The sequence below is a fragment of the Gossypium hirsutum genome, chromosome A01, assembly GCF_007990345.1.
Source record: "Gossypium hirsutum isolate 1008001.06 chromosome A01, Gossypium_hirsutum_v2.1, whole genome shotgun sequence".
Lineage (NCBI taxonomy): Eukaryota > Viridiplantae > Streptophyta > Magnoliopsida > Malvales > Malvaceae > Gossypium > Gossypium hirsutum.
The window spans coordinates 108,246,294-108,298,785 of record NC_053424.1 but is presented as its reverse complement, the minus strand read 5'-3'; the positions used below and the strand labels follow the sequence as shown (position 1 = coordinate 108,298,785).

At 35.4% G+C, this 52,492-nt stretch overlaps 1 protein-coding gene and 1 non-coding gene across 2 annotated transcripts; both read left to right on the top strand.

The window, feature by feature from the left end:
- The first annotated feature begins 25,352 nt into the window (after positions 1–25,352).
- On the top strand, positions 25,353–25,459 carry LOC121207921 (small nucleolar RNA R71). The gene has a single exon (XR_005903016.1). It is a non-coding gene; the product is annotated as a small nucleolar RNA R71 (small nucleolar RNA).
- An 8,832-nt stretch (positions 25,460–34,291) lies between these two features.
- On the top strand, positions 34,292–37,236 carry LOC107918400 (lysine histidine transporter-like 8). Its single transcript, XM_016847963.2, has 5 exons — positions 34,292–34,943; positions 35,040–35,176; positions 35,272–35,699; positions 36,335–36,466; positions 36,567–37,236. Exons 1-5 carry the CDS (start codon positions 34,558–34,560, stop codon positions 37,053–37,055), a joined length of 1,572 nt encoding a protein of 523 aa, XP_016703452.1. The 5' UTR covers positions 34,292–34,557; the 3' UTR covers positions 37,056–37,236.
- The last annotated feature ends 15,256 nt before the right edge of the window (positions 37,237–52,492 follow it).

Here is a 52,492-nt window from a genome sequence, read left to right as displayed (position 1 = left end):
ATTTCTTCAAGGATGTCGTTTAGGTAAAGTCCAAACTTAGCACACCTTGTTTTAGTCATCTCCAAGCTTCTTGTTTACATAGTTTTATACACATCATGAAAAAACACAGTTTAATAAACCAAGTGATTTCATTAAATTTGTAGAACATATGATTCGGTCTTGCTTCTTACTTGTCAATTTACAGTGTCAAGGTATGCTTTCCATACAATATTCATATGAAGATAAAAGAACTTAGTTAACTATTTACTTTGGGTATCACTCCACATGTAAAGCACAAGATCTTAACCTTGTCTAGGACTTTAAATTTGTTGTTTTAGCTGTTTATGTAAATAGATAATTTCTAGGAACCAGCATAGGTGAAAGTAAGTTGGTTTTTTAACTAACATTGATAACAAATAAATGGGTTCTGGAGTTTGTATCTAAATACAAGACAGAAATTAAAAGGAGCTGGCTCAAGCCTTCTTAGTTGACAAACAAGTGAAATTTATGTCTTTTCAAATATTGATTCTGACTGGCATAACTATACCCGTTTTTTGTTAGATATTCACAGCTGAAGGAAAGCTACAAATAAAGTGTTGTTTTTGTTGTCTCTGTGTCTATAAATATCACAACAATGGCTTCCCCTCCTCACCTTTAGAATTCTCACTTCAAACTTCTTGCTCTACCTCAACCTATTTCCTTGTCAGAAAGCAAGCATGCTTAGCACAAAGAAGCTCATCAGAATGGAAAGGAAATAGAGGAAGATGGCCGCCATTGGAAGGAAAACAATTACTTCACCAGGGAGTACTCCCCGAAAGGTGGCTGAAAAAGATCATTCTAGTGAATCATCAGTTGGTGATAAGGGCCATTTTGTTGTCTACACAGCGGATAAGAAGCTTTATGTGATTCCCTTGTCATATCTTAACAACAGTATTTTCCAGGAACTCTTCAAGATGTCTGAGGAGGAGTTTGGGTTGTCAAGCGATGGACCTATAACGTTCCCATGCGATTGTCATCATGCGTTACATAGTCTTGTTGGAACGACGAGGATCAGCTCATCTTACAGTACATTCTTCCACGAAGGACATGCTGAAAAACAGTTCCCGGTCTTTGGGTTCTGAGCATATTAACCATTTAAAACGTCCTGCAATTTGCAACCCCAAAAGGAAGCAAAAGGAACTTGTAAATGATTACTAAACTGCTGTAGCATATGCCTTGTAGATTTTCCATTGTACAATGCTAACTTCATGAAATGCTAGACTTTCTGATGATAACTCAAATGAGTTAATTTCTCATTGCTACCGCCTACAATCGACTATCACATGAATAGCTGAAAAATGCAAATACATATAGAAGTAAAATATTAAAGCACTCTCAAGAGTTCACATTTTCCATAGGGATACTGTAACCTCAAATCTGTATTAAAACTTTTACTGGACATCTCTGATAATATATTTCCAGCATTTGTGACTGCAATTGGTAAAGAATGAAAAGTGGTAACCTTACATTGTCAAGAAATAAGCAATTGGATTGCAATGTACTAGCCAAAAAGAACATAGGCAAAAATAAAGTCTAATATGAATTACTGCAGTCTATCAACCTTGCCCAATAAGTAACAATGTATCACGATGTAACCAACTCAGATAGTGACTGACCAAATCAGGTAGAAGTAGAGACCTTTCAATGCAACTTTTTTTCCTTTTTGTGTTGGTTCCACATCTACTTTTTTTTTCAGTATCTTAATGTAACTAATAACTAAATAATAACATTCTTACATTAATACTAAAGTTCCAAATCTGGCACAACATGTTCTAGCCATCTGCAAGTTTCTTGTTTACTAGTTTCATCCTCTGGCTTTGGATCCACAACAAGACAAATCAGGTAGAAGCCGAGAACCCTTCAATGCTTTTTTGTTCTTTTTTTTGTTGGTTCCACATATCCTTTTGTTCTCAGTATCTTAATGTACGAATAACTAACTAATAATAGTCTTACATTAATATTAAAGTTCCAAAACTAGCACTTGTTGTAGTCATCTGCAAGTTTCTTGTTTACATAGTTTTATCCGGTCGCTTTGGATCCAAAACAAGACAAAGTTTAGTACACCATGTGATTTCGTTAAGTTTGTTAACCATATGATTCAGTTTTTCCTCGTCAATTTACAGCATCAAAGCATGAATTCCGTACTAATGCAGTATTCTATAGCACATGAGAAATTTCATTATCTTCCAAATTTCTTTCTTGGAATTCCCTAATTGGTGTTAACTAACATTGAAAGAATCTGCACCAAAGTTGTAAACATAGATTTTGATACTAGCAATTACATGCTTCAGCTTTGGAATTACCAACAAAAGTAGTCGAGGAGTTTTTGTTCCTCTTGTATAAATAGCAGACTTACTACCTTCCCTGATTAGTACTAGCAATTACATAAAAATCAACCTCCTTTTTGTTCTTTTTTTCCTAGATTTTCATCTGCAACACAAATGGAAGCAAGCATGATTACCTCAAAGAAGCTTATGAGAATGACAAGAAAGTGGCAGAAGATGGCATCCATTGGAAGGAAAAGAATTGCTTCAACAAGACCTACTAGAAAGATGGCTGCTGCTAATCATTCTAATAAATCATCCATAGTTGATAAAGGCTGTTTTTCTATCTACACAATGGATAAGAAACGTTTTGTGATTCCCTTGGCGTTTCTCAGAAATAGCGTTTTTCGTGAACTGTTCAAGTTGTCTGAAGAGGAGTTTGGACTGCCAAGTGATGGGCCTATAACATTGCCATGTGATTCAGTTGTCATGAATTACATTGTCTCCATTGTGAAACGAGGATTAGCAAAGGATTTGGAGAAAGCAGTGCTCAATTTCATTACTACTTATGGTTGTTCATTGGACACTTATGCCGATCAAGGACACGCAGATCAACAATCAGTACTTGTTTGTGGATTCTAAGGGAACTGGTTTTGAAACATGTAAAAAGGTTCTGGTATATAATAGAGCACATACCATCTCTTTCTAGGTATATATATTATTCAAAGCAACATATTGTATTATACCAAAAGATATTTCCTTTTAAATCCTACCAACTTTGTAAAATGTAATAAACATCATTTTTGTCCCCTTGATGAACATGCAACTCTTGCAAAATATAGTGTGTTTTTGTTCAAAAAAAAAACTCTTGCAACATATCAAGAAGTTAACTTCCATTTGATCTTTGATGCAATTGAAAAAGCAGCTTCTGTTCTAAAATGATATCCATATATCTTGCAACATTACATGATATGTTTCTGGCATCATTAATTAAACTGTAATCTTTTGAAGTTAATATGATCTTATCTCAGCTAATGATATTGTTATACACATGGATGGCTAATGTAAAGGTTCATTGTTATCCATGTTTATTACTTCGATACAGTTACCACCAATATAGGTAAAATGTTCCCTTTCCCAGATATTTCAAGCGCAAAGGCAAGCCAAACTTCTGGCTGCCGTGCAATATCTTCCTCTGTTATCTTCACCATTTTCTTTTAAATTCATAATTGATAATCTGAAAATATTTAAGCTAATTGCAGTTCGTTGTCACTGTTGAAGTTGGTCTCCATACAACACATGCAGTGAAGAAGCAACACATGCAGTCGAGCCAGGCAAGCAGCAGCTGCAGTTCAATGTTGCTGTTTAATTTGAACTTGTATTTTGTTATGTTTCATTATCTAGTTAAATTTGAACTAAGTTGATGATGTATTTGATGTATTTTGTTGACATTTGAGCTGATAGAACAGCTTTACCAAGTGTGCAAGCATAGTCTTTCATTTTCAATGTAATTAGTGGAGTTAGGTAGTGTTTAGGTGATGTTTGCCTTACTTTCATCAGAAAAGTGTTTGATATTTGTATTGGCATTATGCCATTGTTTATTTTCAATGAATTTTTCATCAAGATCATTCATTCAATATACTCTCTCAAGTTCTTGCTTTATTTTCCTCTTGGTAATCCAAATTTTCAGCTTGTTTGCTGGCCAAGTCTCGAGCCTTGTAGCACAAGCCATTGTGGTTGAAAGTTGTTTTTGCTCTCAACACCAACAATTGGTATCTAGAGCTATAATCTCAGTGGACCTGTTTTCTTTTCAACTGTGAAATCGATGGCTTCATCAAGTTTCTCACCAGCTGCACCACCAGTCTTCAATGGAGAAGGCTATCATATATGGGTGGTCAAGATGAGGACCTACCTACAGGCATTCGACCTATGGGAGGTGGTCAACTCAGATGCTGAACCAACACCACTCAGGGCCAATCCCACAGTGGCCCAGATCAGGCAACATGCTGATGAAAGGACTAAGAGGCACAAAGCCATGTCCTGCATTCAGAACTGTGTCTCAGATGTGATCTTCACAAGGATTATGGCCAGTGAGACACCAAAGCAGGCCTGGGATAGATTGAAAGAGGAGTTTCAAGGGACTGAGAGGATAAGGCAGTAACAACTACTGAATTTGAGAAGGGATTTCGAAAACTTGAAGATGAAGGAGGAGGAAACTGTCAAACAATACTCAGACAGGATAATGGCTGTAGTAAACAGCATAAGGCTCATTGGAGAGCAGTTCAATGAAGCAAGGATAGTGGAGAAGGTGCTTTCGACCTTACCTGAGAGGTATGAAGCAAAAATATCTTCCCTCGAAGATTCTAGGGACCTGACCAGCATCACTTTAACTGAGCTGATCAATGCTCTCTATGCACAAGAGCAAAGAAGAGCTAGCAGACTGGAGGAGCACTAGGAGGGTGCTTTCCAAGCTAAAACCAAGGCTACCTGGAACACCAATGCCTACAAAGGCAAGAAGACTTGGAGAGACAAGCCTAAGTCAGATGCTCCAAGAAAATGGGATAGACCCTGCAGGCATTGCAAAAGGCCTTGTCATCCAGAGGCCAAATATTGGTTTAGGCCAGATGTGCAATGCCAAAACTGCAAAAAGATGGGCCATGTTGAAAGAGTTTGCAAAGATAAAGGCAAACCAAGATAGAATCAACCCCAGCAATAAAATGTTGAGACTCGGGTAGCCAAAGAAGATAGTGACCAGGAGGAGTAAGTCTTTGTTGTGTCATGCTCATCAGCTCAGAAGAAAGTCTCAAATGGATGGCTTCTAGACAGTGGTTGTACCAATCACATGACACCAAATGCTGCCATATTCAAAACATTAGATAGAAGCTGCAAAACAAAGGTGAATATAGGAAATGGCCATTTCATCAAGGCAAAAGGCAAGGGTGATATTATAATAAGCACTCCCACAAGTAACAAGCTAGTTTCAAATATGCTATTGGTACCTGAAATTGATAGAAATTTGCTCAGCATAGCTCAGTTGCTTGAAAAAAGGCTATACTATTGTGTTCAAGGGCAATAAATGCCAAATCAGTGATCCAAGAGGATCCATGCTTATGATAATAGCCATGACAGACAAGAGTTTTCTTGTGGACTGGAACAAAGACCTAGATAGTGCCTATGCTGCTTCTTCAGATGAATCCAAGCTTTGGCATCAAAGGCTTGGTCATGCCAATTACAGATCCATGGACCAGCTAAGCAAGGAGGATCTGGTTGAAAATTTCATCAACTCAGTTGAAAAGGAGGATGTTTGTGAGACATGTCAACTTGGAAAGCAAGCCAGGTAGCCATTTCCTTCAAACAAGGCCTAGAGAGCCTCTGAAAGACTGCAGCTCGTACACACTGATGTGTGTGGCCCCATGAAGACTCACTCACTGAATGAAAGTAAGTATTTCATTCTGTTTATTGACGATTGCTCAAGATACTACTGGATTTATTTCTTGAAGCACAAATCAGAGGTGGCCTCAGTGTTTTGGAAGTTTAAGGCTGCTGCTGAGACTGAAACAGGCTGTAAGCTTAAGACCATAAGGTTTGATAATGGAACTGAGTATACCTCAGCTCAGTTTCAAGCCTTTTGTGATGAACAAGGCATCAAACATTAGTTAACTAACACTTAGTCACCTCAACAGAATGGTGCAAGTGAAAGAAAGAATAGAAGTCTAATGGATATGGCCAGGTGCTTGTTGTTTGAGAAGAATCTGCCCAAGAACTTGTGGGCTAAGGCAGTCAACACAGCAGTGTACATTCAAAACAGGCTTACAACCAAGGCTTTGGCTCACAAAACACCATTTGAAGCCTGGTTCGGGTTCAAGCCATCACGTGCTCACCTGAGGGTCTTTGGTTGCTTGTGTTATGCACAAGTACCAGCTGCAAAAAGGGGCAAGTTGGATAAGAAAGCTCAAGCAGGCATTCTGGTAGGCTATAGCTTAGAAAAAAAGGCTATAGGATCTTGGATCCTTCAACAAACAAGGTGCTAGTAAGAAGAGATGTAGTGTTCAATGAGAAAGCAAGCTGAAATTCGGAGAAGAATAAGCTAGAGACAGTTTCTGAAGAACTTGTGGCTGATCAGACTGAGGCCGATCAAAATGGTCCTGAAATGGACATTGATGATGAACCTATTAGGGGTACAAGGACAATGGCTGACATTTATGAAAGAGCTCAGGTAGCTCAGGTAGAACTTAGCTATTTTAAAGATGCTAAAGTTCATGAAGGTTGGAAACAAGTAATGAATGATGAAATTGCCATGATTGAGAAGAACCAGACATGGAGTTACTTACAAGACCAGCCAACAGACAGGTCATTGGGGTAAAATGGATTTATCAAGCCAAGCAGAATGTAGCTGGGAGCTTAAACAAACTCAAAGCTAGGCTAGTTGTGAAAGGGTTCTATCAGAGATATGACCTAGACTACATGGAGACATTTGCACCAGTGGCTAGGCTAGACACCATCAGGTTGCTATAGCTACACAAATGCAATGGAAGATCCATCAGCTCGATGTAAAATCTGCATTTCTCAATGACTTCCTTAAAGAAGAAATCTACATAGAGTAGCCTCAAGGATTTGTTGTGTCTGGAAAAGAACACATGGTGTACAGGCTTAAAAAGGCCTTGTATGGCCTGAAACAAGCTTCTAGAGCCTGGTATACCAGGATCGACAACTACTTGATCAGTTTGGGGTTTGAAAGGAGCTTTAGTGAGCCAACATTGTATGTCAAGAAAAAACAAACTAAAACTCAGCTCATTATGTCCCTGTATGTTGATGATCTTTTGGTCACAAGAGGAGACCAAGCAATGTTGGCCAATTTTAAAGCTAAAATAGAGCAGGAGTTTTGAGATGTCTGATCTTGGAAGGATGACCTACTTTCTTGGTATGGAAGTGTCACAAACTAAAAATAGAATATTCCTAAGCCAGAAATCCTTTGCATCCAAAATTCTGACCAAGTTCACCATGCAAAACAGTAAAACAACAAGCACACCTGTTGTTATGGGAGAAAAACTATTGAGCCAAGTCATTTCTGAGCAAGTTGATGAATCTGTTTATAGGAGTCTAATTGGTTGTTTGCTATACCTCACTGCCACAAGGCCAGACATTATGTGTGGTGTAAGCTTACTCCGAGGTGCATGCATTGCTGCAATCAGAAGCATTTTCAAGTAGCAAAAAGGGTTCTCAGGTACATCAAAGGTACCCTGAGCTATGGAATGCTGTATGGCAAGGCTGAGAGGCTTAGATTGGTTGGCTATACTGATAGTGATTGGGCTGGCTCGATGGATGACATGAAGAGCACCTCAGGGTATGTTTTCACCCTTGGCTCAGCCATATTTTGTTGGAGCTCGAAGAAACAAAATTTGATTGCTCAGTCAACTGCTAAGGCAGAGTATGTAGCAGCAGTTGGAGCTATTAACCAAGCTGTGACCAAGCTGTGTGGTTAAGAAAAATCTTGACTAATTTAAACATGCATCAAGAGGGAGCAACTGAGATAATGTATGACAACAAATCTGCTGTTGCAATTGCAAAGAATCCAGTTTTTCATGGAAGAACAAAGCACTTCAATATCAAGCTTCGTGTTGTTAGAGAGATGGAGCTACCTAGAGAAGTGGAACTGGTTCATTACAGTTTTAAAGAGTAACTTGCTAACATTTTAACTAAACCTCTTAATGTGTAGAGGTTTATTGAATTAAGAAAGCAAATGGGAGTTTGCAACATGGAGACCAAGGATGAGTGTTGAAGCTGGTCTCCATGCAGCACATGCAGTCAAGAAGCAACACATGCAGTCAAGCCATGCAAGCAACAGCTGCAGTTTAATGTTGCTGTCTAATTTAAACTTGTATTTTGTTATGTTTCGTAATCTAGTTAAATTTGAACTAAGTTGATGATGTATTTGATGTATTTTGTTGACATTTGAGTTGATAGAACAACTTTACCAAGTGTGCAAGCATAGTCTTTCATTTTCAATGTAATTAGTGGAGTTAGGTAGTGTTTAGGTGATGTTTGCCTTACTTTCATCAGAAAAATGTTTGATATTTGTATTGGCATTATGCCATTGTTTATTTTCAATGAATTTTTCATCAAGATCATTCATTCAGTATACTCTCTCAAGTTCTTGCTTTATTTTCCTCTTGGTAATCCAAATTTTTTGCTTGTTTGCTGGCCAAGTCTTGAGCCTTGTATCACAAGCCATTGTGGTTGAAGGCTATTTTTGCTCTCAACACCAACAGTCACTATCTTTTATGACAAGCGAGAAGCAAGTAAACTAGCCATCTTTTTCTTCAAGAAACAGAATTTCAATGGAGATAGCAAATCGAGGTTCTTGTTATAAATCTCCTTGGCTCCTCTTATGCATTTGTCTTTTAGCTTTCATATGGAGATTGAAAAAGGAAAAACCTATTTAACAGTTTGCATTGGTTATCACTCCACGTGTAAATCACTAGATGTTAACCTTGTCTAGGACCCAAGTTTGTTGTTTTAGCTATTTTCATCACTTCTTTCCAAGTAAATAGATTTTTTCTACAAACTAGCAGTGAAACTAAGTTGGTTTTTTAACTAACTCTAAATCTGGATCAAATAAGATCTAGCATTGTTTAGAATCTTTTTGTTTATATGTATTTTAGTGGTTATGAGAGAGGAATATGACCTTTCAATACTTGTACACCTGCTATGTCTTTGAAGTACAAGATAGAAAATAGGAGGAGGAGCTCAAACCTAGTTACTTATCAACCAAGTGAAAAATATGTCTCTGAAAACATCGATTCCAAGAGAAATAATTATACCCTTTTTCTTAGATATTCACAATGGAATGAAAGGTACAAATAAAGTTGTTTTTGTTTATGCTATCTATAACTATCACAACAATGACTTCCCTTCCTCACCATTAGAATTCCCGTTTCAAACTTCTTGTTCTACCTCATTTATTTCTTAGTCAAAAAGCAATCATGGTTAGCATAAAGGAGCTCATCAAAATGGCTTGGAAGTGGAACAAGATAGCTACCATTGGAAGGAAAAGAATTACTTCACCAAGGAGTAATAACACAATGATGACTAATGCAGATAATTCTAATAAATCTTCAGTTGTTGGTAAAGGCTATTTTGTTGCCTACACGATGGATAAGAAACATTTTTTGATTCCTTTGGCATTTCTCAACAATAGTATTTTCCAGGTACTCCTCAAGATGTCGGAAGAAGAGTTTAGGCTGTCAAGAATCGGCCTTTAACATTTCTGTGTGTTGGTGCAAGAGGCAGCAACAAAAGAGAGAACAAGAGCACAGAACATGAAGCAAGGTGCAAGAAGCATTTTTACTTGCTCACAAATGTGCAGCAAGGGAGCTAATGGCTGATAGCTCATTCAGCTCATTCATTCAACTAGAAAAAACATACATTTATAGTCAAATACATCACCAAATAGTCAACTAACCCCACTAATCAGCATTGGGACTATTAAAACATTGCTTGTACACATAAACAAGCCACCTAAACTAGTCATTCAACACCTAATGCATCAAGTTGTCATCAACTTGTCCATTTTAAACTAGATTAATTAGAATAAAACTAAAGAGAAACCTTGCTGTTACAGCAAGCATATGTGCTGCAGCATGTCATCAAGCTGCATGCACTTCAACCACAAAATGTAACAGCAGCATGGTTGGCCAATTTCCAATACTCCTCCTTAGACTCCATGCTGCAAATACCAGTCATTCATCAAGTTTTTTGAACTTGGCAGCTCTTAGATGCTTTGATTCAAGCTGACCAATTCATTTTCTTCTTGCACAAACAGTTCGTGAGTATAGTTGCTTGCCTTCATTCTGCCATTTTGGCTTGCAATTCGACAGGCTCACACTTTGCTTACTGTCTTCAAGAGGCTTGCAACTATACAACACGCATTGAGCTTCCACATGTTGCTGAACTCACACCTTTGACAGACTCACATCTTTGCATATTGTCTTCAACAGGTGTCTTCATCAGGCTCGCACTTTGCTAAGCTTGCAGCATTGACATCTTGCTAAGCTTGCACATTTGGAAAGCTCACACCTTTCCTTTAAACTTCTCCTTCAGCTTATTCAAGCTAGTTTGGGGATCTTATAAGTTTGAGCCGATATTATCTTCTCTACAAGCAGCCCTTAATGACTTGCTTGTGCTTTGACAGCTTCTTTCTTTTCAACAAGCAGGGGAAGCAAAATCAATGGTCCCGTAAGACATAGGCTCATGATACCAATTGTTGGTGCAAGAGGCAGCAACAAAAGAGAGAACAAGAGCACAGAACATGAAGCAAGGTGCAAGAAGCATTTTTACTTGCTCACAAATGTGCAGCAAGGGAGCTAATGGCTGATAGCTCATTCAGCTCATTCATTCAACTAGAAAAAACATACATTTATAGTCAAATACATCACCAAATAGTCAACTAACCCCACTAATCAGCATTGGGACTATTAAAACATTGCTTGTACACATAAACAAGCCACCTAAACTAGTCATTCAACACCTAATGCATCAAGTTGTCATCAACTTGTCCATTTTAAACTAGATTAATTAGAATGAAACTAAAGAGAAACCTTGCTGTTACAGCAAGCATATGTGCTGCAGCATGTCATCAAGCTGCATGCACTTCAACCACAAAATGTAACAGCAGCATGGTTGGCCAATTTCCAATACTGTGCGATTCTGTCATAATGAGTTACATAGTGTTGTTGGTACGACGAGGATTAGTTAAAGATTTGGAGAAAGCAGTGGTCAATTCTATTACTAGCAATAGTTTCTCATCGTGCAGTACATACTACTGTCACGGGGCTAAAACAAACTGTGGCCTGTGACACTTCCATGAAGGACATGCTGAAAAAGAATAGCTTATTTGCGGGTTCTGAGCATATTTACCATGGAAAAAATATGCAATCTACAACCTTAAAAGGAAAGAAAAGAAATTTGTAAATGATTATTAAACATATGTATTATATGCCCAAAGAGGGTTCGTTGTAAAATGCTAACTTCATGAAACACAATAATATATTTTCGGTATTAGTGACTACAATTGGCAAAGAATGAAATTTGGTAAGCATAAAATTATCACATCATTTATCAGAAAGGAGCATTGAATTGCCATGCACTGGCCAGAAAAGGATAACAGGTAAAAGAATGTCTAATATGAAGTATTGCAGTCCATGAACCATGCTTAGTAAGTAACAGTACATCCACAATGTAACCAACTCGGATAGGAATTGGAGAAATCTGTAGAAGCAAAGAGCCTTTCAAGGAAATTTTTCTTGTTCTGTTGGTTCCACCTGTCCTTTCGTTGTTTGGCATCTTAACATAACTAATAACTAACTAGTATCAGTCTTACAGTAATATTAAATTTCTAAATCCAGCATAACTTCTTCTTTTAGTCATCTGCAGGTTTTCTTGTTTACATAGTTTTGTTCACAGGCTTTGGATCTACAATAAGACAATGTTTAGTACACCATGTAATGTTGTTAAGTTTGGTAAACATATGATTCATTTCTTTTTATTACTTGTCAATTTAAAGCAACAAGACTAATACAATATTCTATAGCACATAAGAAATTTCATTTCACTCTTGGAATTCCCTAATTTGTGTTAACTAACGATGAAAGAATCTCTAGAAACGTTGTAAACATGCATTCCAATACTAGAAATTACATGCTTCACCTTTGAAATTACCAATAGAAGTAAGGCCAGCAGTTCAAGGAACTTTTGTTCCTCTTGTTTAAATTGCAGGCTAATTTCCTTCCTTCATTAGTACTAGAAACTATAAAAGAACTAACCTTCTTTTTCCTCTTTCTTTTTCTAAGATTTTAGTCCGCAACACAAATGGAAACAAGCATGATTACCTCAAAGAATCTTATCAGAATGACAAGAAAGTGGCAGAAGATAGCATCCATTGGAAGTAAAAGAAACGCTTCAACAAGAACCAGTAAAATATATATTGATGCTGCAAAACATTCTAATGAATCATCAGTAGTTGATAAAGGTTGTTTGCTATCTATATAATAGATAAGAGAAGATTTGTGATTCCCTTCGCATTTCTCAGCAACAGCATTTTTCTTGAACTCTTCAAGATGTCTGAAGAGGAGTTTGGACTGCTATAAAGTTGCCATGTGATTCAGTCGTCACTATATTGTCTCCATTGTGAAACGAGGATTAGCTAAGGATTTGGGGAAAGCAGTGCTCAATTCCATTCCTACTCATCGTTGCTTGTCAGATGTTTATTTCAATCAAGTACATGCAGATCAACAGTCACTTTGTTATGGATTCCAAGTAAATTGGCTTTGAATCTGGTAAATGATTTTTCTATGTCAAACCATCTCTTTCTAGGTGTAAATTATGAAAAATATCCTAGTGTACTAACAAAAGATGTTTCCTTACAAAATGATCCCGACCAAAAGATGTTTCATTTTCAGTTATTGCCGGTCTCTTTTCACCTATTTCATTCTCAAAAAGTCAACTTCCGTTTGCTTTATGATGCACTGAAAATATCTAGTCTTGTTCTTGTCTACGATTTTTAATTTTTGGGTGTTTTTATTTTCACTTCATTCCAAATGAATCGGTCATCTCTTGAAAGCAGAACAAATGAAAGTCTAACATTGGTAAACAAAGTAAATGCAGATAATACCTGCCGTGTCCTTAAACTACAATACAAATTAAGAGGAGAGAGCTCCTCAAGGTGTTGATATTTTGCTTAATTTACATAATTTTGTTATGTATTTTAATTATTTTTGGATATAAATTCTGTTTATTTTGATACATTATTGATTATTTTTTTATATAAGTATAATATTATTTAATGTGTTGGAAAACAAGTTTAAATTGTAGATTAAAGTGGACATTAAACTATTTTAATAATTACTTTTATTATTTTTTATTTCTTTAAATTTTAATTACGGATCAAATTTATCTTGAAAGACAAAAAAAAAATTCATATATTCTATTTTAGGATTTATTATTATTATATATAGGAAAACGTGAGGATGAAGCTACGCATAAATCAAGAAAGAATAAATAAGCTTGTGGCTTGATTTTTGGTTTGAGTCACATGGGAGGACTTTGAATTTGGATAGTAGCCGCACAACTTTTGCTTTTCTTTCCAATTTTAAATTTTTTAACCAATTTTCTTCCTATTATTTCTTTCAAGTTGTTAGTACTTTACTTTTATCTTATAATTTATAAAAAAAGAATTATTTTAAATTTAGTTTGATAATTAATTCGATGTTTGAATAGTAAGATTTTGAATTTGCATTTAATATTTTTTATATCGGTATGTTAATTCTTTGATTTAAGAGATAAACTCAATCGTTTAATAACATCGTTTTAGCATAAAAAAAAGACTCCTTAATTCGGTGTTGGACGACATACAATTGGTGAACCATTACAATCTGTAATTGTTGTGTTTGGTCCATTGAAGAATAAATTGACATAACCAATTGAGTAAGTGATTGAATCCGTCAAGTGAATTAAAAATCAGCGCAATTGAAGCCGTTGATTTGAGTCGGGTCCTTCAAGTTTGCAAAGCTGTTGAAGAATTAAATCATGAAAGCTGATTTCAAGGTTATTTGCATGGTAAGGATTAGTTTTTGGGCTGTTCTCGCAATAAATTTACATACAGAAGGGCTGGTGGTTTGAGGTTGCTCCTTGATCACTATAATCGACTTATCGGTTGGAGAAGAAAATCTATTATCCAACATCTGTTCGAAGTCAAAGTCAAAATCATAACTGAAGCTGGAACTTTTGTTATATCGGTTTGCTCAATTTTAATTTTGCTTGTTTATTTTTATTAAGTTCAATTTATTTCTAGTATTTGTTTTTGTTTGAAATTTAGTTACATGTTTTATATTTAGGTTAAATTCCCTTTATTTATTTTTATAGGTTGGCATAAAATTTTGATCAGTCTAATATTTGTGGGACCAATCTTACTTACTATATTACAAATTTAATTTAATTTAATTTAATTTCAATATAAGAATTTATTTTTTATGGATTCAACAACCATCTAGTCTGTTGGTTTTAACTAACATTAATAAACTTTAATCGAGTATTACTTCATTCAGATGGTCAATGAAAAGGGTTTAGCGACAAAATTGTAGATTGATAGTGGATCAGGAGGATCTCGCCAGCTGATGATCGTTTTATGAATCACTAAACTAGACTACGATCACGACTAAGGCAATTGCACCTATCGAATGGTAGTATAGCTATGGTGAGTCTAGAATATCATATCCACAAGGACTAAAAGTACTAGTATTAACTATCTTTCTATTATTTAGCCTAAAATATAAGGGATTTGTTTTAATCTAAAATTAACTAACTAATTAACTACTGAACGCGACAGAGAGCGAATTGAGAAAAATACTTGAAGAAAACTTATAAAGAGGACAATACCCAAGAAAGAATCCACCTAGACTTTACTTATTATTCTGACTCTGAATCAAACGATTTATTCACTTGTCTTGATTCGTAGAAATCCCTAAATTATGTTAATATCTCTTTCTAGACTAAGAACAACTGACTCTAGGTTGATTAATTGAAATCCCTTTCTAATTAAAACCCCTATCGTCACATTAACTCGATCTATGGATTCCTTTATTAGATTTGACTCTAATCTGGCAGATTTATGTTATCCTATCTCTAGATTACATGCAACTCTGCTTAATTATGCTAGATCTACTCTTAAATAGGGACTTTTGCTCCACTGAATAAGCACATCAAACTTGAATTAATATCCTGAAAATATTAAGGCAAGAATTAATAACACATAATTAGGGAGTTTAGTTCATCATGTAAAAGGAAAACATCTCAAATTTAGAAAAACAACAAGACATATAAAACCCAAATAAACTTCGAGAGAAATTTGAATGAAGATCTTCAATCTTAAAGTGGATCTGCTTCCGAGATGATTCCAACGGCTTCCTTCGAGTAATTTCAGGTTTCTGCTCTGCATGTCTCCTTAGGTCCTCTTCTAGTATGTATTTATAGACTTTAGAATGCTCAGAAACCCTAAAAATTGGCTTTTTTAACGTGTTTGGGAAACATGGAGCGATATCGACACGAGCGTGTGCTCAGACCGTGTGGAGTTAGTCTTGGTCATGTGGATCTTTAAATCAGGCCATTTTGTCCGTTTTTGGCCCGTTTTCTGCTTCTTTTGTTCCCTTATGCTCTCTTAAGTATAAAACATGAAATTAAAGAATTAAGAGCATCAAATTCACTAAATTAGATAATAAATCATCCAAAAACATGCTAAGCATAGGATTAAAACATGTTATATTTATGATTTATCAAATATTCCCACACTTAAGCGTTTGCTTGTCCTCAAGCAAAATCCTCAACTCACAATTAAAATTAAACTTTCTCAGTTCATAATTCTCATTAATAATGTTTTATCATAATTTCACAAATAATCATACATTGATAATTCAACTAAAAGAGTACTAAAAGCACAAACAATCCAAGTCTAACATTTAAAGCATGAAAACATAGGTATTTCTCCTTATCTAAATAATTACCTTTAATTCAAAAATTAACAAGAATTGATATCCTTACTAAAGATTCACTCAAATCACTCAAAGTATTTAAAGTTCAAAAATAAAGCACTCAAAATTCAATTATGAAAAGTCATTACCATAAGGTTGCATGAAAATCAAATCTCCACCACTATAAATGAGATGATACACAAATCAAAAGGTCTTTAAAGGGTTGTAACGGGGCTTGGGTTAAAGGTGTGGATAAAGGCTAAAAAAAAGGTTAGAATCGAGATTGAATTGGTAAATTACCTAACTAGAAAAACTAAACTAATACTAAATAATTATATCAATTGAAATAATTCAAGAATAAAACGAGCTTCTTCTCGGAATATTAAATTTACTACTTAAGCTCAAACCAAAGAACTAGAAATGATCAACATAAATGTCTTGTATTATTTTTTTTGACTATTTTTTTGAATGAATGAATGAATAATAAAATAAAATTAAACCACTAAAATAAAAGAATATAGTTAGACAACTAACCAAATCAAATCTTGACAAAAAGGGAATCAATAAAAAAATCTCAGTGAATCAAAAAGTATGATGTATGGGTTAATATTAAGAGTAAATTAAGAAACGATTCGTTAAGCTCAAAGGGGCTCACTAAGGGTTAATTATGAAGGTAGGCTTTTTATGGGATAAGTGGGTTAAAACCTAGGTGTCTTTATCATCTCAGTATATCAAATCAAAGGTGTTGTCTCAACATGTATAATCGAAGCAAGTTCTAGAATAACAATTCAATATTGACACACTCATAACCCATAATAAAGTGAGCAAGAAAAAATGTATGCTCTAAAGGCTCGAAATCTCACAAAAATTATGGCTTTTGATGTTAATCTTGCAAATTTCAAACTTTAAGGTAATACCTCAATTTAGGGAAATAACCTAAAATTTTTTAAATATGAAAATAGACATATCATGCTTGATTCTCTAGCGTCTTAAAGTTTAAATAATCAATGCGCAATTACCTATGAATTTAATCTAAAACACCTCAATGAAAATCATAAATCAATAAGAGTTCATTCTAAAAGTAATATGAGAAAATTACTTAAACACATGGTATAATTCAGGGATTTTTATATAAGCATATAAATAACCTCCCCACACTTAAGATGTACATTGTTCTCAATGTACAAAAAATATAAATCATAATAGAAACATAATATCATAAGAGAGGGAGATAATTGAAACTGCCCTGAATGGTGGATGAATTTCCCAGAATAGTGAAAAGTGGAATTGTAGATAAGTGTAGGTGTGTACAAGATTCTGAGCAACTGATAAGAAAATAAACACAATGCTGAAGAAGATTAAAAGGTTACGCGTTAAGAAACAACCATAATAAATAAAGCGAAAGAAGTTTAATAACAATAAACAGAAAGATCAAAAAATAAAGCTAAAAAGAAAAAAAATAAAAAAGACAATAAAGGAGATGGACTCAATGGTCCTCATTGTCAGATGCGTGCGTTGTCGGCTCTGGAGGAGTAATATGTAAATGTTGACAGATCTGCTACAAGGCCGCATCAAGACTGTCGAACCACTCAGCACAGTACTGACGGAAATTCATGAATTCCTCATAGGACACTTCTCAAGAGCTAGTAGCAGAATGGACTGGTATACGACTCGAATGTGGTGGCTGAGGTAGATCCTCGTGATAGGGAGAAACATCATCAGTGAAGTTCTCTGGGCCATGCTGAATGTCAGACTAAAATAGTCTGTACTGAGGGGGGTCCACTCCATGTCACTGCTCGATCATTCTGATGTGGATCATGCTTGAGATGCCCTGAGGGGACAACTGGCCAACAAGTGTAAGTGTCGAGGATTGCTCTAGTGTGTCGAGTAAACCAAAGTGTCGAGCAAGACGAGTTACGTAAGGGCCGAGACAGATGGGGCCCTTCTTATGGCGTTCAGTCTGATGGCGGAATGATAGCGCGATGAAGTATGCCAAGTCAATAATATGCCCAGTAGCCATGCTCCATAAAAAGTACGCATCATAGGTACTAACACCTCCTGTGCTCTCTCTTCGTCCTGTCAAAGTGTGAGCTAGGAGGGCGTGAAGATACCGTAGGGCCGGAGAGAGATGTGTCGCCTTCGAGCGACTCGTGTCATAATTTGTTAGACTGCCCATGAGATCAGTCCAGTAGCACGAAGGTGAGTGATAAATATGCCTATGAAGCTGAAGAAAGTCATCGGTGCTCATGAACTCTTCTTTGTAGAGTCCCAAAGTAGCACCGAACTCTGAGACGTTCATATGTCGTACCAACCTGCCAAGGCGAAAGGTGATGGTGCCTGGATTGTCATAGACCGACATGACTTGCTGGACTGAAAATGTGGCACCGAACTTTAAGGTGAGCTCCGAGTAGGTGGGCTCGATGATGGTGAAGAACCATCCTATGGGGTTGTGGCAATAATTGCGCGCACATTATCAGCCAAACGGACCTACTCCAACGCGACCCAGTCAATGCAACGGCCCAAATCGAGTGGTCGTACTCGATAAAGCTGGTACAAATCCTCCTGTGGGCCTGCCGCAAATCGGAGGAAAGGATGGCGAGCTTTACCGGTAAGGCTCGAGGAGAAGGTCGCTAGGGGGCCCTTCCGCTTTTTCGAAGCTGGGACAGCGACTTTGGACTTTCCTCGAGTGTTTGTCATAATGGATCTGCAATAATAAAAGAATGTATCAATAAAGAATGCATCGCCAAATAAAAGGCAAATAATCCTAAATAACAATTTACTCCTAAAACAGAATATTCGAAAGCAAAGTATGCAAACTTCATATAATTACTCTAAATACGAATTATAGTGATTAAAAAGAAAGTGAATAAATAAATAAATAAATAAAAGAATCCAAACTAAACTTAAATCAGAACTAAAAGACAAAGTAGGCTATACTAAAAAAAAATGACAATAGTAACTAAGAATAAAAAGAAAAATTGGCAAAGAATAGTCATGTTAGTAAGAAGCAAGAATACATAGACAAAAGAACAAATTCAATGTGAAGCTAAAGGGCCAAATAGAAATCGGACAGTGGGTAACCATACTAATGATAATAAACAATGAAAATAAAATAAAATAAGATAATAGAGAAATGGAATAAATAATAAGCATAATAAATAACTAGCATAAAATAACTACTATAAAATTAAAAAAAATAAATGTTAAGGAAAAAAGAAACCGAAAGTGGTGACTGAAGGTACAGACGGTCAGTGGATCGGTGTTTGGGGGTGCGACGGTACTTGGTCGGGAGAAAGGGGAGGAAAGATGAAGGAAGAAGGGAGGGGAGAAGGGGGTTCGGCTGAGGAGGGGAAAATAGAAGAAATAAGAGGAGATGGAAAGAAAGAAAAAGAAGGAAAATGGAAGAGGGGAGAGAGTAAAGAGAAGGGAATGACAGTGGCCGGAATAAGGGAGGGGAATAGGAATGGTGGCTAGGGGTTGAAGAAGATGGGGTGGAAAAAAGACAAAAGTGAAAAAAAATAAAAAGGGAATTTACGGTTTTATGGCTAACACGATCGTGTAACGGTCCGTGTTGGGACACACCACTATGTCACACGCCCATTAGGCATTCTTTGAGCCCGTGTGCGATTCAAAATTTTAGTCCAGTCTTCACACAGCCAGGGACACGCTCGTGTGTCCATGCTGTGATTTACATGGCCGTGTTGCACGGCCGTGTGTAATGTTGTTCGTTTCTCCCATGCCCGTGTGGTCTCCTACACGCCCGTGTGTCTGAACACACGGCCATGTGCCTAGCCTGTGTAGCTCTCTGGCTTGGATAATTAAGCTTCAATTTTCACACTGCATAGGACACCACACGGCCGTGTCGCATGCCTGTGTTGATTCTTTTAGCCCGTGTCTCTGTCGATTTTTGGGGATTTCAACTTCAGGGCTCACACGGCCTAGGACACGCCCGTGTGTCCTGGCCGTGTAACTCTCTATTGATTTCCTTTAAAAATAAAAAACTAAGTCTAAAGGTCCACACAGCCAAGGACACGTTCATTTGTCCAAGCCGTGTGTGTTACACGGCCATATCGCACTGGCGTGTAGCTCATCATCGTACTCATGTTAAGTCACATGGCCTAGGACACGCCTGTGTGTCCAGATCGTCTAGGTCAAAAACCTGCATTTTAATGTTTAGTTAAGCTTAAAGAAATAATATGAAATAAAAAATGAGGAAATTAACAATGTTAGTACTCGAGTTGCCTCCCGAGAAATGCTTATTTTAAGTCTAAGTTAGACTTAACTTGTGCGCATGGTTACGAAGGTTCGAAGAGCTGAAGCTCCTCTCTATCATTTTTGAAATCCTCACCATTATAAAGTTTAAGTTGATGACCGTTTACCTTGAATGTGCCAAATTTTGGGTGAGTTACCTCTATCGTACCGTATGGGAAAACGGTTTGCACTACAAATGGACCTGACCATCTTGATTTCAGCTTTTCGGGAAAAAACTTGGGTCTTGAATTATACAAGAGGATAAGATTTCCAACTTCAAATTTTTTGGGTTACTTTAAACGAGCGTCGTGGCATCATTTTGTCGCTTCTTTGTATAATTGTGAGTTCTTATAAGCATTTGCTCGCCATTCATTTAACTCGTTCAGCTACATCAATCTCTTCTCACCTATGAGTTTGAGATCAAAGTTTAGGAATTTTATAGCCCAAAATGCTTTATGCTCTAATTCGAATGGTAGATGACAACTTTTCCCATAAACAAGTTTGTAAGGAGATGTTCCTATGAGAGTTTTAAAAGAGGTTCTATAGGCTCATAAATCGTCATCTACTTTTATCGCTCAATCCTTCCTATTTGATTATACGGTTTTCTCTAGGATGCGTTTAAGTTCTCGATTGGTGACTTCGACTTGTCCACTAGTTTGAGGGTGATAAGGGTAGCTGTTCTATGATATACTCCATATTTCTTAAGTATTTTATCAAATTAAGCATTATAAAAATGTGTACCCCTATCACTAATGATTGCTCTAGGTGTTCTGAATCGAGAAAATAGCTTCTTAAGGAATCTAACTACGACTCTAGCATCATTAGTAGGTAAAGCTTGAACTTCTACCCATTTTGACATATAATCGACTGCTACTAGGATATATTTATTTCCATACGAACTAGGGAATGGGCCCATAAAATCAATACCCCAAACATCAAATATTTCACATGAGAGTATATACGTTTGAGGCATTTCATTACATTTAGAGATATTACCTGTTCTTTGGCATCTATCACAAGAAGTAACGTACCTGTTAGTGTCTCTGAATAGTGTGGGCCAATAAAAACCTGATTTGAGTGCTTTATGTGCTGTCCTAGTCCCACTGTAATATCCTCTTGTTGGCTTTGAGTGGCAATGTTCCAAGATCTTACTTGCTTCTGATTTTGTAACGCATATCCGAATTACTTGATCTGCGCATACACGAAAAAGGAAAGGATCCTCCCAAAAATAATTTTTCACATCGGCAAAGAATCGCTTCTTTTGATGATATGTCAACTTTTTTGGAAGGATGTTAGTAGCTAGATAATTTGCAATATCCGCAAACCAAAGGCTTTCAGAGTCAGTTATAACCAAGAGTTGTGCTTCAGGAAAAGAGTCATTTATCTCATTTTCATCAAGCTTATTGAGATGTGGGTTTTCTAACCTGGACAAGTGATCTTTTGCAAGATTTTTGGCTCCCTTCTTATCTTGGATTTCTAAATCGAGTTCCTGCAACAATAAAATCCATCTTATTAGTCGAGACTTTGCATCTGATTTAGTAAGGAAATAACGAAGAGTCGAATGGTCAGTGTAGACGACAAATTTAGATAATATTAAATATGGTCTAAATTTATCGAATGCAAAAGCCATAGCCAACAATTCTTTCTCAGTAATTGTGTAATTTTCTTGTGCGCATACTAAATCGGTTGAAAATGTTTATCTCTTCGCTGTCTAAAAATTGCACCTACTACAAAATCACTCGCATCACATATTAGTTCAAAGGGTAAATTCCAATCAGGTGCAACTACAATTGGAGCATTAATTAATTTATCTTTAAAAGTATTAAATGCTTCTAAACATTCCTGATTGAAATCGAAAGGCACATCTTTTTCTAGCAAATTCATTAAAGGCTTAGCTATTTTATAAAAATCCTTAATAAATCTCCTATAAAACCCAGCATGTCCTAAAAAGCTTCGAATAGCCTTAACTGAACTAGGGGGAGGTAATTTCTCAATAGTTTCAATTTTTGCTTTATTAACCTCAATCCTTTTACTAGAAATTTTGTGGCATAGCACAATCCCTTCACGGACCATGAAGTGGCATTTTTCCCAATTAAGTACAAGGTTCGTTTCCTCATATCTTATTAGAACTCGTTTTAAATTTTTAAGGCAAAGATGGAAAGAATTACCGAATACCGAGAAGTCGTTCATAAATACCTCCATAATGTCTTCTACGAGTTCAGAAAAAATGGCCAACATATAACGCTGAAAGGTAGCAGGAGCATTACATAATCCAAAAGGCATTCTTCAATAAGAAAACGTACCATGGACATGTAAATGACGTTTTCTCTTGGTCCTCAGGAGCTATTGGGATTTGAAAGTAACCAGAGAGTCCATCCAGGAAGCAACAATACATATGCCCAGATAATCTTTCCAACATCTGATCAATGAATGGCAAAAGAAAGTGATCTTTTCTCGTGGCATCGTTCAACTTCCTATAGTCAATGCAAACTTTCTATCCCGTGACGGTTCGTGTTGGGATCAATTCGTTCTTCTTATTAGCCACAACAGTCATGCCTCCTTTCTTAGGAACAACCTGCACATGACTCACCTAAGAACTGTCAGATATAGGATAAATAACTCCAACGCCTAGAATTTTAATTACCTCAGCTTTTACGACTTCTTTCATGTTAGGATTCAGTCGTCTTTGAGCTTGCGCAGAAGGACTGATCCCTCTAATATCGAAAATCTTCTAAGCTATGACTCTTTTATGCTCTTTTAACACTTGAAGTAACTCATCTTTTTTGTTTGGCTGCAAATTTGAAGCAATAATCACTATTCATGTGGAATTATTTCTAAGAAACGCACACTCTAGGTGATTTGGTAATTGATTTAATTCTAATTTAGGAGGTTCTTCAATAGAGGGTTTTAATTTTAATTCATTGTTTACCTCAATACCTTTATAATTCTTCTGTCTCAGCGAAGACTTATTAGAATTTAATTCAGCTTTTGTATTGCCTATCGCAGCATCATTGTCATTTACCTCCTCTCCTTGAGTAAGATACAGTTCCAACGTGTCCTTATGAATGACTTCCTATAAAGAATCTTGAGTAGCATGATCAATTGAATCAATAAAATAACAGGAATGATCTTATTCTCTAGAGAATCTCATGGCATCATAGATTTTAAAAATAATTTTTTCTTCACCTACCCTAAGCACAAGTTTACCATCACCCACATCAATAACAGCTCTAGCAGTAGCTAAGAATGGGCGACCTAAAATTAAAGGTACCTCAACATCCTCATCCATGTCAAGCACAACAAAATCAACAGAGAATATGAGGTTGTCTACTTTCACAAGGACATCTTTAATAATACCCCTAGGATACTTGACAGATCTATCAGCTAATTGAATACTCATCCTAGTGGGTTTTTGTTCCTCAAAACCAAGCTGCTTGAACATTTTATAAGGCATCAAATTAATACTGGCACCTAAATCAACTAATGCTTTCTCAATGTTCATACTACCAATTAAACAAGGAATAATAAAACTTTCTAGGTCTTTCAATTTGGTTGATAGCTTGTTTTGAAGAATAGCTGAGCATTCCTCGTTGAGTTCCACAATAGATAGCTCTTCAAACTTCCTTTTATTTGCTAGAAGTTCCTTCAGAAATTTAACGTATGTAGGTATCTGCGAAATAGCTTCAACAAAAGGTAATTCATATGTAGCTGTTTAAAAAGTTTAAGAAATTTACCAAATTATGCATCCATACTAGAGCTGTTCATGAGCCGGGCCGAGCCGGGCTCAACTAAAAAATCATGCTGGCCCGGGCCCAAAAACAGGCCTAAAATTTTGCCCAAGCTTGGCCCGGCCCATATTAATTTTTTATATTATTTTTAAATATATATAATACATCAAAAATACTAAAAACATAAAAATAAATATTTCCCAATAAATTGAAAATAAATTTTAAAAAATATGTAAACTTAAATAACACTAAGATAAATGCAACTTAACAAGTAAATGCCTCTAAAATAATAAAAAAATTAACAAATGCATTTAAAATAATAACAAAATTAACATGAAAATAAGTTTTATACAATATCCAAACAATAACAACAAAATAGTAGCAACATAATAGTAAAATGGTAGTAAAATAGAGAGAAAACAACAAGAAAATAACATTCAAAAATAAAAAAAATACAGTTTTTTTGTCCTTTAGTGAATTCAGGCTAGGCCGGGCTGGGCCCAGGGTAAAAATACCTTACCCGAGGCTCGGCCTATCTTTTAAATAGGCCTTATTTTTTTGTCCAAGCCTATTTTTCGGGCCTATATTTTTGGCCAAACCCTCCCACATTTTGGGCAGGCCTTCGGGCCGAGCCGGGTAGCCCGACCCATGAATACCTCTAATCCATAAGGACTTTTTTCAACTTTGCTGGATATGAGATCGGTGGTTTATATTCTTTTAGCACCGGTGTTACACTTACTTTAGGTTTTACCTCTTCGTCCTTTTCCTTATCAGATTCTTGTGGCAACTTCTTTTCAGGTTCAGTTAACACTTTCTCATTCCTTAATGTAATCACTTTTACATGCTCTCTTAGGTTAGATTCAGTGTTACTATGCAAACTACCTTATTGCCTTTCTGAAACTAATTTAGAAAGCTGTCCAATTTGATTTTTGAGCCCTTGAATCGATGCTTGCTAATTTTTCAAAACCGTCTCGGTGTTTTGGAAATGAGTCTTTGACACAGAAGTAAAATTTTCAAACATCTCTTCAAGGTTCAGTTTCTTTTCTTGCCGATAAGATTGCTGCTGAAGACCCGGAGGGGGTGGTGGTGGTCTTTGATTTTCTTGACCTCCCCATGAGAAATTTGGGTGGTTCCTCCAACCTGCATTATAGGTTTTACTGTAAGAATTGTTTTGAGGTCTAGGATTATTACCCATATGATTCATTTGCTAATTTTCTATAATAGAACCGTAGGGTAAATTTTCTGAATTGCTCATTCTACCTCCACTCGTGTCATACTGCATCACCAGATGTACTTGCGTAGAACCACATAAATCATCAATCTTTCTATTTAAAACTTCTACCTAATTTCACAACATGGTAACTGCATCAACGTTAAAAACAGCAGTTGCTTTTGTCGACTTTGTCCTCATAACTTGCCACTGATAATTATTTAGTGACATCTCCTCTATGAACTCATAAGCCTCCTCAGGTGTTTTATTATTTATAGTACCACCGGCAACTGCATCGATCATTTGCCTATTTGAGGGGTTCAAAAAATTATTGAAGGTTCGAACTTGTAGCCATAGAGGTAACACATAGTGAGGGCACCTTCTCAATAGATCCTTATATCTCTCCCATGCATTGTAAAGGGTTTCTAAATCCATCTGCGCAAAGGAAGAGATATCATTCCTTAATTTAGCCGTCTTGGCCGGTGGAAAGTATTTCAATAAAAACTTCTCGGTCATTTAATCCCAAGTAGTGATAGAACCTCGTGGTAAAGAATTCAACCACTGCTTAGCCTTATTACTCAACGAGAAAAAGAATAATCGTAGGTGAATAGTGTCGTCAGAAACGTCATTTATCTTGAAAGTATTACAGAACTCTAAGAAATTGGCCAAATGTGTTTTCGGGTCTTCATCTTGCAAACCATCAAACTGAACAAACTGTTGAATCATTCAAATAGTGTTAGGTTTTAGTTCAAAATTATTTGCAGCAATGGCAGGTCTAACAATACTAGATTCGGCCCCAGTGAGAGTGGGCTTAGCATAATCGTACATAGTACGAGGAGCAGGATTCTGATTTACGAGAATTACGGCAACCACAGGAGGTAGCGAATTATTCTAATTTTTAGCTATCTATCGTCCTCGTGCTCTTCTTCTATATACTGTAGACTCTGCCTTATTTCCCTACGATTTCTGCGAACTGTGCTTTCAATTTCACTGTCAAAAAGTAGAGGTCCTGACGAGTTTTTTCTACTCATAAACTACAAGAACCTGCTAGAAGAAAATAAAAGAAAAATTAGTAATCAAAAATTAAAATTAAAATAAAATGCGATAAAATAAAAATGATTAAATTAATAAAAATCAAGCGTTCCTAATATCTTAGTCCTTGGCAACGGTGCCAAAAACTAGATGATCGTTTTATGAATCACTAAACTAGACTATGATCAAGACTAAGGCAAGCGCATCTATCGAATGGTAGTAGAGCTATGGTGAGTCCAGAATATCGTATCCACAAGGACTAAAAGTGCTAGTATTAACTATCTTTCTATTATTTAGCCTAAAATATAAGAGATTTGTTTTAATCTAAAATTAACTAACTAATTAACCACTGAACGCGACAAAGAGCGAATTGGAAAAAATACTTGAAGAAAACTTATAAAGAGGACAATACCCTGGAAAGAATCCATCTAGACTTCACTTATTATTCTGACTTTGAATCAAACGATTTATTCACTTTACTTGATCCGTAGAAATCCCTAAATTATGTTAATATCTCTTTCGAGACTAAGAACAACTGACTCTAGGTTGATTAATTGAAATCCCTTTCTAATTAAAACCCCTATCGTCGCATTAACTCGATCTATGGATTCCCTTATTAGATTTGACTCTAATCCGACAGATTTATGTTATCCTATCTTTAGGATTGCATGCAACTCCACTTAATTATGCTAGATCTACTCTTAAATAGGGACTTTTGCTCCACTGAATAAGCACATCAAACTTGAATTAATATCCTGAAAATATTAAGGCAAGAATTAATAACACATAATTAAGAACAAGAACAAGTATCTATCATGTAATTTAGAAAATTAAATAATAAGATCCATCATAGGTTTCATCCTCCCTAGGTATTTAGGGAGTTTAGCTCATCATGTAAAAGGAAAACATCTCAAATTTAGAAATATAACAAGACATAAAAAAACCCAAATAAACTTCGAGAGAAATTTGAATGGATATCTTCAATCTTGAAGTGGATCTACTTTCGAGATGATTCCAACGGCTTCCTTCGAGAGAAATATTTTTATAAATATTTATGGAGTGTTATTAAGTTAGTATTAAAGTTTCATTAGAAAATTTTAACGTTTGGTTAGTCAATTAATTAAAAAGGACTAAATTGAAAATAGTGCAAAATTTGGTAAAGTGATTAAATAGCTTAAGTGACTAATAAGGAGGGATTTAAAAGAAAATTAGACCCAAATCATATGGGCTGGATGATTTGGGCAAGAAAATCAGCAAAAAGACAAGGAGAAACAAGGGCAAAATTGGAAATTTTGTAAATTAAACATATAAAATAAAGACAAAATTGAAAAATCTAGAGATATCATCATTTTTCTTCAACAAAAACGCCATGGGAGGTCTAGAAGTTGCTGGTTTTTCATATTTTGACATATGTCAGTTTAATTTTTACATTTTATGTGTAATTTTTATGTTTTTGTGACTTTTACAATTAGGTCCAACTATCTAATTCATTAGTTTTTGATTTTATGGGTGACTTTAAAAGTTACCATGAATAATTTCTATATGATTATGGTGAATTATTATGGAATTGAAGTTCTTATTTTATTATATGATGATTTTATTAAGTGATTTTGATAGAAATTAATTTTAGGACCTAATTGTAAAAAAGTTGTGAATTAAGGTTTGGTATTGAAATTATGATTTTCAAAGGTCGTGTAGTAGCATATAATGAATAAATAAAATTTTAATTGAGAAAAATTAGCTCAATTGATGGGTTAATTGACCAGGGACTAAATTGTAACAACTGTAAAATTTGGGGAAAAGTGTAATTTTTGGAATTAAAGGGTATAAACTGTAAATTAGAGTAAAATTGAAATGAATGCTAATAAATTAATGATTTTACAATTATAGATTAAGAACCCGAAGTGAATCGTGGAAAAAAAATAGCCGATTAGTCCCTGAACTTGTATGACTTTTGCGAATTTGCCCAGTTAAGTTCATATTGCTAAATTCAATGTTTTGTTATGAAAATTTCATGAATATTATGGTATATTATTGTATATGAACGTTATAAAATTTTGATAATTGTAAAATAATGATTAAGGAAAAGTACAAATTAGTTAGAACGATGGATTTGAGTGCTTTTGTTCAGTGGCTAAGACGAATTGACGAAAAAGACCATGGTTGGACCATGGCAACATGTGATATGTGATTTTTGTATAAGACCATAGCTGGACTATGACGTCGGTGTGATATGAGCTTCCGTATAAGACCATATCTGGGATATGGCATCTGTATGATATGTGCTTCTGTGTAAGACCATATCTGGGATATGGCATCAGTGTGATATGTGATCCGTGTAAGACTATAGCCGAGCTATGGCTTCGGTGTGTGATATGTGACTATGTGCAAGACCATAGTTTCACTATGGCATTGTGATAACGAAGTACTCAATTCCGTAATTGTTCCCTAATTTGATTAAGAAAGGTAAATGATAAAGGGGCCCAAGAGATTAAAAGTTGGTTAATAAGTGACATTGAATTCAAGCAAGTGAACTTATCACTAATTTTGTGATTGATAGGAGGAGTTAGTGAATTTAGATATTGTATAATTGTTATAAGATTTTTGCTAAGAATTATTTTCTATACCCATGAACTTATTAAGCTTTCATAAACTTACTCCTGTGTGTTAAATGTTCTTTGTAGATTGACGTGAAATTGGTGGATCGGATCAACACATCAGGGCACACTATCCAGATTACTCCGGTAAATTTTATTGTGCATTTTAAGGTTTATATGGGATGTATAGGGTTTAATTGAAAGGAAGTGAAGGTGTTATAAACTTAGTTATCAGCATTTTTCACTAAAACAGTTTTGGACAGTAGCAATAATTCAACTTTGAAAAATCACCAAAAATTGTGGAAATATACTTAAAGGTTGAATAAAATATGAAAATAAAGACTATTGAGTCTAGTTTTACATAGAAGAAACAATGTAAGGAAAAAAATCTTATTTTATGAGATATTTGAATTTTTGTGAGATAAAGTCAGAATAATTTTGGAATCCCCTGTTTTGAATTGGGAAAATCATTAAAAATTGTAAAAAAAATAATTATGGGTTATAATTTATATGCTTAAAATATTTAATGAGTCTATTTTCAAAAGAAACAAACAAGAACATCATCTATATTTTGTATGAGGAGATAATTAATTTTTAGTAAAGAAAGGTTGAAGCTGTTAAACAACAAAATAGGGGTAATTTTGAAGAATAAACTGTACTTATTGGCTAATCCATAAATTTTGGAAATTTTATGGTAAGACGATATGTGAGTCTAGTTTCAAGGAAAATTAGCGTATCTTAATTTGAAGTTCCGAAGCTCCAGATATAAATAATTTAGTGACTATAACTTAAGTGGACAGTTTCTCTATGAACAATAAATATCATGAATTATTTAAAAATATTCTGAAATTTTCGGTAATGGTGTTGGATATGGGTTAGGGATGTTACATTCAATGCTATGCATGACATTTTCTAGACTCCTAGAAAAATAGTAGTAACCAACCGTACGTGATAAGTCATAATTTATACATATTTTTATCCCATGCTTAGCACATTTTTGGATGAATTATCATTAGATTTGTGGAATTTGATGCTCTTAATCCTTTAATTTCATGTTGTATACTTAGGTGAGCATAGGAGAGTAAAAAGAGCGAGAAACGGGCCAAAAACGGAGAAAATGGGTCAACGTGAGAAATCAACATGGCCTGGACTTCCTCACACGGTTAGACCACACGCCCGTGTTTATTTAGTAGACTTTAACACGGCCTAAGCCACCCCACACGAGCTTGTAACACGGGCGTGTCCTTATCGGGCTGAAGTCTAGTTCGATTCGAAAAAGGCTACTTTTTAGGGTTTTAAAGCATTCTAAAGTCTATATAAAAACCCTAGAAGAATACCTAAAAGGAAGAGGCACCTAGAGGCAAACACACGGAGTGGGAGGCAAGGAATTACTCGAAGAAAGTCGATTGATCCATCTCAGAAGCCAGATTCTCCTTCAAGACTGAAGATCTCCCTTCAATTTCCTTCAAGGGTTTTTGGGTTTCTTTATGTTTTGTTATTATTATTCTTCTAAGACGTTTTCTTTTGTACATATGAACTAAATTCCCTAAATACCTAAGGGGAATGAAACCTAAGACGGATCTTATTACTATTTTCTGAATTATATAATAAATACTTGATTTGTTCTTAATTATGTGTTCTTAATTCTTGCTTTAATATTCCAGGATATTGATTCAAGTATTGATGTGCTTATTCAAAGGAGCAAAAGTCTCTGTCTAAGAGTAGATTTAGCATAATTAAGCGGAGTTGATTGCACCTCTAGACATAGGGCGACATAAATCTGTTGGATTAGGGTCAAACCTAATAAGGGAATCCATAGATCGAGTTAATGCAACACTAGGGGTTTTAATTAAAAAGAGATTTCAATTAATCAACCTAGGGTTAGACGTTGTTAGTCTCGAGAGAGATAATAATATAAATTAGGGATTTCTACAGATCGAGTCAAGTGAATAAATCGTCTAGTTCATAGTCAAATAACAAGTGAAGTCTAGGTGGATTCTTCCTTGGGTATTGTCTAAATCAATCAGTTTTTTCAAAAGTATTTCCCCAATTTACTTCCTGTGCATTCTTAGTTTAGTTAATTAGTTTAGATAAAGTAAATCCCCTTATTTTTAGGCTAGATAATAAAAAGAAGTTTAATACTAGTACTTTTAGTTCCTGTGGGTTCGACATTCCGATCTTGCTATAAGCTATACTACTGTTCGATAAATGCGCTTGCCTTTATCGTGATAATAGTTAATTTTTAAGTACGATCAATCATAAATATAAAACTTATCACGCACATCAATGCGCTTGTCCTGCGATAACATATTTGTCTACCTCTTAAAACTGAGGAAGAATTTGGTTTATCAAGTCAAGCTCCTCTAAAGTTGCCCTGCGATTCAACATTGTTCGAGTACCTAATCTTCATTGTTCAACAAGGGCTGGGTTTGCACATCTTTCCTTGAAGGACAGACAGGCGAAGCGTCACTTGTTTGGTGATATTGAACAACTTAACACTCGAAAAATGTAAATGATTGTGTAATTAATGAAGGCGTATTAGAAAAGCCTCATAGTCTTTGCATAGGCAGAGTAACGAAGCATGATCACTAAAGTAGCAAAGAAGTTGCAGAAGGTGTCTGCAACAAAAAAGAAAAAAGAATTACCTCATCTAGAAGAATTTTGCAATTCCCTTGCCATATCTCAACAGTAACATTCTTCTACAGCTACTGAAGATGTCTAAACAGGGATTAGAGCTACCTACTAATCAGTTGAACTATGATATCTGACGCAGTATTCAAGAATTACGTGGTCTCATTCTTCTGTAAGAACATGGAGCAGCTAGTTGCATAGAATAAAGTGGATGAATCATTCTTTCTCTTATGTAGATTTCTACTTTACCCCACAACATTCGATGCTGTATAGGTCTCATTCACCACCAAATGATAATAACCGTCATTGATATACTTAAATCTTAATTAATATTATATTATTTGTCTTTCGGGTTTTGAAATTTCTACAAGCAAGTCTAACATATCGCTTGTATGTAAGCATTCCAGCTTAAACTCAACATATCATACACCAAACTACATCCATTCAAGCTTTTCAAAATTCAAACAGTATCCCATTATTGACCAGAGATTGCGTATTCTACTTCCCTGAAGACTTTTGAACAAAGTATAAAGTAGAGAAACAATATTGTGGTGGAAATTATTAGTGATTCAAAAATATACATAAGAAATAAGAGCAGATAGACATTGAAATTCGAATCTAATCTGCTCTGATTATTGTTTCAGATCCCCATGATGATGATCATTTATTGTTGTTGGTCAATTCTTTTGTTGAACCATATAATATTTTAACTCCTTTCCTAACTGTATGTCAATCCCTGATTTTGTCATGCACATGCCTCAATTAGTTTTCAGAAGCCATCTTCATAAGCTTACCTCAAAATAGCAGGTTTAGACATATTATTCTCACATAAATTTACTAACATTGGTCACTTAGTAGAAACTGTTATATTTCACCCACCTGCATCTGTCTAATACTTGAAATTTAAAATAAAAACATGGATAAATTTGGGGTTTCATGCCTTCCTATTATACATTATTAAAATAGTTGCAACGTGCAACTATCTTGTGATCTGAATTGGCGGGTTCAAACAAAGGCAGCGGAAACCAACATATGAACTCTTTTATCATTTTTCATTTTTTTTTATTATTCTCATTTTTCGTTACAAAACCTAAATTCGTTACTATAGGACATCAATTTTGTTTTAATGTGCAATTTTATACATAAAATTTTGATTTCATCTAATTCTCACAAATTATTAACACAATTATTATTCTATGTTTATATATATTGCATACACAAATAATTATATTTATTTAATATAAAAATAAATTGATGTATTTATTTCTTTAAATGTGTATGAAATTAAAGTTTCATGTATACATTTGAACCACAACCATAGTATTATATGTATAATTACACCAAATTAAAGTATATGTATCAAATTACACATTAAATAAAAATTTATATATAATTTTGAGATTCATCATTATAGGAAATGAGTTAATAGAAATATTACGACTGGTCAAATTTTGCTCCCAATCACTAACGCTTTACACATTTAAAATTTGTTCCCTCTAGTAATTAGTTCCTTTACTATTTTGGTATGATAATTGAAGTCCATTGATAACACTGTCAAGATACTTTGTTGTGTGACTTATTTAAAATCCAAGAAAAAAAATGTTCACATTACCAATATTACATACGTGGAGGGCCTAATAAACAAATAAAAATGTTATGTAAGATTGTAAAGATTTTCAATTTTGAATCCGGGGTTATAAAATTATTTGTTAGGATTATTTCATAGAAGTAAAGTGAATTAAAAAATGGCATTATCAATTAAATTTTAATTATTAAATCAAAAGAGTAGAGAGTCTAAATTTTTGAAATTTAAAGTAGAACAATTAAATTTAAAATGTGTAAAGAGTATAGGGACTAAAACCAGAATTAGACCATTAGGACTTGTACAGGTTGGCTTATTGGGAGGAGATAGAGTTGACTCCGTGGTTTCAATCTTTTTTTATTTTTTCCCTTTTCTTCCGCTAATTAAATCATTAGTCAAATTAGTGCCCTTAATAATTAACCACTTAATCCAATTTCAATTTCAATTTCAATTTCATACACAATTTGTGTACTCTGGGCTTTGAAGTTTGAACATGTAAATTCAAACATTATAATTGAAACTAATATAGATATAAATATTTCAGACGTGAAAATTGAGCATTTGATCCAATTGCCAGACGTTCAAACTGTTTTTTATTATATTAATAGGTAGCCCACTTTATTAGATTATAAAACAGGATATTTTGACATTTTATATATTTCGTTCAAAAATGCCACCTTTAGATTGTTTACTTATTCTGAAAACACCAGGAAATTGTGGATAACTCCCAGCATTGACTACAACTTTACAATTACCACACTTTTTGTTGCAGTGATATATAATTTACTAATAAATTATAATACCAAGTGTGTTATTATTAGGATTTTATCTTTCTTTTTGTAAAAAAAAAGTTAAAAAGGAATTTATATTTGATGAATCTATGTAGGTATCAGTTTGCAAAATAGGTACCCTAATGATACCCAAACAAGATTTATTACATTATATATTGCATACAATAATACCAAAGCGTCTTATATATATACAAGGACCGCCATTCATTCAATTTACAACTTTGCTGGTTTAATTATGATTTAATTTATCAAATTTTGATAGTTTTTATAAAGCACGAGGATTATATTTGGATAAATTAAAATTCGTAAAACCCGATGCTAAACCTTATGCAAGTATGAAACTACGCGAAGTAGGTCGCAATATTATATTTTAGTGTCCTCCATTTTCTTGAATGATCTGAAAAGCATGGCTAATAAATAAATTTAGATGACGAGATTATTAAAAGGTTATTTTTTTAATATTTATTCAACAAGGCAAGTGTTTTACCTTTGAAAACATTTTTTTTAATGTTTATCTATAAGGACTCATTCCAAATCAAGTTCTAAGTTACAATAGTAAACGTGTGTATGTACTGGTTGACCCAAAAATATTTTGGTTGGCTACTTTGAGTGACCGGCAGTTGTAAAGTATGAGTTAAGAAATATGTCGATGAGTTGAAAAAACTGAACTAGTGAGCCCCGGCTGGCTGCTGCTGCAGTCTTCCCCTTTTTCCTGGCTTTGAATATTAACCATCATTCTCCTAAAATCAACTTGCCCTCGTCATCAAATAGTAAGTTAACCATGTTTATATTACATAAAATTCCTACATTGTTTTCTAAGTTCCGGAGTCTATATATAGGAGATATTTTAGTGCATCTATGTGAGGGAAAAGCAGGGGAAATTACTACATAATTGAGAGAGATCAAGGTGACAACTTATTTGGGACGATAAAAATGGGTGATAAGGAAATAGGCTCCTTCCCTGCAACACCAAGAACTGGTTCGGCAGCACCAACGCCGCCGATATCGGCTCCTCCTTCCCAACTTCATTCTCCCTCTCTTACTCGATCACCGCTTCTTTCCACGGATGATCACATACAACCTGCAAGCAAAACCCCAAAAAGTTCAACCCCAAGGATTAGAACCCCACGTTTTATTACTCCTTTGGGAAGTCCAATTAGAAGGGCTCTTAAGCTTACCAGGCTTGACCCTCATGATGCTTGGCTTCCCATCACTGAGTCAAGGAATGGAAATGCCTATTACGCTGCATTTCATACTCTTTGTTCAGGGATTGGTATTCAAGCCCTTGTGCTCCCTGTTGCTTTCACGTTCCTTGGGTGGTACGTAATCAAAGACACTTATAAAATTTCATGGTGCTTACAATATGCAACAGGTTGATGAAGTTAACAGGTTATACCAATGTTTGTTGTTTCCAGGTCTTGGGGAATCATAACCTTGACTGTGGCCTTCATATGGCAGCTTTACACCCTATACTTACTGGTCCACCTCCATGAATCTCCTGAAACTGGAATGCGTTACAGCAGATATCTTCAGCTTTGCAATGCGACTTTCGGTAAAGCCATAAACCCAACATTAATTCTTGATTTTCTAGCGAATTTTTGAAGTCGAAACTGATTGTTTAATGTTCATTCATGGTTAACAACTCAGGTGAGAAGTTAGCAAAATGGTTTGCATTGTTCCCCATCTTGTACCTATCAGCAGGAACATGCATCACCTTGATCATCATCGGTGCCCAATCTTGTAGGCTGTTTTTCAATACCGTATGCGGTGGAACATGCTCCGCTCAGCCACCTACCAACGCGGAGTGGTACTTAATATTCACTTCTGCTGCAGTGCTTCTGTCTCAGCTGCCTAATTTAAACTCGATCGCCGGTGTGTCGCTCGTCGGAGCGATCACAGCTATTGCTTATTGCACCCTAATTTGGGTGATTTCAGTGGTTGAGGGAAGAATGCCGGGAGTATCATACAATCCAGTGAAAGGAAGAACTGAAGTTATTAGAATTTTTGATATTCTTAATGCGCTTGGGATCATTGCTTTTGCTTTTAGAGGCCACAACCTGATACTTGAGATTCAGGTAAAATTTCCCATACTCTACTAATATATGTTTCTTTATTTAGATTATATATTAAATTTTTATGCCATCATAGAAAAAAATTAAAAATTAAAAATTAAAAATATTAAAAATATTAAAAATATTAAAAATTAAAAGTAAAATCCAACGAAATATTTCATTTTTATCCCTTCTCAAATATTACAGATTCATTTTAAGTCACTGTAATTTCTTCTCAAATTTTTCATGTTCAACAAACAATTCTTGGCTTAGCCATTTATGACGTTTTTCATACAAAAAAAAAACATCAACTTTGACTCTTTGACAAATAAATAGAGAATTTTAAATAAAACATTTAAAAAACAACAAACTTGTTGACCACGTGCACACACATTTAAAAGAGATGTCAGCTTTGCTCAACGAAGCAGCTGACTGCGACAATTATTTTGAAAGTGTAAACAAATGATTTTACTTTGCAAGCTTAACTATGATTTTAAAGCCTTAATTTCTACAATACAAAACGTAACACCCTATGAAAACAAGAGCCTAAACATGTTGAATTTCCATATTCAACCAAGGGATTTGTCTCAATCCCATGAAACCGCGGGACTTTGATCCAAAAAGAAGTATGATATTACATTGGAACCACCAACTTGCAGGCAACCATGCCGTCGGACGAGAAACATCCCTCGCGTGTGCCAATGTGGAAGGGAGTCAAGATAGCTTACACACTTGTCGCAATGTGCTTATTCCCTCTTGCAATTGCTGGCTATTGGGCTTATGGTCAAATGGTAACTACTGCCTTTAATATCTTTCACACTTGAACACTTTCCTTTACTACAATTCAATGTTTTGCAAGATTAATGTTTATTTTGTTGTTGTCATTGACAGATACCAGTAGATGGGGGCATGCTAACAGCCTTATTTGCATTCCATGGTCAAGATACATCCCAATTCCTCCTAGGATTAACAAGTTTATGCGTCATAATTAGTTCCCTAAGCTCATTCCAGATCTACGGCATGCCAGCGTTTGACGACATGGAATCTCTATACGTCAAGAAGAAGAAGGAGCCGTCACCGTGGTGGCTGAGACTGATTTTCCGGGCATTGTTCGGCTATCTATGCTTCTTTGCGGCAGTGGCAATCCCCTTCTTAGCAAGCTTTGCTGGTCTTATTGGGGGGATAACATTGCCGGTCACCTTAGCTTACCCATGCTTCATGTGGGTTAAGGTAAAAAAACCCAAGGTGTATGGCCCAAATTGGTGGCTAAATTGGTCATTAGGACTCTTTGGGATGGCTCTAAGTGGGCTTTTAATAGCGGCTTCACTTTTTGTTATTATTGATAATGGTGTTGAATTTAGCTTCTTTAATCCTGCGTAAGAATGTCATTAGCATGAGGTGATTAGCTTCACACCCATTGTCCAATCACGTACTAGAGTTTTGATTAGATATATCTGTTTATACATTTTCAACATGTGGGATTTTTTTTAGAAAACAAAACAATAAGGACAATTGTAAGTTGTAATAAACTCTAATGAGCAGCCAAGTCTTTATTCTTACATCACCATTTGCTACTCTTTGCACATTTGTTACAGCCAAAGGCTTAATGTGTGAGCATGAAGAATTAATTAGAGATGTTTTTGGATAAAAAGGGAACTAAAACAGTAAAAAGTCCTGAAGAATCGTAGGAGTTGGAGACAATACTGGATGCTGAATCTGCTGCTTTTGTTTTCCAATAAAAGGAGAGGTGGGTTCTTTTGGAGTGGATGAAATATAAACTCTAATTATTATAACGTGATATGGGAAACCCAATAAGATCAGAATCTTTTGGATTATATTCCCAAGACATGGAGTGAAAGTCTTACAAAAAAAAAAGAAAAAAAAAGACATGACTTACAACTTTTAATTACTTATAATAATTCTGTTTCGAAATATTTAGGAAATCATCCTCTCAAATTAAAAGGGCTGTTAGTCGTCTACCAAAGGAATCTACAAGAAGAATCTAAATCAATGAAGAAAAAACTGGAATCTAACAATTGATTATGTATTTTCTTTTTGTCAAAACAACATCATTATATTAAATTTACAATTTAATAAAACAAAACCTAATAATTTTATACGATATGCGGAGATGACAAACCATCCTTATTCAAAATGAAAACTGAAGAAGATGAAGGTTGACTAACCCTCAATGTTTATCTCCTTCTTGACATGCTTAGCTACCAATTCCCAGCTTTGTTGTTGTGGTTTCTATTATAAAGATTCGAACAAACTTGAACTTTGATAAAATATTTATTTTGGTTTTGATTTATATTTATATATGTTAAGTATGTAAGTATATAGAAGAAAAATTATACATACATGGAAGCAAGGGATAGTTGTTTAGAGACGTCGTTTTCCGATATTGTTTAGACTGCAGTAATATTAAAAATAACACTGAGGTAGGGTTGGGCAAAAACAACAAACAGAAATTGATCCTAATAAATGGTTCACAAGTTAAAAATCAAGTTTATTTAAATTGAATTAGATTCAACTATATTTTTATTTAATTCATAATTTATTTTTTATGATATAAAAATAAATATTTTATATTTAAAATCTTATAATTAATTAAAAAATAACTTTAAAATATTATATAATAATTGAGTAACTATTTGGTATAAAACTCGTGGAGTGGTTAACAATGTAGAAGGTATATTTCCTTTTTACTTTATAAGACATTTGTGATACTTTCAACCTGCTTGTAAAGTTTTAAAAAATAAAGAATAGAAAGATTATATTATTGTCTTTGTTTATGTTTCAAGTTAAAACAAACTACCACAATTCTCCTCCTCCTACAGATTAGGCTACATTTTTCACAAATTTACAAACAAAAGCTCTTATTTTTATAGTTTTTATTTCTTAAATTTTTTCGAATCTGCTTATTGGAAGAAAATAACTTTCTTGAAATTTGAATTGGATTCCCCTAAAAGAAATCTTGAAGTTGAAAATATTACCTAATTATTAGAATTATTGTTGCGAAGTTTATAAATTATACGCTCATTGATTGAATCATAAGTACTTACTTCACTTTTGTTGACTCTAACCCAAGTTGATAAAACTCTCCTGAAATATAACCTAGAACCAAATCTTCATTAGTTAAAGGAATCTAGGGTGGAATTGATTTACTAATTAAACCTCCATGAATCCATTTTTTTGTTCTTTTATTCCAAGTAAACCTGGGCTCTTTTCTTTTCTTTTTCACAAATGGAGAGTTTCAGATACAACTCATATATCAGACTGTGTAAAATAAAATAAAATAAAACACACAGATTTTTATGTGGAAACCCTTTCGAGAAAAAACCACGGGCAAAGGAGAAGAAAATTCACTATGTCGAATTCGAAATAAATTATAAAAGGAATAGACTATATCTATTTATAGGCTTGTAAAGCCATATTCTAGTAAGACTGAAACACCTTATTCTAATAAATATCAAATATATGGAATTTAATAAGGTTTAAAAAACCTTATTCTAAAATAAAATAAAAGAAGCGTAATTCTATATGGATTCTTCTTGTATTTTATTTTACCATTGTATTTTATTTAAATAAGGATTCGGGTCACTTAATTCTAACAATCTCCACATTTACACGAATTCTTAATGAACAAGTTCTTCATCGCGAACTCTCAACGAACAAGTTCTCCACCTCTTCCATAAAACCCCTTAAAGGTTTAACTTCAACAATGAACACCAACCAAGTCTAAGCAATGCTCAAACTTGGTTATAGGAAGTGTCTTAGTCATCATATCTACAAGATTTTCATGAGTACTAATTTTGCTCACAACAATATCACCACAAGCAATAATATCACGAAAAAAATGATACCGAACATCAATGTGTTTTGTTCTCTCATGAAACATTTGATCTTTTGTAAGAAAGATGGCACTCTGACTGTCACAAAATACTGTGCTGATTTGAAGGTCTTCATTGAGTTCACTAAAGAGTCCCTTCAACCAAATAGCTTCTTTACAAGCCTCAATAATCGCCATGTACTCAGCTTGAGTGGTAGATAAAGCTACTGTAGTTTGCAAAGTGGCTTTCCAAGTAATTGCACAACCTCCGATTGTAAAGACATAACCTGTGAGAGATCTTCTTCTATCAAGATCTCCAACAAAATCAGCATCAACGTACCCAATTACTCCATCTCTAGTTCTTCCAAACTGTAAGCAAACATCAGTAGTTCCTCGTAAATATCTTAAAATTCATTGAACTATTTTCCAATGTTCTTTACCGGGATTCGTCATATATCTGCTAACTGCACTAACTGCATATGATAAATCTGGACGTGAACAAACCATAGCATACATGAGAGATCCCACTACACTAGAGTATGGAACATGTGACATGTACTCAATCTCATCATTTGATTGTGGAGACAAAGCCGATGAAAGTCTGAAATGGGCTGCTAAAGGAGTACTAACAGGCTTAGCACTCAGCATATTGAACCTACAAAGAACTTTCTCAATGTACCTCTTCTGACTTAGGTACAATTTACTTACTTTTCTATCTCTGAGAATCTCCATACCAAGTATCTTCTTTGCTGGTCCTAAATCTTTCATCTCAAATTCTTCACTTAGTTGGGTTTTGACCTTTCTTATCTCTCATTTATCTTTTGCTGCTATCAACATGTCATCAACATAAAGAAGTAGATACACAAAAGAACCATCACTGCTTTTCTTAAAGTAAACACAACTTTCAAAAATACTTCTTTTGAAATTGTGAGAAGTCATAAAGGAATCAAACCTCTTGTACCACTGTCTTGGTGACTGTTTCAAACCGTAAAGGGACTTTTTCAGCAAGCAAACGTAGTCCTCTTTTTCTGAGACTGTAAAACCCTCTGGTTGTTACATGTACATATCCTCCTCAAGTTCTCCATGCAAAAATGCAGTTTTTACATCTAACTGCTCAAGCTCCAAGTCATGCATGGCCACAATACCAAGCAAAGCTCGAATAGAACTATACTTAACAACTGGGGAGAACACATCTATGAAGTCCACTCCTGGAATTTAACTGTAACCCTTTGCAACAAACCTTGCTTTATATTTAGGTTCTTCAACTCCTGGAGTCCCTTCTTTCTTTTTGAACACCCATTTACAATGAACAATCTTTTTACCTATAGGAAGTTTCACAAGATCCCATGTTTTGTTTTTGTGGAGTGATTACATCTCCTCTTGCATAGCAAACATCCATTTTTCTGAGTCTTCACAGCTAATCGCCTCAGAATAATTAGATGGCTCTTGATCCGCATCTATATCTTCAATCACATTTAAAGCATAAGCAACTAGATCAGCCTCAGCATACTTCTTTGGAAGTTTAATTTCTCTTCTAGTTCTGTTTTTAGCAATAGAGTATTGCGATGAAGAAGCAACTCTATTCTCAATTTTTGTACTGGCTTGAAGAGTTGACTCTATATTAATATGATGCTCCATCTGCTTTTGATTTTTTTTATTAGAAGAGTCTTTAAGAGATAAGTTAGGTAGCATAGCAGTTTCATCAAAAACATCTCTGCTAATCACAACTTTTCTATTTTCAGGACACCATAACTTGTACCCTTTTACACCAGCTTTATAACCAAGAAAAACGCATTTAATGGATTTCGGTTCCAATTTTCCATTATCAACATGAGCATACGCAGGACACCCAAAGATCTTTAAATCAAAATAATTAGAAGGATTACCAAACCATACCTCTTGTAGAGTCTTTTTCTCAATGGCAACGGATAAAGATCGGTTGATCAAAAAAATGCAGTAGAGGCTGCTTCTGCCCAAAAAGACTTTGGTAAGTTGACATTTGACAACATACATCGAACCTTCTCCATGATCGTTCTGTTCATTCATTCTGCAACGCCGTTTTCTTGTGGAGTATGACGAACTGTCAAGTGTCTCACAATCCCTTCTGACTTGCACAATCTATTAAACTCATCAGAACAGAACTCTAAGCCATTGTCTGTGCGGAGGTATTTTATCTATTTTTCTTTCTGTTTTTCAATCATAATTTTCCAAGACTTAAATGTGGAAAACACATCACTTTTCTGCTTCAGGAAGAACGTCCAAACTTTTCTAGAAAAATCATCAATAAAGATTAGCATATAATTAGCTCCACCTCTTGAAGGCGCTCTAGATGGCCCCTACAGATCAGAATGAATATACTCCAACGTTCCCTTCGTGTTATGGATTCCTTTAGTGAATCAAACTCTCTTTTGCTTCCCAGAAATACAGTGTTCACAGAAATTTAGTTTGCAAATTCCTTGCCCATCAAGAAGTCCTCTTTTGCTCAATTCTGCCATGTCATTCTCACTCATATGCCCTAAGCGCATATGCCAAAGTTTAGTAATATCATCATTTGACAAAGATGAAGGAGCGACAACTGCATCACCAGTAACAGTAGAACTCTGCAAAACATATAACTTGGCAGTTTTTCTTTGCCCTTTCATCATAACAAGAGAACCTTTGGAAATATTTAAAACCCCACTTTCAGCTGTGTATCTGTAACATTTTGAATCAAGAGTACTGAACGAAATTAAATTTCTCTTCAATTCTGGAACATGTCGCACGTTACTAAGTGTTCTGAGAACTCCATCAAACATCTTAACTTTAATTGTTCCAACACCTGCGATTTTACACGAAGCATTATTTCCCATCAAAACAACACCTTCAGACACTGTTTCGTAAGTTGTAAACCAATCCTGACTGGGACTCATGTAGAAGGTGCAACCTGAATCAAGTATCCACTCCTCGCTCACTTTAGAATTGTTGACTGAAGCGACTAGAAGTTCACCATCGCTGTAGTCTTCTACAATATCAGCTTCACCGAAATTTTCTAGTTGCTTTCCCTTTTGATTTGTAGCTTCCCTTTTAATCTTGTTTTGTAGCTTATAGCACTTAGATTTAATGTGCCCTTTCTTCTTGCAGAAGTTACAAGTTTTACCTCTGTTTGAAGACTTTGATCTACCCTTAGATTTACTACGAGGATTCCGTTCCTGTGTCCTACCACGATTATCATCAGCATTCCGATCTTGTCTCTCACGAACAATGAGACCCTTTTCCTGAGAGTCGGGTTTAACCACAATGATGTGAGCACACCCAGGGCATCTTTGAATGCAAAACAAGACCAAATCGAGCTTCCAAAAGGTCCCATAACTCGAGCTTGAACCAAGCAAATTCAAGATGCTATAACAGCCTTGGTGATGCGCATTTGGGACGACAACAAGGTCCTTGATGTTGGAAGAGCTAAGGACGACTCCTTGAAGACTCTATGCACCCTTTTGTAATTCGATTTCAGCTCCTCTCCAGCTCCCCATGCGCCATTCAGTTTCCATCTCGTTTGAGCTCGAATTTAGCTCGTTTCAGCTCATTCTTTCTTCATCTCAATAAACTAAGTCTTATTTTAGTTTTTAATTAAGTTTGCTACAGCTCATGCTGAAACCCCTAGCTCAACTTAGCTCACTAAGTGTTTTGACTATTTGAGCTAGCCGAATTTATTAGTTGACTCTTATTTAATTTGTCCAAATTTAGTTATTGCTATTAATTTGTTTAGTTAATATTTTAATTATTATTATATGAATAGTTGTGTGTTATTTAATTATGTTAATTGATTCATGTAGGTTAGCCGAATGTGAAAGGTTCATTCATGACAATGTGCATGAACGGGAAAGTACATTGAATGGGAAGATACATGCATGGATCAGTTCAATGTTTGGAAGCTATACATTCATGAACATGGAGGGTTAATAAATATTGAAGATGCATCTCCCATGGACGGCACACATGCATGTATGAGGGGCATTTAATGCAAGTGCATGTACGGCTAGGTTCAAGCCTCCTACCAAGTTCCATGTACAGCCGATGCATGTGGGAGGACTCTTGGTGTTTCCTAAGCACCTATTCGGCCAAGAGACACCTCTTAGAAGTATCATGCACACCTTGGCCGAACCTAGACAACCCGCTGAGTTTCCAAAGTTGTACATTCATCAAGTGACTTAAGCTTATGCATGAAGCTGTCCAATGAAGTTCCAATCAGCCGAATCAAGACTCGTCAAATTAATGTGTTCATTCTAGAATATTCTAGCTAGTTCATGACAGAATTTGCTTAGCCTTTAAGCTAGCTGGTTTGTCCATTCGGTTACTACATGATTGTCTTTAAATAGTTTATTCATTTCATTGTAAAAGGACGTTTGCCAAATTTGTTAATGAACATTTGTTCTTGTGAGGTTGCTTCCTCTCATATCTCGTACAAGTTTCGAAAGACTTATCTAGCTTGTGCTAATGGAGTCAATCGTCTTGTTTTGAACTTATCACCAATCTTAGTGTGGCATTCACTTATCCAACTATCCATAATTTCACCTTAACCATATAGGAATCGGGGTGACACTAGTTAGTGTTGAATCATTCCTCACGTTAAGTTCTTTTTTCCATTTCCATCTTTCAACCTACTTCTTGATATCCCAAACCGAACCATTTAGCCATCACCCATCTCTGCTACATAAACCGAACCTATCACTAAACTTACCTACTTTGAAACCTTCCGCTTAACATTTTCTAAATTTTTTACTACTATTACTTTAACCCGAGGCACGAACGTCTTTCTCGAACTACGATCGGGCAACTACGTGAGTTCGACTCATCAACCCAGGCCGGATCACATCATTTGGTATCAGAGCTTGTAAATCGAGAAGCGCCGACGGTCGTATCAAGTTCTTATTAGGTTCGTTGTGAAAAAAAATTCGAATTAAAAAAAATCAAGTTGTATTTTCATTTTATCATTGTAAAAGTGATATATTGAAGTTTTAAAAAAAAGAGAAAAAAATATATATATACGAAATTTAAAAAAAAAGTGAAGAGCTCAAATTCTCTATTGTTTCTACCTTTGTACCGAACGTCAAGTGTTCGTTCCATTAACTTTGTACCCCCTTATTTCCCAAAACGCCACACTACATTGAACTTATTTTCTTTTAGCCTACCCGTACACCATACGATTTAACCCTTGTAACCATTTTGAAGCCGAACCCAAAGCACCAAGACGAGTCAAAAGAAACAAAATACGAGGTTACGAGAGTAAGCTTGAGTGGAAAAAGGCTAGAGTGCGTGAGAGCATTCGAGTGTCGAAAAAGCCAAAACGAGTGAAAACACGAGTGGAGTGTCATCATTATTTTCTTTGTGAGTGAAATAATGAGATTTGTGGTGAGGATTCTAACTTTTCTTGCTGATTCAACATAGCGCAAGCTAAAAAGCTTCTCGTTGTTAAAAGAAGCCTCAGTATCCAAAGTCCTGAAAATGAACAACAACGGGAGAATATCTTCCATTCTCGATGCCAAGTTCATGGGAAAGTCTGTAGTTTGATCATCGATGGTGGAAGCTGTACCAACGTGGCAACCACTTTAATGGTGGAGAAACTAGGCTTGACCACCACCAAACATCCTAGCCCCTACAAACTCTAATGGCTCAATGACGGTGGCGAAATCAAGGTAAACAAATAAGTACTTGTTTCTTTTTCAATTGGTAAGTACAAGGACGATGTACTTTGTGATGTTGTTCCTATGCACGCGGGACATCTGTTGCTTGAGAGGTCGTGGCAATACGATCGAAGAGTCATCCATGACGGGTATACCAACCGGTATACATTCAAGTACCAAGGCAAAAATATCACTTTGGCACCTTTGACGCCAAAGCAAGTTTTCGAGGATCAAATGAGAATGAAGTCTGTTGTAAATCAATCGAGAGAAAATGAAAAAGAAAAGAATGAATGTAAAAGAAGAAAAGAAAAATGAGAAAAAGAATGCGAAAACAGCAAAAGAAAAGAAAGAACAAGTGAGAAAAGAAAAAGAAGAGCAAGAAAAAGAAATTGAAAAAAAAATCTGTTTGCAAAAAAAAGAGAAGTTCGGAGAGCAATTCTATCAAAACAAACCATTCTTGTACTTCTGTACAAGGAAAATCTTTTTAGCACTAACGAACTGCCTGAGGAATTGCCTTCTTCTATTTTAAGTCTTTTGCAGGATTTCCAATACATTTTCCCGGAAGAGACTCCGAGTGGATTACCACCTCTAAGAGGAATTGAGCACCAAATCGATTTTGTGCCGGGAGTGGTAATTCTAAATCGACCTTCCTATAGAATGAATCCCGAAGAAACTAAAGAACTACAACGGCAAGTTAACGAATTGATGGAAAAATGCTATATTAGAGAGAGTCTTAGCCCTTGTGCCGTGCCAGTCCTCTTGGTGCTGAAAAAGGATGGTACTTGGTGAATGTGTGTCGATTGTCGTGCTGTGAATAAAATCACTATCAAATATCAACATCCGATTCTTCGACTAGACGACATGCTAGACGAACTAAGTGGAGCTAAACTGTTCTCCAAGATCGATCTAAAAAGTGGATATCACCAAATTCGTATGCGAGAAGGTGACGAGTGGAAAACTGCCTTCAAAACGAAACATGGTTTGTATAAATAGTTGGTCATGCCGTTTGGCTTAACCAACGCTCCTAGTACTTTTATGAGACTCATGAACCATGTGTTGAGATCCTTCATTGGTAAGTTTTGTGTTGTTTACTTCGATGATATTCTCATATATAGCAAGACTTTGGAAGATCATGTAATATATCTTAAGTCTGTCCTTGACACACTGCGTAAGGAAACTCTCTTTGCTAATCTTAAGAAATGTATTTTTTGCTCTAACAAAGTTATCTTTCTTGGTTTTGTGGTTAGTGCACAAGGTTTGGAAGTCGATCAAGAGAAAATAAAGGCAATACAATAGTGGCCGAGACCTACAACCATTAGTCAAGTTCGAAGCTTCCATTGATTGGCAAGCTTTTACCGGCGTTTTGTGCCTAACTTCAGCACATTGGCCACACCCTTGACAAGCGTGATCAAAAAAAATTCCGCGTTCCATTGGGGAGATGAGCAAGAGAGGTCTTTTATTGAGATTAAAAATTTTCTTACTAACACACCTTTACTTGCTTTGCCAGATTTTTCGAAGACCTTTGAACTTGGGTGTGATGCATCTGGTGTGGGAATTGGAGCTGTATTAACCCAAGACGAACGACCCATTGCTTATTTTAGTGAGAAGCTTAGTGGAGCCCCACTCAATTATCCGGTCTACGACAAAGAAATGTACGCATTAATACGGGCTCTTGAAACTTGGCAACATTATTTGTGGCCAAAAGAGTTTGTAATCCATTCCGACCACGAGTCTTTGAAACATATAAAAGGACAAAACAAGTTGAATAAGAGGCACGCTAAATGGGTCGAGCACCTTGAGTCATTTCCTTATGTAATTAAGTACAAAAAAGGTAAAGACAATGTAGTAGCTGATGCCCTATCGCGGAGGTACACCTTACTTTCTACTCTTGAATCAAAACTGCTTGGTTTTTCTTTCTTAAAAGAATTGTATGCTAATGACGTTGATTTTGGAGAAATCTATTCTACTTGTGAGCATGTTGCATTTGATGGGTTTCTATGCAATGAAGGTAAGCTGTGTGTTCCACAAAGTTCTGTTAGGGACTTGCTTGTGCAACAAGCCCACAGTGGAGGACTCATGGGACATTTTGGAGTTGGCAAGACGTTAGCCACCCTTAATGAACATTTTTATTGGCCTAGGATGAGGCGAGACATGGAGCGGGTTTGCGAGCGGTGTTTGGCGTGCAAACGAGCAAAATCTAAGATTCAACCCCATGGACTTTACACACCATTACCAATAATTGAAAATCCTTGGATGGATCTATCCATGGATTTCATCCTTGGTTTTCCCCGAACTAAAACGGGAAAGGATTCTATATTTGTAGTTGTAGATCGCTTCTCTAAAATGTCACATTTTATTGCTTGTGCAAAAATTGATGATGCCGTGCATATTTCTAACCTTTTCTTTAGGGACATTGTTCGTTTACATGGAGTGCCGCAAACTATTGTGTCAGATCGAGATGCGAAAGTCCTTAGCCATTTTTGGAGGTCACTATGGGGTAAACTCGGAACCAAATTATTGTTTTCAACTACCTGTCATCCTCAAACGGATGGATAAACCGAAGTGGTCAACCGAGTACTTTCTACTCTTCTGTGGGCTATCATTTGTAAGAATTTAAAATCGTGGGAAGAATGTTTGCCCCATATTGAGTTTGCCTATAATAGAACGGTCTATTCAGCAACCAAGCATTCACCTTTTGAGGTGGTTTATGGGTTTAATCCGACAACTCCTTTAAACTTAGTTCCTCTACCTAATAACCAATTGATTCATTCTGATGCTAGAAAAAAAGCCGATTTCGTAAAGAAGCTACATCAACAAGTGCGAGCTAATATAGAGGAAAGGACTAAGTCTTATGTGCAGCAAGCAAACAAGGGGCGAAAAAGAGTTATATTTGAACCCGGTGATTGGGTTTGGGTCTATATGCGCAAGGAACGATTTTCAGCCCAGCGACGTTCCAAGTTACTTCCCCGAGGAGATGTACCCTTCCAAGTGCTTGAACGCATTAATGAGAACTCATATAAGCTTAACTTACCGGGTGAATATAACATAAGTGCTAGTTTTAACGTTTCAGATTTGTCCCCTTTTGATGCAGATTCCGACTTGAGGACAAGTCGCTTTGAAGACGGGGGGAATGATATGAGCACACCCGGAGCATCTTTGAATGCAAAATAAGACCAAATCGAGCTTCCAAAAGGTCTCATGACTCGAGATCGAACCAAGCAAATTCAAGATGCTATAACAGCCTTGGTGATGCGCATTTGGGACGGAAACAAGGTCCTTGATGTTGGAAGAGCTAAGGATGACTCCTTGAAGACTCCATGCACCCTTTTGCAATTCGATTTCAGCTCCTCTCCAGCTCCCCATGTGCCATTCAGTTTCCATCAACTCGCTTGAGTTCGATTCAGCTCGTTTGAGCTCGAATTTAACTCGTTTCAGCTCATTCCTTCTTCATCTCAATAAACTAAGTCTTATTTTAGTTTTTAATTAAGTTTGCTATAGCTCATGCTGAAACCCCTAGCTCAACTTAGCTCACTAAGTGTTTTGACTATTTGAGCTAGCCGAATTTATTAGTTGACTCTTATTTAATTTGTCCAAATTTAGTTATTGCTATTAATTTGTTTAGTTAATATTTTAATTATTATCATATGAATAGTTGTATGTTATTTAATTATGTTAATTGATTCATGTAGGTTAGCCGAATGTGGAAGGTTCATTCTTGACAAGGTGCATGAACGGGAAAGTACATTGAATGGGAAGATACATGCATGGATCGGTTCAATGTTTGGAAGCTATACATTCATGAACATAGAGGGTTAATGAATATTGAAGATGCATCTCCCATGGATGGCACACATGCATGTATGAGGGACATTTAATGCAAGTGCATGTACGGCTAGGTTCAAGCCTCCTACCAAGTTCCATGTACAGCCGATGCATGTGGGAGGACTCTTGGTGTTTCCTAAGCACCTATTCGGCCAAGAGACACCTCTTGGAAGTATCATGCACACCTTGGCCGAACCTAGACAACCCGTTGAGTTTCCAAATGTGTACATTCATCAAGTGACTTAAGCTTATGCATAAAGCTGTCCAATGAAGTTCCAATCAGCCAAATCAAGACTCGTCAAATTAATGTGTTCATTCTAGAATATTCTAGCTAGTTCATGACCGAATTTGCTTAGCCTTTAAGCTAGCTAGTTTGTCCATTCGGTTACTACATGATTGCCTTTAAATAGTTTATTCATTTCATTGTAAAAGGACTTTTGCCAAATTTGTTAATGAACATTTGTTCTTGTGAGGTTGCTTCCTCTCATATCTCGTACAAGTTTCGAAAGACTTATCTAGCTTGTGCTAGTGGCGTCAATCGTCTTGTTTTGAACTTATCACCAATCTTGGTGTGGCGTTCACCTATCCAGCTATCCCTAATTTCACCTTAACCATATAGGGATCAGGGTGACACTAGTTAGTGTTGAATCATTCCTGACGTTAAGTTCTTTTTTCCATTTCCATCTTTCAACCTACTTATTGATATCCCAAACCGAACCATTTAGCCATCACCCATCTCTGCTATATAAACCAAACCTATCACTAAACTTACCTACTTTGAAACCTTCCGCTTAACCTTTTCTAACTCTTTACTACTATTACTTTAATCCAAGGCACGAACGACTTTCTCAAACTACGATCGGGCAACTATGTGAATTCGACTCATCAACCCGAGCCGGATCACATTACACAAGATGCTTCATCTTATCATACGAGGTTAAAGAATCATAAACCTCATCAACTGTGAGAGACTCGCGGATATATAAAATCGTGTCTCTAAAGGTTGAATAAGACGGGGGCAATGAACAAAGTAGAATCAACCCTAGATCTTCCTTACCATACTGAACCTCCATGGCCTCCAAGTTTGAGAGAATTTCTTTAAACAATGTTAAATGTTCGTGTATAGACGCACCTTCCTCCAAACAATGAGCATAAAGACGCTGCTTCATATGCAACTTGCTTGTTAGAGTTTTCGACATACATATTTGTTCTAGCCTCTTCCATAATGCAGCGACAGTCTTCTCTTTCATCACATCCTGTAAAATTTTGTTGGCCAAATGCAGATGTAATTGTGTTAATGCCTTTCGATCCTTACGCTTCTTCTCTTCATCTGTTAATGTCGAAGGCATCTTATCTATCCCTAGCAGGGCATCCTCCAGATCCATCTGCGCAAGAACTTCTTGCATCTTAATTTGCCACAACGCAAATCTGGTGTTGTGATCCAACAGCGAAATTTCATACTTCAAAGACGCCATTACCGTGATCGAGATGAATAACCAGGAAGCTGTAATACCAGTTTGTGAAAAAAATAAAAAAAATAAAATAAAGAACACAGACTTTTACATGGAAACCCTTTGGGAAAAAACCACGGGCAGAGGAGAAGAAAATTCACTATGTCGAATTCGAATTAAATTACAAGAGTAATAGACTATATCTATTTATAGGCTTGTAAAGCCATATTCTAGTAAGACTGAAACACCTTATTCTAATAAATATCAAATATATAGAATTTAATAAGGTTTAAAAAACCTTATTCTAAAATAAAATAAAAGAAGTGTAATTCTATATGGATTCTTCTTTTATTTTATTTTATCACTGTATTTTATTTAAATAAAGATTCGGGTCACTTAATTCTAACACAGACAGATGACCATATATAACACAAAATTTCTCCATCGATTCCTTCTAGTTGAGCCTCTTGGTCTATCATTATACCCGGAGAAGTAGAAAGAATTACAATCCCTATCCCGCCTAAATTGTTCTAGGAATTTGTTGATAGTTAGAATAGATTCATAGATTTGGTTGACTAATTCATCGTAAATTTGAAATAGTTCTATGTGATCCTTTTCTATTCTTTATATGTTACAAGGTAAAATATATATATATATTTTGTGTGTTCCTGATGTTTTCTTATGTTATTTATAAAAACTTCTCGTAAAAGTATTTTAACAATATTTTTAGTGATTAGTAGATCATATTTGAATTGTTCCTTTTCTATTCATATCAGCATTTTGTATAGAGATTATTATTTCAGCAATAGCGTTCTTACTCATGGTAAACGAAAACTTTTGTTACTTTTGAATTTTGATATAACTGAGAATAAAAAAAAAGAGGAGGAAGATTAAACCGAACTTAAACCTTCTTCAAGACATGAACATATAAAACAAAAGCACATAGAAATTAGTTATGTAATTGGATGATCATATGTATGTCTGTAAGACAAATGCAGTAATAAAATGAATAGTAGAATCAGCAAATACAATCCAACCAATCATAAAATTACTACAACCTTTTCTTTGTACACTTGTAGATAAAATGCCATGCATATATATATCTATACTCTTTGCCTTGTAAAGTTGTATATCTTTTTACAGAAACTTGAGCTTAAAAGCCATGTGTTGGAACTTGTAAAAAACCTCTCATTCAGCTCCAATTTTTATCCTTCTAAATTGACTCTACATTCTGAATAAAGTTAATAGTGGCAATAGATATTTATCAGAGCCACAAGAATGCAGTACGTAAAACGTTGTGGTTAATATGAATCGACAATTGTAGCCCAGAAACCATATAATCCTCTATGTATGAAATTAAGATTTGTTCTAGATGTATGTAATGGCGTCGTGAAGTGATGTTTGATACTCGTAGCACTTGCAAAAGTATTATTGCTTGCCATTTCTCAGTAAAATAAACACTAGGATGATCTCATAGAAATGATCTTATATTACAGACACAAAAAAGTAGAAATTATTTCACCTTGCAAGTTTACCCAAAAATAAAGGTTAAGGAACAATGTTGGTGTTTCCCGACTTTACCATAAAATAATGATGGATGACACTGGACAATAATTGACAAAGTACTATCAGTCTTGAATGTTTCAAATTTTTTGATAACAACAATTTTTCTTAATCATTTAGACAATATAATATTATTGAACACCAAAACCAATAAAAAAGTTAAAAATGAACCAAAGCACTCTAACTGATTTTTAGCTTAAATTTGTTACTTTACTCATATATGGAAAATGTCAAATTAGATAATAATAAAAAATACCTGGAGATGTTTAAGATGTCTTTTTTATTTTTGAAATTTAATCAAGTGACATTTATATTGTATGAAAATGGTTGAATCTGTAGCATGCTGGAACCTTAATTATTATTTAATAAATCAAGTGAATTTTAAAATTTTGGAAATCATTGAATCCGTATATGCACGTTGAGGTTAGTCCATTTCTTATCATTGCTTTCTTTTATTCAACTAAAATTATTGCTTTCTTAGTGGCTAAG

Excerpts from the sequence above, each read along its gene's own strand:
- LOC107918400 (XM_016847963.2), top strand. The coding sequence starts at position 34,558 with ATGGGTGATAAGGAAATAGGCTCCTTCCCTGCAACACCAAGAACTGGT. Across the intron at positions 35,700-36,334 it reads ACCTGATACTTGAGATTCAG|GCAACCATGCCGTCGGACGA; the intron begins GTAAAATTTCCC and ends ACCAACTTGCAG. Across the intron at positions 36,467-36,566 it reads ATTGGGCTTATGGTCAAATG|ATACCAGTAGATGGGGGCAT; the intron begins GTAACTACTGCC and ends TGTCATTGACAG.